This window comes from Pleurodeles waltl, chromosome 1_1 (genome assembly GCF_031143425.1).
Source record: "Pleurodeles waltl isolate 20211129_DDA chromosome 1_1, aPleWal1.hap1.20221129, whole genome shotgun sequence".
NCBI classification, from domain to species: Eukaryota; Metazoa; Chordata; class Amphibia; order Caudata; family Salamandridae; genus Pleurodeles; species Pleurodeles waltl.
The window spans coordinates 275,062,432-275,134,520 of record NC_090436.1 but is presented as its reverse complement, the minus strand read 5'-3'; positions in this window follow the sequence as shown (position 1 = coordinate 275,134,520).

The window sequence follows — 72,089 nt, the reverse complement described above, 5'->3', positions numbered from 1 at the left end:
CATTTACCTTGTTCGGCTAACTGCAGCAAAAAATTAAAATGTTGCTATTTAGCATCCTAATTTGAATCTGCCATGCTAAGTCCTTTACTAATTTCAACAGTTTCCTAAAACTAGGATAAATGGTAGGTTTGTCAAGGTTGGTGTCAGAAGAAGCGAACAAGGTTTCAAAAGAAAGCAAAAATAATAAAATAGTGTATCACATGACTTTTTCACCCTGAGCAATATTATAGCTAGGTGTTCTATTGCTGTATTATTTACAACAAAAATAGATGATGCCAATGCTCAGCGATCACTTAAGGCACACACAAAGTAATAAAACGAAGCAGCACAAAAATCAAATGTAATTGCATCAGGATTGAAGCACAAGTCCCTCCTTGTGACACAATCTGGATATGCGATAAAAGAAGTGCCAGGGGTTTTTATAAAGGACACTCATGAGTGTTTAATTATAAGGGTACACAACTGGCACTCTGTCTGCATCTTCATGGTGGGCTGGATGTGCTTGTAGCGTCCTGAATTCGCCGGATCATATGAGAGAGTCCTGGATGGCACAAATAAGAAAGACAATGTGCTGCGTCTGTGTGTAGCACAAGTAGTGCACTGTGCGCCTGTAACCACGTTCCCTATTACATTATATAGCACTAAACTCGTTATCACACCAATCTCATGTTGAGCAGTGCACAGGGACATTCAGAAAACAGATCATATCAAGAAACAAGGGGGAGGAGAAAATGCACTGCTGTGACACAGAATGGTGCAAATTCCCATAGTACTTCCTTCTTGTCTATATCAACTGCAGCATCGACCAATCAGCAAGGATGTGGGTGGTGCTAGCCTTGTACCTAGCTGTGAAAACAAAGGCTGTACCAAGAGGGAATGGACAGCGTAGACATTGACCAGTCAGTCTTGTGCTTCACCTTCAAGTGCTTCGATGGCCATTGGCAGACTAGGACGAGTCTATCACTGTTTCAGAGGATCGCAACCCGCAGAACTTCACATGTCAGCCCCAGGGACTCCAACACTGGTTCGACACAAATCCTAAACACACATGCTAGTAAAGCAGCCATCAGATTCACCGTACACATCATGCAGTGCGGTGCAGCTGCAGTGATGGGTTGTGCAGTGCACCCCTGAGTGTCAAGCACCATGCAGTGCACTTGTGTCCAGGATATTCTGTTGTACAGCAGTACTGAAAGGGCCACCCAGGAGGACTCAATCCTGTAATGTATGTGAGAGGAGAAGGACGTGCAGTATGGGGGACAGTACTGAAAGGGGCACCCCAAAAGACCTCCATGAGCGGTGCTATCTGCAGGGCTCACATAAACACAGAGACCCACTGCACCCCGGCCAGTCTAGGCATGCCCAGCCACTCCCTTCCTCCCAAGACCGCTCCGCAGTATATGCATAACAAACGAGTGCGATCTCACTGTGTAAATCCTTGAATTTGCCAAAAATTGTGCAGGCATGAATACAACACAGTAGAGGACAGTTATGTGCAGTGTTGGCTGCCGCAAATCGCGAGGGGAGGGGTGGCAGAGGTTGGGGATAAGATGGGGAAAAATAACAAAAAAAATATTTGTTTAAAAACAAGCGTGATCGCCCTGTGTAAAACTTTGAATTCGCCCAGGAGCACTGGAATGAACAATATAAGTAAACTGGCAAAGCACTCAGTTACTGCCCAGCGAGATCATGCTGTGTAGGAAATAAAAAGAAAACGTAGTCCAGAAACCATGAGGAAAACATGGAGCTGCGTATGTTTTCAGCAATTGACCAGTGCGCTCGAGGAGGACTAAACACCAGAAAATGCATGACTTATGCATGCATGCCTTTCACAAATAAAATCAAGGGAATTTCGAAAGACAAGCCCACAAACGGATGAAAGTGATGGGCATGGGTGTGATTAAAAGCTCAACAGAAAGACAACAACGTGTGTCCTTTATTAATTCAAGGCCCACACCTCAGAAACTCTTTGCTTTCAAAAAATCTCTGCTAGCCGTCAGCATTTCATGCTACCCAAAGGCAGCTTAAGATTCATCTGATGGTCCCAATAATAGTATAAATAGCTTAAAACTTTGCTCTGATCATCGTGGAACCCAGAAGGCACCACTTTCTTGATTCCCTTAAACATGTAAGGCATTTTAAACCAATACATTGTAAGCGCTTCAGGAGTGCAAAACCATTTCATACCAGGGCAGAAAGGTCTTTTTTGCAATGGAATGTTTTCCTAGTCTGATGAGTTGTATGTGAACATTTTTATGTTTTATATTCGAAGATGGAAAAATAACTAGTAAGGGCATGGGATACATCTGAGTCTCCAATATTAGTGCTGTCTAAGGTGCTGCTGCTAAATTTTAATTAGGACTTTTTCAGCACTACTCAGCACAGAGGCCATGATATTTAATGGGTCAAACCCATGACTTCTGAACATTGGTACTTCGCTTTAACTTGTGCTGGGGCTACTATGCATTTATAGTTTAGTACACTAGCTTTACAGTTTCACTGTTTTACATTCAGTGATACAATTACAGCACTTCCAAGCAGAAACTCATGTTTTAATGAGAAAGTTTCAGACTGTCTCAGCTGAACTGATGTACTTATAAAGAGCCATTGTCAACAGTCCATGGAAGAGATGCTAATATTTGAATGGAACACTACCATTACATTTCAGAATGAATGCTATATATATTTTGGGAAAGTTACAAATATTCTCAGCACAAATTAAATGTTCTATATAGTACAGTAAGTGAACTGCTCAGCTGGGCTGTCATATTTTTTCATTCTAAAGCATGACATGTACTGCGAGAGGGTCCCTCCACACTGCTCAGTACCAATAGCTGTTTTAGTCTTAACAAAAAGACCAAGGCCCATATTTATACTTTTTAGCGCTGCATTTACGTTGTTTTTTTACGCAAAAGTGGCACAAACTTACAAAATACAATTGTAAGTATTTTGCATCTAAAGACGGCACAAATGCAGCGCTAAAAAAGTATAAATATGGGCCCAAGATTTCAGTGATTATGAAGCACACGTTTGTAGGGTAGTGGTATGGTTTTCGCAGGGTGCATCAGGGCACGTTTTTTATTAATACACACAAATAAAAACAAGGCATAAAATTGCTACCTCCTCCCAAATACATCAGCAGTGCCAGCCTCTCTAATGCTCAAACCGTGGAGGTACTGTAAAGAGAGAAGCTATGATTAAAATATACACTCACCAGATAATATAGAGACACTGACAAGGTACGCTTAACTCCATAACAGTCGTGAGTTGTTTAATCCGTCCTGTTCCTTTCTTTGTGCTGTCCTTGAATGGCCATTTTAATTAGGTTTTTAAATGATAGAATTACAGGCTGCAAAATGCTAAAATTATAACTAGCAGAGCTCCCACACCTTAGATGAGACATCTTCGGACCTCTGTAGCAACTGCAAGCAAGTAGATTTAATCATGGTGGAGCTTGCCACAATGTGATAGTCCCAAAACTGTTACTGCACTATTTTATATAAAAATAGTTTTATGATTATTGCACAAACACAAATGTCAAAATATAAAAAAGAAGATTACATACAGAAGATGTGGTTTTGTCATACAACCTGAGAATGATTTAAAAATAAAAAACAGAACAACTCACTGGTTTAGTTTATATTCTTTTCTCTTTGGGACCAGACACAGTGTAATCGGTCAACTGTGAGGCTTGCTTCTTTTGGCGTTGATAAGCCATTTGCTCTGGGCTTGTCCAGCAATAGCGGGCATCAGGCATTCATCATGTGGAAGGGTGAAGGCTGGTTTTGCAATGGTGGGGGCCGGTTTTGTAACGGTGGGGCTGATTTTGCAACTGTGCTGCGATATTGGACCTGAGTAACAAAAGCAGCAGTGGTTCGCACTTGTAACCCCCACCCCCCGCACCCCTGACCCAGGGGCTAGTCCGACAAAATTGCCAGGGCTGCCTTTGGGTTCCCAGTCCGGGCCTGTACTTGCTGACATTTTCATGTTAATAATTCCATTATTAGATTAAGTAAGGGTTAACTGCTGCTGGCATCAGCCCTCCTTGCCAATGTCTGTTCACTGCTTACAAGCACACTACCTAAACAAAGCAACACAAACTAAAATTGAAGTTAAGAATTCTGTCAAAATTGTTCCACCTGACCCAACCTTAGGGTAGCCCTGAAGTGCACTGCACCATAGGATATCACTGATGTACAAGGCATAATGGATGGGTGAGGATGATCAAAAGGGATATAAAAGCGGAACAAATACAACTACCTTATGGCAGGCTTTTGAAAAAGCTTGTCTTCAGCCTTACATACCCATCTGTGGTGAAGTGCTCTAGCTCATCTATGTGCAGCACTGCTCCTGGTTTGGCATGTAAAATTTCAAATAGTGATTACTTTGCTTAAAATAGCTCAGTTTGCTTAGTTTGCTTCTCAGTCAATCGGTGGTTAATTTGTAAATAAAAATATGCTGGTGCCCAAAGTTCTCCTCCTGAAACATGTGGCTTCTGCAATTAAATGTATTAGCACAGCATACTGAAGCAGCACAATCCTAAAGCCTTCTTGGGCCCCTTACTTCCTTTTACAGGCACTCCCTGCACCTTTAGTTCATTCTTGTGGGTTTTTGCTTTCTTTATTTGTGATGCATTTCCATCTTTCCCTTGTGCATATTTTGCTCTCACTAAATGCCTGATGCAAAAATATTAAGTGCCAGCCCCATAAATATGTGCCTGTGCCCCCCACCGGAAACCACCTGCTCAAATTAATTACTGCATTCAATGAAGAGCAATCTCTACAATTTTAGGGGGTGATTCAAAATGCCATTTATGAGTAGCTGAAGTAATATTCCAGTAACATACTCCCAAAAGTTATTCACAAACCTCTGTCTGGAGATCTCAGCCTATGCTTTTCCTGTCCCCTATGTAGACCTACGTCATATGGTTTCAGCAACCGGCATGATATATACCTGTATGTACCCTTTGAGAAGGTACCTCTTTTCGCTTCATCATCCCCATTGTTTGTGGATTGATATTGCTGTTTTTTTTTACTTTCTGTATTTGAGCACTACTAACCAGGCCCCATGCCTGTGCTCTTACTTCTAATACATGTCAAATGTTGGTGTATGTTTTTTTAACGTATGACATGTAGAAATTTAAAGTTATCATGTCCTTACAGTGACTAGTGGCTAAAAGCTATTTTCACTGTAGGAAAGCTCATTGCACCTTTGGATAAACTGCGAAGCAATATGTGAGAAATTGTATTTCTGTTTGAGGGGATGTGAGCCCTTTTCAAGCAAGAGCCACAATCTTTGTCAGGGTGAACCACAAACAGTCACGAAATTAACCTGTGCTTTACTCTCTGGTATCTTGGCACAAAGACGTCAGACTTAACTTAGAGGCAATATGTAAAGTATTATGCAGCACACAAACAGTAACAAACTGAAAACGCAACACAAAAAATTCTACACCAATCTAGAAAAATAGAGTAAAATTTAAGAAGGTATTTGATATTGAAACAACAAAGATTCAATCAGAAAATGTCGAGATATGCAATTTCAAAATCTTAGGTAAAATTAGTGCCAAGAAGAGCAAAGTGCCAACTGTGGTTATCTTGTTGTGCTTGACCGGGACAAAGTCACAAGTTTAGGCTGACAGTGATGGAGACCGGGTATTGGAACCAGGTTAGTCCCTCTGAGAATTTTACCCTATGTCCTTCATGCAGACTGTTCAGTTTTTTTGCATCAGTTCCAATGAGGGGCTGCGAGGGCTGTGATGCGAGATCCTGAGTCAATTTGTGTCATGCTGCATTGTAACCCTGATGGGGCTACCAATCCGGGTCTGTGAGGTGCTGCGATGTGAGGTTGCATCAAGTTGTATTGCGCTGCATCGCTTTGGAGGAAACCCACAGTGCAACAACAAGATGTACACCCTGATGTCAGCCAAGGGTCTAGGAACGGGGGCGAAGCTCTTGGGAATTAGGACTTTCTCCAGCCGATGCCAGTAGCAGGATACAGGCAGGTCCAGTTCATTATGGGCCGTAAAATGGAGTTGATTTTTTGTGACACTTGGTGGCACCATGTGAGTTGGATAGTAGATGGTTGTAAACAGCCAACTCGCTCATGGTTCACACTGTTTTTCTGTAATGAAGTGGTATATTACACTGAGAAATACTTTTCTCCTCCTACACCTTGAGGAGTTGAAGATTGCAGTGGAAGTTGCTCATTTAGATTAGTGTAATTCCATTAAAAATATAGATGTGAAAGTGACATCTTGAAAGGTGAAATATCCAGTAGATTAAGTAGTGGGAAAGGTTCCTTTCCCACTTCAAACTAATCAAAGATATCGATTTGGGAGGTCTTGGATTTTAGAAATGTAAATCCTTCTGTTTGACACCCTTAGAAGGCATCATAAATCATGAGGAGTTTGGAAGGCACTACTCTATTTCTTAAATGCCATCTGTGATAAGGCCTAGAAAGCTTTATTTATTCTCCACTAAATCTGGGGGCACTAATACTGGTCCCTATTGTGGTATCATATTTGAGCTTTCATTATTGATTCACACAACACATTGAAACTGCTAATGAGTTTTAACGAGGAAATAATCAAAATGTACTTTACATAGATTTGGGTTACCACCTGGCAAAGAATGGCACTATGCCAACACTGGCTATCAATCAGCCAGCACTACTGAAACTACTATTCTAAAATGAATGGACATAGCATGATCACCTTGGAGAGTTTTTTTTGCCTACAATATAACAAAACTAATAATAAAAGCATGTCTGCAGTGTGCTAGGCCGAAATCGGGCAGGATTGAAATGGAAATATGAATGACATTTAGGTGAACCAGGATAACCAATTAGGTGCTTAGTTCACATTTAGATATAGTTAACTCAGTACAGGAGGATTTCAAGGTGCTAAACACTCTGAGCAGATACTGAACTTTTTTGATGTGAACCAGACAGAGACGGTAAAATAGCATCAAAATAAGTGGCTGCGAGGGATTAACACAACAACTTGTAAAGTTTCCACTGTATGAGAGAAAGAGGGACAGTGCCTTGGAGGAGGTAGGGCAACCATTTTTTTGTCCCGCCCATGACCTCCTCTTGGATTCCCTTACTACCATCTAGCAAAAGTGACCCTCATCTCTCCATGGCCCCTCTCTCACATACATTTCATTTGTTTTAAAGTGTTTTCAAGGGCTGGCTTTACCAATCCACTCAGCTATCCATACATACAGATCTATTCTCTGCAGAAAGCATAATAACACTCTGTGCTACTGAGAGAGCGTAGCTTATATAATCAATATTAACATGAAATGATTATGAACTAATATGTAATAATGCCACATAGAAAATGTATTAATATGTTTTGCTAAACATGCGCTTGAAATGTACCCACGGGGAGTGGCCGCCACCATATATAATGACTAATGAAACTGACTAATAATTATGAAATGTTTTATTAAAATGTGATTTTGCATTAATATTGAAAACCTATATGCTAAAGTTTTGCTAATAAATCATTAGACCTTAGTTAGCATGAGTCGAGGGCTAGCTGCCTGACTCTCATATTAAGGCCCATATTTATACTTTTTGACGCTAAACTGCGCTAACGCAGTTTAGCGTCAAAAAATTTAGCGCTGTCTAACGCCATTCTGAAGCGCCATGCGGGCGCCGTATTTATGGAATGGCGTTAGCCGGCGCTAGCAGACCGGCGCTGCCTGGTGTGCGTGGAAAAAAACCACGTAGACCAGGCAGCGCCGGCGTAGGGGGAAAATGGTGTTAGGGCGTCTTAAAATGGGGCAAGTCAGGTTGAGGCAAAAAAATCGCCTCAACCCGATTTGCGCCATTATTTTCGATGCCCAGACGCCATTTAAATGACTCCTGTCTTAGTAAAGACAGGAGTCATGCCCCCTTGCCCAATGGCCATGCCCAGGGGACTTCTGTCCCCTGGGCATGGTCATTGGGCATAGTGGCATGTAGGGGGGCACAAATAAGGCCCCCCTATGCCACCCAATTTTTTTTTTTTTAAATAAAAAATTATACTTACCTGAACTTACCTGAATGTCCCTGGGGTGGGTCCCTCCATCCTTGGGTGTCCTCCTGGGGTGGGCAGGGGTGGCAGGGGGGGTCCCTGGGGGCAGGGGAGGGCACCTGTGGGCTCATTTTGAGCCCACAGGCCCCTTAACGCCTACCCTGACCCAGGCGTTAAATAGTGGCGCAAATGCGGGGTTTTTTGACCCGCCACCTCCCGGGCGTGATTTTTGCCCGGGAGTATAAATACGACGCATTTGCGTCGCCGTCATTTTTTTAGACGGGAACGCCTTCCTTGCATCTCATTAACGCAAGGAAGGCGTTCACGCAAAAAAATGACGCTATTTGCCCATACTTTGGCGCTAGACACGTCTAACGCCAAAGTATAAATATGGCGTTCGTTTTGCGCCGAATTTGCGTCGAAAAAAACGACGCTAATTCGGCGCAAACGGAGTATAAATACGGGCCTAAATGTGTTTTTCTAACGTGCAGTGTGCTGACTTGCTGAAGGACATGAACTCTTGTTTTTTTCAAACTAGAAGCTGAATGTAACTTTAGTAGATCCGTTCTCATGAAATTCGACTTGCTTGTAGAAACATTTTAGCTGAATGCAACACTGTAGACCAGTAGCAGGTACAAGGTCGCCTGAACCGGTACAGACAATGGAGCCACTAACTGAAGATGTGCAAAGGACCACAAGAGTATGAAATCATACCGGACATTCCACCTACTAAAGACGTCAATCGTAAGGACCAATAAAATACGTGAAAACTGTTATTGGGTGACAAATTCGATGAGCTAATTTGAAGAAAATTGGATGAAGATAGTGGGGTGCAACCCCTTGTCCAACCAAATTTTAGGGGAATGTACAACGAAAATGGTATAAAAACTCTTGACACCAGGAAGTAAATCAGACTGGAGATTAGAGAGTAGGAGAGTTAGTTAGGGAGATGCTGATGCGATTTGCTATGACCCAGACACTTTGTCACTCTGCATAGAGACTTTGCTGTTTGGTTCTTAAAACCATTCTTGCTTATATTGCCCTTTTACACTTTACCTCCTTATGAGGGAAGTGCCCCTTTTACCTGATTGCTGAGTTCCTGGCTGACGGCGATCCAACTGATGTCCTGAGGACGAAGACCGAACCTGAGTGCTGACCCAATACGGAGGGTAACTATATGACAATGATATTGTGATTGTCTGTTTGCTTTTCCTTTCTAGGTACCAACTGCTTACTTTTGACAGAGTCCATAGCTAGATGTTTTCCAAATTGGTGTTACTAAATTGTTTCGTATGAAGCCGACCATGCCAATGCTAATTCGAGGTTAGGAGAGGGGTTCACAAAACTGACGCAAATAGACAAATGACTAAATCTAAGCTTTGTTGAATAACGTGATGATGATATTCTGCTAAGGATAACCTATGCTGACGCCGTGTTATGTTCTAATATTCGTGATTCTTGCCTTAATGAAATCTTATCAGAGTTGCCATATTGTGACTATGCTATTGTGTTTCTTGGTTTTGAGACTAATAAACTTATTAGTAGAATTGTAATCAATAGGGAATAAACTTCACAAAACCATATTAAACTGGTGTGGTTATTCATGACTGAAAGGTCATGGTGGTTTCGAGTTCTATTAAATGTCTTTGATTAATTTGAATTATCGTATTACTGTGAACTTTGATGACGTTATTGACATATTGATTAACATGCTAATTAGCTATCTCGTCCTAAGGTGTCTACAATCAGGGCCAAAAGATTCATTGGCCTAGAATGAGTCCCAAAGTGAGTAAATTAGTCATAAAGGGACGCGTTAGCACTAATTTATAGCAAGTCAAAACTGCCACCAGGCAAAACTCTGACCTCTCTCTCTAGCAGGAAGATCAATCACAAGAGTTACCTTGACATTTCTACTGCTGCCTGAAAGTTGGAAGCACAAGGAACTCTATAGCAGGTGCTTTTAAATGATATTATTGCTGAACACAGAGTTTTGCCTGGTGGCAGTTTTGCAGTTATGCCACTCCTGGTTTTCTCCTGGTCCGTTGTCAGTTGATCAGGACCCAGGCTATTGCTCTATCTCAGCCACTGAAGGTCACAGCGCCACCAAACTTGGAACAGTTGAAGGGCACTTCCAGGCGGTTGTCTGTATGTCATTGGGTGACGTCTGGTCATGGAGATATCAGTGATTCATTGAAGTGTCCCTCACTGGTTTCTTGGTCCTTTGCAGTTTACTTGCTTGTCTTTAGTGGTGCCTCCACTCAGGAGGAGAATCTGGGGTGATCCTTAAAGCCTGGAGGTTCCCTGGGTTTCTTGGGGTTGGTCCAGTGTTCAGCTCCTCTGGTGTCGCGATTGTCTGGACTCTGGTGCAGCAAGCAGGGGTCTAGGCGCCTCTTCTGGTGCAGCAGGTCCTCAGTTCTCGTCCTGGTGGTTTCTTTGGTGCTGGTCTTCTTCTCTTCTTGGGATCCTTTTCACATCTAAAATCTTGGTCTAAGGGAGCCCACTAAATACTGAATTATTGGGAGATTTAGGGGGAACCTGGTAGTGTCCAATGAGGCACTTACCCTTGGGTGGCTACACCCACTGTAGTGACCACTTCCTGTGGGAAGAACCACTTCCCTAAACCTCATTGGCCGTTTTTCTCCATTCAAAGATGGATAAAACTGAATCAGAGGGTCCACTTCGCATGCAAGCCCTTAGGGTTGGTGCATGCTCAGTGAGGCTACTCCTCTATCCTTTGTCTGGTTTCCCGCCTTTGCTCCCTCCAAGAGTGGTGGTTTGCATAGGGGGAGGCCATCTGCTGCTAGCAGCAGGCCTGGGGGTCGCGTTTCAAGGACAGTAGTCCTTTGAAGCTCACTTCCAGGGCAGTGCACATTCCTGAGGGAGGGGCAGTTAGCTCCTCCACCCAGGAAGGGCTTTGTTTCACAAACCAGAGAGGCAGGGCTCTCCCCCAAGGTTTGTATAATCGCTGTCTGGAGGCAGCATGGTGGATGGGACCAGTCAGCAACCATGCCAGGATAGTTAACTTTTTTAGGGGACACCTCTAAGTTGACCCCTGGGTACTTTTTATAATAAATCCTGTATTGGGACCAGTTTGACTTTATTATTCCGAGTTGTTTGCTAGCAAACAACCCTGGGTTCAGAGTAGCCATTATGTAGCTGGGAAACTCGTGTTGACCAGTGTCCAGCACATATATTAAAATGGCTGCTCTGTTCACTCACTATGTCCCAGGTTTGGCAAGGACACAGTGAAGGCATATTGCTCATGCAATTATGCCCTCACATATAGTATGTTGCACCCTGCCTTAGGGCTGGAAGGCCTGCTAGAGGAGTGACTTACCCATAGAACATGCAGTGTAGGGTGGACAGGGCACACATTGAGTGTGCCATGTCGAGTTTTGTAGTTTAGGTTTGCACCAGGACACTCAGCCGGCTATGGCAGTGCTGGGTGCATATGGATGCATAGCCCTTGAGGGTGGCACAATCAGTGCTGCTGCCCTTCGGGGCTTACCCATTGTACCCCATGCCCTGGGTACCTAAGTACCTTTTACTAGGGACTGATAGTGGTATCTAAAGGTGTATCCAATTGCTTTTACCATGTTTTAGGGAAAGGACAATGGCACTGGGAACCTGGTTAGCAGGATCCCAGTGCACTCCAGTCCAAGTTGCATTCAGAAACCAGGCAAAAAGTGTGTGGGGGGTACTGCAACAAGGAGCCAGTCTCTCACAGGGTGGTAGTGAGGAAATCTGTGGCAGAGGTGGTCATTGGACATTGTTGCACTGGGTGCCACAGGTCGCTCAAGCCGATCCTGGTGAGTATAGTTGTGAGTGTGTAGACAGGAGAGTGTTTGAATTAAGGAGTGAGTATGTGCATTCAGTTATTGGAACCATGTGTATAGTTAGGGATTTTTAGTAAGGAGTATGTTTAGAGTCAAATAGGAATGTGCACTCAGGACTTTGTATAGAATTTAAAGAATGCAAGTGATGTTCAGGAGTGAGTAGTTACGAGTGAATGTGAATGATTCCATGAATGTGTAGAGATAGGTTTGCATTTTCCAGAATGCATGCAGAGTCGGTTTTTTCATCCAGTACTGTGCTCTTGGAAGTATAAGTAGTGTATGTGGTGTGTTAGAAATGCATTATCAGAACTGTGTATGGATTTGGGAGAATGGAGATAATGCTTTGTACATTTTTAAGGCTGTGTATAGTTAGGAATATCCAGCCAGCATTGTGTGTAAATTCTAAGGCATATACAAGACCATTCAAAATGTTCGTTTTAAATTGTTGACTGTACACCTGGCCAGGCAAAGAAAAAATGAAAACGTTCAAACTTGTATGCAGGTACTTCAACTATTTGTGACATAGGGGGTCATTACGACCCTGGCGGAACAAGTCCGCCAGGGCCGTGGGACGCGGTGGCACCGCCGACAGGCCGGCGGTGCCCCGCGGGGCATTCTGACCGCGGCGGCTTAGCCGCGGTCAGTAAAGGGAAACCGGCGGTCTCCCGCCGGTTTCCCGCTGCCCCAAAGGAATCCTCCAAGCCGGCGCAGCATGCTGCGCCGGCATGGGGATTCCGACTCCCCCTCCCGCCATCCAGTTCCTGGCGGTTCTCCCGCCGGGAACCGGATGGCGGGAGGGGGAGTCGCGGGGCCCCTGGGGGCCCCTGCCGTGCCCATGCCTATGGCATGGGCACGGCAGGGGCCCCCGTAAGAGGGCCCCTAAAAGTATTTCAGTGTCTGCAAAGCAGACACTGAAATACGCGACGGGTGCAACTGCACCCGTCGCACCTTCCCACTCCGCCGGCTCTATTACGAGCCGGCGTCATTGTGGGAAGGGAGTTTTCCCCTGGGCTGGCGGGCGGTCTTGTGAAGACCGCCCGCCAGCCCAGGGGAAAACTCGGAATACCCTCCGCGGTCTTACGACCGCGGAGCGGTATTTCGGAGGGGGGAAGCCTGGCGGGCGGCCTCCGCCGCCCGCCAGGCTCGGAATGAGGGCCATAATCTAAAATGGTCAATGAGTGAAAAATGCCTAAAATTCTCTAGCTAGGATAATAATCCATTATAACTCCTGCTTATACCTGCTTATACCACTAACTGTGACAAATCCAGTGAATATGTGAAGAAGAGAGTAGTTCAGTGTGTGTCCGAGCACGTATGACATTGAACGTTTGGCTCTCTAAATTCTTGGTGTCAGAGATGTAGTGAATAGTCAATTTTATGATATTTTCTTTCTCTGTGGAAATATTGTTATTTGGTGAACACATTTGATATTGAGGATGTGATCCATATGTTTGCTTATTTGCAGACCATGTGGCACTCTACATAGCATTAAATAGTCCCTACAGCACATCATATATTTTCAGATTAATAATATTATTGTGTTGTTTCACTTCCGGTCCCTTCACAAACTGTCATTTGATCAGGTTTGCCCATTAGAGACATCAAATGTAATATCATAGTTTGGCAAGTAATTAGTGAAACAATATATGTTGTCACAATTATTGCTAAGGTTTAATAAACAACAGATTTGTGTATTCTTTCCTTTTTGTGTACATGTTCAGCTCGATAGAGCAGTATGACCCCACAGAGCCTTAGGCATTTTCAAGGGTATTGTGTGATTGAATCTATGACTCAAGCTATCTGTTGGGAAATGGCCCTGAACATTTTACCTTCCTCCTCCTCTTTTTCTCTCCTCAGTTTTGTTGGTGTTAGGAATCTGTGCACTTTATCACTGCTAACCAGTGCTAAAGTGCATGGGCTCTTTCCCTAAAACATTGTAACATTGGCTCATACCCAATTGGCATATTTAATTTACTTGTAATTCCCTAGTAAAGTGCATTATATGTGCCCAGGCCCTGTAAATTAAATGCTACTAGTGGGTCAGCAGTGCTGATTGTGCCACCAACATAAGTAGCCCCTTAATCGTGTCTCAGGCCTGCCATTGCAAGGACTGTGTGTGCAGTTTCACTGCCAATTCGACTTGGCATTTAAAACTACTTGCCAAGTCTTAAACTCCTCTTTTATTACATATGTCACCCCTAAGGTAAGCGTTAGGTAGTCCATAGGGCAGGGTGCTATATAAGTAAAAGGCAGGAAATGAAGTGAAGTTGTTAAATGTCCTGGCAGTGAAAAACTCCCAAAGTCATTTTTCACTATTGTGAAGCCTGCTCCTTTCATAGGCCAGCATTGGGAGTTGAATTCTATACTTTTCAGTGGTAATTTCTGACCTAAAAGGAGAGGCATTGTCATGTTTGGTGTGGTTGGAATGAAAATTAGACAGCCTGCTTGCTGGTGAAGTTGGATTTAACATTACTATTTTAAAAATGCCACTTTTTAGAAAGTAGGCAATTCTCCGCACCTACTGCTCTCTGTGCCTTACAGCTTGTCTCCAATCCAAGTCTTGTCTATGCTGGTTGACAGCTCCCCTTTTGCATTCCACCCAGATAGCCATAAACATAGGACACTCAGCTTTATCTGTATTCATCTGCATAATTATGTCTTCCTAGGCAGGAAGGGGGAAGGGACGGCTAGTGGCTTGACCTCACAAAAAGGACTGATCGTCCCATACAGATCTCCTGGCAGACAGGACTAGGTTGAAAGGGGAACTGGGGCACTTCAAAGCCACACTTTGAAGTCTCCTCCTCTTCAAAGTCACATTTGGTTATATATAATGGGTCTGTGACCCCCTCAAATCAGACACTTCTGGACCTACAACTGGACTCTATCGGAAGAACTGCTGTGCTTCCCAAAGAACTCACTTGGACTGCTTTTCTGGAAGGAATGCTCTCTTGCTTGTTGCCCTGCTGCCTGCTGCTCCCTGACTCTGCTGGTAGGAATCTTCCTTACTCCACAAGTGATCTCTAAGGGCTTGGACTGAGCTTACCTCCTGTTAAGCAGTCTCAGAACCATCAACGACTTCACCAGAGGGAGAAAATCCAGTGCATTGGAAAGTCAACACAACGCCTGCAAAAATTGCCTGTCTCGTGGCTGGAAAATCACTGCAGCACCTATCGGATTGACACAGCACCTGCTTCATCCTTGGAACATGTTTGGCATCGTCCGTGGGCATCAAAATATCCCTGCACCGCAATAAGGGGCCAAGGCTGGGCACCCGGAAATCAATGCATCACCTTGCCCGCAAGGAAAGGACTGACGCATGACTTCCATTGGGCTAGAAAAATGTATACATCACTTTATTTTCTAATGCATTACCTTCTCTGTGGCCCTCTGTGGTGTTATTTTTGATGCATCCCAGTGTCAGGAATAAGGCCAGGCACGGTCCAGGTCTCGCCTGAAATTCCGTTGCGCAACTCTGCAGCCCTTTATGCTCACCACTGGTCATCCCCACTTGTTCCAAGAATGGCCATCAGCGTCGTCTGCCCTGTGGCAAAGCTCACGTAGCTGCAGGTTCAGGACAATTGGTGGACAAGATGCACTTATCAGTGCTATCCTATGAAGGGACTACATTTCCCATGTTTTTAGAGGCGGTGGCCACCTTGGGGTGTGGCAGGCTTATAAAGCCCAGCCACACCCAAGCACGTTGCTCACTATTTTGAAGATTTCGATGCAGCCAGACCTCATGGAGGTTTCTCTGGAGAATTCCAGAGTTTCTGAATAGCAGAGTATCATCTAACCAAAATCCATGGTGCATTCTAATTCTAGTAGGTCGTACTCGTAGCGGTAAGGTCTTGCTGAATCCAAGTTTAGAGGAAGTTATTACTTCCAGAATGTAACGCGCTTTTATGCACCGTAATTCAAGGTGTTTCCGCTCCAGATGTAAAGCGCTCTTTTGGCTCAGTGGTTCAAAGCGTTTCAGTTCACTGAGATAACGCGCTTTGTGCACAAATAATTCAAGGTGTTTCCGCTCACAGATGTAAAGCGCTCTTTTGGCTCAGTGGTTCAAAGCGTTTCAGTTCACAGAGATAATGTGCTTTGTGCACAAGTAATTCAAGGTGTTTACTCTCACAGATGTAAAGCGCTCTTTTGGCTCAGTGATTCAAAGCGTTTCAGTTCACAGCGATAACGACCTTTGTGCACAAGTAATTCAAGATGTTTCCGCTCACAGATGTAAAGCGCTCTTTTGGCTTAGTGATTCAAAGCGTTTCAGTTCACAGAGATAACGCGCTTTGTGCACAAGTCATTCAAGGTGTTTCCGTTCACAGATGTAAGGCGCTCTTTTGACTCAGTGATTCAAACCGTTTCAGTTCATAGAGATAACGCGCTTTGTGCACAAGTAATGCAAGGTGTTTCCGTTCACAGGTGTAAAGCGCTCTTTTGACTCAGTGATTCAAAGCGTTTCAGTTCATAGAGATAATAGGCTTTGTGCAAAAGCAATTCAAGGTGTTTTCCGTTCACAGATGTAAAGCGCTCTTTTGGCATTGTAATTCAAGGCGCTTCAGTTTCTAGATGTAAAGCGCTCATGGCATAATAATTCAGGCGCTCCAGTTCTTAGATGTAAAGAGCTCTTGGCATGATGATTCAGACGCTTTTGTTCCCAGATATAAAATGCTTCAATTCACAGGAGGAAAAGGTTCATGGCATAATAATCTAAGTGATTTAGACTACTTGAGTAAAAGCGCTTCCTGGTGTTATTAAGTAAGGCGCTTTAGGTTTAATGAGTAAAACCTTTTTGACATTATTAATATGAATGTGAAAGTATTAATTGGAGATAAACAAATCAAAGTTTTCATTGTTCTTCGAATAACTTAGGATATGAAAAGCATATGTAAGTCTTTGAGATTTTCTGAATCTTGATCAAAGGTTTATGTTGTGAATACATAAATGTTACAGGATTGATATTCTGTGTATAATCATAGTTCAACGTTCTTGCCATCTCTTGAATCTGAGGTCGTGTTTTACAAGGGGCTTTGCCCTCATTTCAGAAGAGGTCTCCACCTGATATCTCGAAGACACACTTAGTCAGGAGTCCATAAATGATTTACGTTTCTCTGAATGAGTAAATGCATATTGTTCTAACCTTTCCTTTTCAGACCTCTCTCCCTGCTGTTCCCTTCCCTAATTTCCTAACCCCCCCGACTGGCTTCGCCATAACTCTGTGCTATAATAGCTTTCTGAGTTGGTGACGCCGGGAGGTGGGCCTTTTGTTCAGCAACGTGCAGATCCCGAGGAAAGGACCCTGTGACACCCAGGTACTTTGTACTTTGTGCATGCATTGATTCCTATGGATTAAGACTTACCTACACATACATACACTCCTAAAAAGTGATATCTTAACTTGTGCCTATTTGATTCTTGTTATTTTTATCTTATTTTATTCAGATAAATAATATCTATTTTTCTCAACTGGTGTGAAGTACTTCTTGTAGTATCTTCACTGTTTTGTTGCACAAATACTTTACACATTACCTTCTAAGTTAAGCCTGCCTGCTCTGTGCCGAGCTACTAGAGGGCGAGGACAGGATAATTTAGGTTGCGTTGTAACTTACTCTGACTAGGATTGTGGTCCCTATTTGGACAGTGTGCATCCCACTGACAACTAGAGAACCAGTTTCTCACACTATTTGAGAGACATAAAGATTAGAAAAAAGAATACAGCTGTGGAGATTTATTTCCACTTTGAGCTGTAAGTAAAATTTACAAAATGTGTTTTTATTTAATGTCAATGATTGCAATCACTGTTGTACAATGAAGAGAGGGTCCTGCTAAAACTGACTAGCTACCATGGTTTGAGAGCCACTATCTTTGTTATCAACCTGCCATTTCTGGAGCGCTGGAGTCTGACACTTGACAATATTTCCAAACACTGAGAAATATTGACAAGGAGAAGGATGGATCATTTTAAAAACAAATTTGTAAGCTGCAATAGTCTGAGGGAGACCGAGCCAAACTATTGGGAGCAATTTAGAAAAGGACTCATGATATGCGGACTGCACGCACTTGTATATATCGGGTACATTCTACCTTGCAGCTGTAATGTGTATCTCCAGTGCACGAAGTTGGCAAAATGAGAAATACACAGGAGTGAATTCATACTACAGGTCTTAGAGCTCCATGGGATTCTTACAAGACCTGCACCGGTGGCGGCCATCTTAGATTCATAAGTATAACCTCATCATTCCTCAATGTTTTAGATCGTTCTTTACTGCTGCAGCAGCCGGACATTTGTCAGGTCGGAACTGGAACTCAAAGTGCTACATCTGCATTTATCAAAGACTTGATATATACAGAGATTTATTTTGGCTAATGCTTGAGATCACACATATATTGCACATTACAACGGGAGACATCCTTCTAAGTATTATGAACTTTAATTGCTCTTTTTAGTATGAGGGGAAAATCCTCAACTTGTAGAGGTTTCGTTTATATTTTCTTTTGTTTCACCTATGGTATTTACGTTTTGAGAGCGGTGGTGAATCGATTGCGTGTTGCCAAAAGGAAAGTACAATTAATAATATGCCTCATTACATTGCAGCTAATCAATACGATACACTAAGAATCATTCTTAACACAGACTTAATTTATTAGTCATCGAAGGTAGTTGTCAGCATAGAAATGAGGATCATAGTACACGTAATTTCTTACATCTAATTTACAGGCTACATTAGTATTTCAGCTCTAGGAGATTCCAGAGTTTCCACCACCTATAGAGTGTCAGAAATTCAGAGCCTGTCTCAGGTATACCATATGTTACGTTAGGAATAGTGACTTGGAATTTAAAGGGGGACATATAAAAATATTTTTTTCTTGGATGAGGCACTGCTAGCGCGTCTGACCTTATTTGGTTATTTCTCATTAGTGTATAAGGGAATGCGTTACAGGTTCGATGGACCTTTTGAGTACGCTTTGAGTAGATACCACCATAAGACTCAGTTTCAATATAATTCAATAGCAATGCCAATCAATAACATCAATAATCTTGGGAGTCAATAATTTACATGCACCATGATCCCTTGGCCATGAATAACCACAAGGTTATGTAAAAGTTAAAATGTTTATTCTCCTATATTAACAATGCTCTGCCCATGAGTATCTCATGTGGTGTCAGTCCTGTCTTTCTGTCGGGTGTGTTTCTCATTGTCATCAGAATTAATGGTAGTGCGTCAGGCCATTTCAGATTTGTGGATGCACACATTTTCACCATCCTTGATTTCAAGGTACCATTCATCTGTTCCACAAGTTCTTCTGCTTCATACCAGTAACTACAATGCAACTTCTGCTCAATGTTTAAGGCTGCACATAGGAATTTAATTACTTCATTGTTGAAGTGACTTCCTCTATCTGATTCTAAGGAGATCCGAAACCCAAAAAGTGGTTTGAGTTCCCTAAGCAGTAATCTCACTACAGTGAGGCTGTCATTTCTTCATGTAGAATAAGCTTCAATCCAATGATTAAAGATGCAGACAATCCCCAACACTTATCTTAATCCTCCACATACAGGCATCTCAAAAAAATCCATCTGCATTCTGCTGAATGGACCTCCTGCTCTTCGAATGTGGCTCCAATTGACCACTGTCCCTTTACCCATGTTCATTTGTTGACAAATGACGCCACTATGGCAAACTGCTTCAGCAACCTGTCCAAACTTTGGATTGAACCAATTCTGCTAGAACAATTGAATCATTGGCATCCCTCCCAACATGTGCTTAACCATGATAATATCCAGCCATTTGAGTCAACAAACTGTTCGGCAATACTAATTGACCCTCTTCTGAAAGCCACAGTTCATCCTGTCATTGTACACATTTCATTTTGACTCATGCCCGTTTTTCCTCCCTATCAACATTATTTTGCAATGTTCTCAGCTCTTCCAAGGTATCTATAACATGTAATGCATAACTTGGACATGTTTCATCCTTCTCAGGTAACAGTCCCCACTTATCTTTCAATGATATACAGTTAAAGGTGCACAACCTTGCGACTTCATCCGCATATCCATTTCCTACTGACACAAAATCTTGCGATATCAGAGGTGCACTGCACTTCGCCAAAGCAATGTTTTCAGGCATTTGGATAGCTTGCAACAACTCTTGAATTTGCTCACCATTTCTTACTGTTGAACTAGACGAGGTCAGGAAACCTCACTGAGACCACAAGTGGCCAAAAATTAAGCACTATTCCAAATCCAGCTGTATAGATGGTAACTTTAAGCTGCGCAGAAACGTGGCATGCTCTAGTAAGGGCTACCAGTTCCGCTACTTGTGCATGTTATACTTCTCAAAGCCAGGGCCCTTCAAGTATACCAGAAATTGTGCACACAGTGTAACCTTCTCTCAGTATTCCCATATTGTCCCTTAGACAGGAACAATCAACAAAGATAATTTGTTTGCTTAAACGGCTTCAACAATCTCTCATAATACGCATGTATTGATTCTTTCGCTTCCTAGGCTGTCCTATCTATTCTCTGCCAGTCAATGTTTTTGAGCAAAATTCTCGTTTTAAAAAATTCAATCACTTTACAGTAGTATTTCATTACCCCAGGAGATGGTGCACCTGTAATCGGATCTCTCTCTGGTTCCGTTGTCGTCCAATCTATGCTCCTCTTGCATTCGGTCCATAAGTCTGCCTGAACTACTATCTCCAATAGGGTGTTCAAATCCTCCCACAGGCATTTTGCAAGGTTAATGAACCTGTCTGGCTGCTGCAACCATTCTACTGTTTTCTCTCTCATCCTGGCATAATCGTTTGTAAATGAAAGAATGTCACTTCTACTCCAAGGGACATGGACAAAATTCCTTCCTGGAACCTCTCTCATTGGTAAGATTTTTATCAGATCGTCAACCTGCTGTACATTTGCAGTAAAATTTGCGGAATACCTTTTTCTTTTCTTTTCTCTTCTCTTCTCTTCTCATCTGCCTACCCACTTGCCTAATGCTCCCCATGTCTGGATGCTTTGGAGCAACTTCCTAAGGCATGCCTTCATTCCTGCAGATCTCATTTGTTCAAAATCATTTGAGCTGAAATCTAACCTGTAACTCCTCTTCAAGTGTTTTGTTTTCTCTATTTAGATGCCGTATTTCTCTGCCAAGTCTGCTAGCTTTTGATGCACCTCGCTTGCTCCCCTTGTAATTTTCAGACACAAGTGTTTCAATTCTGCTTCGATGTAGAATTCGAGTCTGTTAACACCCATAATTTCCTCGATAAGTTCACCTGCTTCCATCCCTAGTCTCGTATAGTTCAAGTACTCCTCTCTCCTAGGAGCACTCTGTGGGGTATTCAGCTTATCTAACCATTCAGTCAATTGTTGGGCAGTCAAACCTTGCAGTGAAATGTTTTTGGGCTGATTATTTTGCAACGGTTGTGCAGTTAGTTTTGGAGACTGCAGTGTCAGTAACTTCAGGCTATGACTGATGTTTGACCCTGTTCCAGTATTCAGAGAACTCCAAATGGACTAAGGTCTAACAATGATCCTATTCCGTCAAAGGTCTGTCCCACAAGAGAGACTCCTCTGGCACTATCATAAAGTCCTCCCCTCATTGAATTCTGACTCAGAACTCCCTGTCCATTTTTGCTGTTATTTCCCTCAGCAAATAAGGGTATGACTGGACCGATGGTGACAGGTGCAGATACAGCGTCTGGGCTTGGTTTAGTGGTCGGGTTCTGTGGGTGCATAATTTCCGTATTCTGGCTCATCAGCACAGACATCTCCATCTGCGTTTCTGTTATGGGAGTGTACTTTGGCATTGCTTGTGACTGCTCTTGAGGCAGTAAGGTTGGAGTTGACTCTGTCTGAATCAATGTCGGTTTCTGGAAAACCTCTCCTGTTGTCACTATTAGGTTTGTGGCAGTTTCGACACTGGGTACCTAAGGGTAAATTCTCGGGGCATTTGGCCGAGGTATCTGATTTTGAGCTGTTGATATAGTAGGCAGATTGAGGCTGCTGTGCCCTGGGCTCTATGTCATGCTAGGATTAATCTGCACTGCACACGCTGTCATATTAACTGGTGATGGTGCTGAAGAGTTTACACTAGTGCTTGGACTATTTTCTTGTACTGCATGCGGTGGGGAACAATTTGTCAGTAGCTGTCAAATAAACTCATCATCATCTGATTTTTCCTCAAGTGTTAATGATCTCCTATACTCTTTTGATCCCCACTCCCTATTCTTGGAGGAACTTCTGTTTGTCTTTCTGGTAGCTTTCCTTTCTTCTCTCTCACTGTCCTGTGTAATTGCAGGAAACAACTTAATTCCATGTAAAGTCTTGGTTCTTAAAAATTTCTGGTCACTGTCCCATCTAGCCTCTGCTAGTGTCTTTTCTGCCTTTCTCATTCTCCTCTCAAATGTCTGTTGCTGTCTGGATATTAATTCTCAGATTGCCAATGCCTCAAATTGTGCTGGTCTCGGAGGAGGTTTCAAATCATATAGCACCCTCCTAAAATTCTCTAAGATCCTCAAATTAAATGTCCCATGGGCAGGAAATGCTAAACCTCCATCTTTCTCTGTCACTTTGCACAGTTGTTTCAGCCAAAGACATGGAGCAGCACCCTTTTCTTCGATTGCAATATAGGTTGGTGTACCTTTTGGCAGTGCAATGTCTCCTATACTCGTTGCGATATACCTATCTCCACTTAAGGCACTCTTTATTTCTCTGACTTTTATGCTACTTTCAATCAAATTAGGAAGTGACTTTCAATCCTAGAATCCTTTTTACCGACCAATTGTGCTTCACTGTTGTCCGCCAATCAGTGCGTGACCTTTCTCACTAACCAACTTATCCCAACACGGCTCCAATGACGTCACACTCACACGTACAGCGGTTGACAAAGTTTTGTAGCTTGTCTTCCTAACCTCCGATTCACATTCAGCTAATGCAAAGTTATTGCAATCACTAAACAAACCAAAGCCCAATTTGTCCGTTTAGTACAGGTAAGGTAATACAATCGCTTCAGAACCTTACGGATTTTTCACTGATGGCGTTTTTCTCTAGCAGCTACTCCTTCTTTTTCGTTTTTTCTGATTCGTAACCAAAATTCAACCCGCAAATTTTACTCTCAACTGATCAGTGGGTCGGTTCTGGTGCACGTAGGACTCACCAGATCTCACTCGAAAAATTATTGCACTCACTTTGGCTCACACTCTGACTTTTTGACCACGCCCTATCAACCTATTTAATCAGACAAATTACAACAGAAACCAAGTGTCTCATACACCTTTTTAACATACTCCAGAGTCCTAGACCTCACAGAGCCTGTATACCAACTACCAAGTGGACAATTTTTTAGCACAAAGTGCCACACACACATGAAGTTCGACGACTTCCCTACTCTCACACTTTGGAGTACGCAAACCCCCTCAACAATTTCATTTGGAGTACGCAAACTCCCTAAACTCTCACAAACATCACAGTACACCTGCGATTTCCATAAGCTGTGCAAGCGCGAAACCTATTCCATTCATACTGTCACTACGCCAAGAACATCCTCAAACAATCATTGGCAAGCTCCAAGGTTATGGAAAATACATTTTAAGTACTTAGGGATAAAAATGTTTTCCACTTTCACTCATCAAATCTGAAATCCAAACTTTCTGCAAATTATTTTCTCTTTGGGGGACTAACCTTGTACCAGGCCTTTATGATGGGCTCTTAAAGAGACAAACCATGAACCGGCCTTTATGATGGGCTCTCAAGGAGATTTATCATCATACTCTGCTACCATCTCTGTTAGCACGTTTGACCTTATTTGCTTATTTCTCATTAGTTTATAAGGGGGCGCGTTAGAGGTTTGATGGACCATTTGACTATGCTGAGAGTAGTTCCCTCCATAAGACTCAGTTTTAATACAATTCAATAGCAATACCAATCAATAACATGAATAATCTAGGGAGTCAATAATTTCCACACATCATGACCCATTGACCATGAATAAACACACCTTTATGTAAAAGTTAAAATGTTTATTTTCCTATATTAACAAGGCTAATATTACGTAACTTAGGGCCACATGTACAAATATTTGTATTCCATGTTCATTGCAATTAGGGAATCTCAAATCCAAATAGACCTGCCTCACTAATATTAATGAGGTAGGTCACAATTTGCGACCCTCCGGGAATCGCAAAAATCACAGGGATGGTGGCCTGCTGGTGTCAGCAGACCATCATGTCTGTGATTGCTTTTAAATAAAGCAATCTTATTTTTTTTAAATGCAGCCCGTTTTCCTTAAAGGAAAACAAGCTGTGTTTAAAAAGAAAGAAAATGAAACATTTCAGTTTAATTTTTGAAGAGCAGTCCACAGACCACTGCCTCCTCTTCAATAACGTTTTTGCATGCATTCACAAAGGGACCCCTTTCCCTTTGCAAATGGGTTAGCACCAGTTCTAAATTGGTGCTAACTGTGATTGTTTTGTGACCACATTCACAGTCACAAAACAATCATACATAGCATTTAGATTTGGTATTAGGAAGGGACGCCCTGAACACGCCCCTTCCTAATACCAAATTGCAAAACCCAAATTGCGATTCGGTAACAAGTTACTGAATTGCAGTTTGGGCCTTGTTCATCCCCAAAAGCATTTTTCTAGTCACAAATGGGCCAATTCTGTGAATCAGCCGATTAGCAACTAGAAAAATGCTTTGTAAATGTGGCCCCTAGTCTCAAAATCAAATGATAAACATACAGAAACAATACTGGTTGACTGAATCTTCTAAAGAATCGTAATTTACTCAAAGCTTGGATCACTACACATTCTAAAGTTACAGTACAAATTAATAGCAAGAATAACTGTGAAATAGAAATAGCATACATTTAGATTAAGCAAAGAAAAGACATCAACTTTTGTTAATAATTAGCAGGCATCAATCCGTGAGTATCCTAACTAACCTTCTGATTAGAATAGGATGTTTGGCTTCATGTAAAACAATTTAGTCAGCACAAATTGGGAAAATATCTAACTATGGCTCTATCAAAATCAGCGGTTGGTACCTAAGGACAAATGCAAATAGACATAGCTATCAGTAACATTGTCTTATGTCTTGCCTCAGTATGGTTCAGTACGCTGTGACTGACTTTGTCAATTGGACACCTTTTCGGTCAGTAAATCTTGAGAATAGCATTACATTTCAAGATAAGAAATTTCTCAGGAACAAACATAATAGAATGTCGCTTCTCAATAAAGATTTAGGAAAAAATTAGCTCCCTCCCCTCGGAGCAGTCTGGCTAAGTTAGATTTCCTAAAGCTACTTCCCACCTTGTTATTGGTCAACGAATTATACGTTTACATTTAATCCAAAGAAAGTAGAACCTCAAATTTAAGAATTTACTAAACCATTGCTCACATGTCGATGATTGGCTCCTCTTCTCATGTTCCAGTTGTTGGGTTTGACAGGTAACACATTTGTATCAGCTTATACTCCTGTCAGTGCATCCATTGCCCGCTCTTGGGAACCTCACCTTCACACAAACTAAGTTAAACAAAGTATCCTTAGCTAGTACAACATAATTTAGCAAGCAGTTCTCATGGGAAAGGATTCTAGCTACTAACATTTGGTCAATGCAATCTAAAATTACAATTTAATTCACCAAGCAGCCATTTTATGATTAGACTAAGCAATGCAACTTGACATGAGGCTGTGCAAGTAGGACCAAGACCTCACTAAATTTAAGGCCTATTAATAATAAAGCAAATACATAATACATAACCATTAGTATGACATATTACCACATTAATCAAAATATAAGTTCGACATTTCACATTGAGAAGTTATTAATAAGTACACTTCATGATTATTGGTGGTCACTCAAGTAGGCACATTTTCGAACTTATGTATAATATTTTTCTATGTTAACTCATTTTCTATGCAGATTTAACATTCAGTATACATGAGTATTCATTAGTAAAATTTCAGCGTCAACAGCACCAACATTTCTGTAGAAAAGACTGAGCCCAACAGTAAGAACAGGCAGAGTAAATATATCTCTGTTTCTGTTCCTCTCTCTTGTTCTATTCTGCTTGACCCTGATCTACTACTGACTGGCATAGTACCCTTAGCCAGATCGTCATTGGATTCAGGGAGGTGAGGGGAGAGGCATTGCTCCTGTTGGATCCGGGACTCCTCACAGATTAACTACCTGCTGTCCTCTCAGCTTTGCTGGAGCACTGCATCAGTTGATTTGTTCCTGAAAACCCCTATATAAATACCCATGCGCTTGCTCAAGAGACAGGCATTCTTTCCATTGAAACCTATATGGGACTACGTTTGCTAAAGAGCTGGCTGTGAAAACCAACAGATGCCGAAATCCCAGTGAGAAATGCGGGATAAAGATTGGGACATGATGACAGTAGCTGGGATGCCAGAAACTCATCTCTGATAATGCTGTTTGTGTACCTTCCTAGGACTTGGGTGTACAGTGGTGAATAGTGTTAAAGCTCCATTTCTTTTTTTCTCTCTCTATCTCGCCACTAAGGCAGGCCGGGGAGAAATAAGGATGCAGTGCCAACTTGCCTATCTTTTTCATGTAGCTCTCGCAATGTGCACACATATTAGATTATTTTAAAGAAAAAGGTATTTTTTCCTCTGGAAAACATCATACTGTTAATAAGCATCATTTGGCTCATTTCCATGATTTTGAGTGTTAGAACCCTTCTCCCAGCTTTTGATCTATGAACAACATGATGACTTCAATCAAGTACAAGGTAAACAAGATAGAAAAAATGTCAGACTGATTTCAGACAATAGTCTTCTGGTCAATAACGCTATGATAAATTCAGGCTGTAGATTCTTTCTGTTGTTCTAGGGATTTTCCACACCACACTGAAATAATTATTTTTGCCACATAACACAATCTCAATATGGCTTAAACAATAATTGAAGCCTTTCACCAACTAATCAGATTGCTGAAAGATTGAATGTGATTTACATAAATTGCAGTTTCAAAGTAAAATTCTACTCTGACAAGCTCTTGCTAAAACTTTGACCTCATGTGTCCCCTAATTCTGACTTTTTGCAAGAAAAAACTCTCACAAGGTGAATTCCATGAAACATTAAACTAGTGTAAATTGGACCCAGCTGCTTTACCTAATTCTACTTTGGTACAAATCAGGTCACCAGTTTTAATGTAAGGAGGCAGGTGGGTCCCTATGGGAAGTCAGATGCAGAAATTCACTTTTGGAATCCTTTATATAACTTTAGGTACCTTCCATCACTTTTCACAAAATTCAGTACAATTCTCCTGATTAAATCCTGAACAGCCAGGAATCTGAAAACCTGACTGTTTAGGGTTTAATCAGGTGTCCTGCAGTCTGCTCTGTCCCGCTCTAGCCTGGGAGGCCTTTGGATAGCTATGTGCTTTATAAATGCACTAAATTAAACTAAACTAAACTGATAAAGGTTTCCATAAAAAAGGTTGGTGTAATTTCGTTAAGCATTAATTGAAGATTAAAAAATGCAGTTCCTATGTGGGGTGTGATAATACAATTATTACACAGACTCTATTACTGGCTTTGTAGTATAAATGTTAGCAATAGTGACAGGTATGGGGATGTTCTATTTTCCATTGAAATTCTGCTTTGGTTTGTCAAGACATTTTATGCTGTTTGATCTATCTGAACAATTAATGTAATTGGGTGGATTCCATCTATCAGGTCTGTACAGAAAATGAAAGTGAGTTTCTAAACGGATTCCTTCTACATTTTAACTCCCACAGGGGTTTGTATCCCCAAATCTCATGACCTCCGATGCTCGGTAGCATATTAAGCCTACAAACCACCATCAAAGTCTTTGGGTCCAAAAGAGTGGGGGGGGGAATTAGGGCACAATGGCAGTTGGGCACCAAACCTAGCCAAAGGCCGCCTCTAGTGTCAAACCTTTGGCAACGAACAGCAGGAGTTAAACACATTGCTGATGGGGGCAGCACTATGCTACACACATTAGTCCAAACCACACTGCGCATGGCCAAAGGCAGGGCTCTAAAATGGAGTGATTTACGTTTTAGATCCTGTAGGAATTTTTCTCTTCAACAAACAAAACAAATATGAAGAATTGCATCAAATATGATATGAAATTAGAAAGTTACCCAGAATAGGGTGTTGTAACGGCCTGGTTTAAATCTGTTTAGTATTTGTGTTATGGAAAGGTTTTCAAGATATCAAATGCTTGAACTTACAGATAATGGAGTTTATGAAAAGGAATCTTTTTATTTGCTTCTATATTTTTGAAGTAATATGGCATACTTATCGTACACTTGCTCTGTTTCTTTTCTTGCATATGAATTACGAGGGATCATGAAAAGATTATTTTTTAAAGTTTTATATTGTAATGAATCTGGCATCACAAGTTTGATGCAAATCTGTTGTGGGTGGGGGAGACAAAAAATATTCAATTTGCAAATAATGTTGTGCTATTTCAAGGACCTGCGGAACATTGCCATATTTCACAGAGATTCATTGAACAGCACCAATAATATTAGCAGAGATTTTTTTAATACTGCTCTTTACATTTACCATTTTGTCAGTTCTTTAACAAGAGGTTATTTGTTTTGGAGAGATTTATGATGATCTTGGGGCTGATCCTAAGTTAGGCCCTGATTCCAACAGCAACCATACGTAGCTGAAGTTCTGTGTTGTGGACAGCATAGTTTGGTGGGATGACACCTGGCTAGAAGCCTGCTCTGAGATTATGCCCAATAGACATGGATGAGATTTGGACTGTATGCCTGTGGTCAGAGCATGAGTCTGGGTACTGGGGTCAGAACTAGCAATTTCCATTCTAGGTAACATATGAGATTCTCTGGGGCCGATTTATGAAACGTGGCACTGCACCTGGTGCAGCACCACGTATCTTGCTCCCCTTAGCACCCCCCTAATGCCAGCATGTGTGCACCGTATTTAAAATAAGGCTCACCATGGTGGTAGTCAGCGGTACTAGCATCATAGTTTTTTACGCTAGTCCGGTGCTTTGCAGGATTAGCGTCAGAATTTTTTCCGCTAATCCTGCGAAGCACCCAGAGGCCCATTAAAAACAATGCCTCCTTTAATGCCTGCTCTTAGCAGGCGTTTAAGATGCTGATAAAAATTACACAAAGGACTCTTTTAGATTTCTTTGCGCCATTTCTTCGGCTCCCCTAGTGCCTGAACGCCCCCCCTTACACACATTATGCCTGGCACAGGCATAATGTGGCGCAGGGTGCGACAAAGTGGAGCAATGCAAGCATTGTGCCACTTTGTGGATATGGCACGGTGTTTTGCTCCTCCAAATAATTACGCTAATGTGGTGTTTGAATGTCACTAGGCCCTCTTAAATCTGGGCCTCTGTGTGCTAGAGCACAAATGTCTGGATTGAACAAATCTTGCAATATTGATACAACTTTGCCCCGAAAAGGCCTTTTTAGGTCGAACCTAGACAGAGCTTGAACTGTCGCCTAGCGACCTGTTGTGTATGGTTTGTGGGGTTCAACTCCACCCATAGCTTGTCATATGTCACTATCAGTGCCCTTTAAAAATAATTGCTTGCTAATGAGCCGTCCTTCCTCTGTATCTTTGCACTTAGAGGTTTTATCTATTTCTTGAGGGACTATTTTATTATTCCTCGTGTTACACTGTGGGAGCATGTTCCAGAGCACCCACACTCCCTCATGGACTGGTTGAGCAAGTCCTCCAGCAGGTCTCCCTTTCCCCACCGCTCCCTTTCCTGCTCCACTCTGTTTTATAAACAGGGCTGTACACCTTGTTCTTTTCTCATCGCATTCGCGGAGTGCTTGTGGTTTACTTCGCTCTAGGCTCTGCTGAAAACAGGTCTGTAAATCTTTCTCTTATCCCTCACATTTGCTAGTTTATAACTCGTGCCCTGGTCATGCCCTATCGGCTTAATGCAGTATTCATCCTTCCTACGTTCTCCCATGTCGCTGCATGCCTACCCCCACTTAGCCCTCGCATTAATACTCTGAATTAAGTGTAACATTTCCAAATGTGTTTAGAAAAGTTAGCAAGCAATATCTGTGCTGTAACAGCACAGTGACATTTCCAAACGACAGCCACACCATCCACACAGATGGCAAGTCATCTTGTATTGCAACACTCCTCGTTGAGTCATCAAGGCAGCACGTGGGCATGCTTTTGAAGTCTGCAGCAGCTGGAGTGGAGCCAGGGGAGGCCAGCAGTAGTTCACCCTTGCCATGGCCACCGCACACTGTCTACTTCTTCCACCAGAGGATCGTGCTGGCCACAGTGAGCAGAAAGCCTGTGTATACTCTCAGTGTGTTGGCGAGGGCATGGAGGGAAGTTCAGTATATACCTATGTTAGGAGTCTGGGCTGTGTTAAAGTTGTTTATCAGATTGTACAGTAGCTATCAGATTATGTGGTTGCAGTTGACGTATAATTGCACTAACCCTGGTTTTACTACAGAAAATATATTGACACAGCTAAGCATAAAGAAAACTACAGCTTTTGAATATTTTAGCTTATTTTATCATAATTTAATGCATTATGAATTAATTTCTCTTTAGTGTGCTTACCTCACACAATGAGAGTTTCAAGACATAATTAAACAGCATGTGGCATTAAAAGCCACAGGAAGTCTCTTTAGAAGGTCAGCATTGCAGTTGGGGTGGGGGTAAGGAAGTTGGGAGGAGGGGTTGAGGGTGGACGGGGCAGGAGGGAGGTTCAGCAATGGTCAGAGTGTACAGATGGCATTGCTGCAGGTAGAGGCTCCGATAAGGGTGCACAGTCAGTGTCGCTGAAGGGGAGTGTTCTGGTCAGGGTGCAGAGTGGGCATCATTACAGTAGTTCAAAATGCATGACCCAGTAGGTGCACTGTGTTAATTCCTTGTAGACCGTATTCAGAAGCTCATGGACTATACAATGAGGTTGTAGTTACAGTATTAATACCATAATCAGCAGGATGGCTCAGTGAAGTATAGAGTGGCGGATGAGGTTTGTCGTTATCTGCAGGTCACAAGTTTGAATTCCGATTTGGGTTTCAGTGTGGTCATTGTTCTTTGATCGGGCCACGTCCCGCCAGTCGCTGCTGCTGTCAGTTGAGGTCCATGGTGCTCACTGGTCACACTGCATTTTTTGTTTAGTCTCGTAGTTACGGATCTGTGGTATTGAATGCTTCTCTGTCTCTTGTTAATCTGCTGTTTGCCATGAGCACCCTCTGTGCATCTGCCTTGCTGCCGCCACCACCCCTCTGCCCCCTAAAGCTTCCTGTAGTACCACCTCTCTACTTCATGGGAAATGGTCTTCTCTTCTCAGCAGTTCCTCTGTCTGTCCTGTGTAAAATATCCTGCTCCTGTGAGCACCCCTTCTACTCCATGTACAGCTGCATGCTGGCAATGACCCCCAATATAAATGGTCTGTGCTACCCCATTTAGTGATGGTGCCTGCTGCGACCACCCTTTTGCTACCCTTAAGGCCCTCTGTAAACCTGTCTGCTGCTGGGGTACCTTTTCGGTCTCTGTGAATCCGCCTGCTCCTATTAGCACACTTCAACTCCATAGGAAGGTGTCTGCTGCTGACAACACCACCTTTACCTACTGTGAAGGTGCCGGCTGCTGAGAACAGAGCTTCTATCCCCACAAAGCTACCTGCAGCACCCATTTGCCCTGTAAGATGCCTGCTGCTTTCACTTGCGCTCTTTTCACAAGTTCTCCCCTTGTGAAATGATTTCTGCAGGGTGCCTTTAAATTACTCTCTCCTGGTCCCTTTTAATGCGTTCTATTCTAGTCCCTTTTCAAGTGCTCTCTCCTAGTTCCTTTTGTTGTTTCTTGTTTTTAAATTATTTCTACTTCTTGCCCGTCTGTTGTCACCCAGGGTTCTTGGTTGTCTTGTGGGTCTGTAAGAAAGGCTGCTGCAGCCTGTCTACTCACTGGTCACACTGTGCATTTTTTGCTAGTCTTGTGGTTTCAACCCATTTCCCCCTTTCTGAATGGATGGATGCATCAGTGGCTGCTTTGTTGTCTTTGTTTATATTGACATCTAAAATAGTTGATATAGGATGAGAAGCTTTTTTTTATAGCACAAGCTTGGCCCAGGGAAATTTCATTTTATTTCCAGAAGGCACACTGTACCAACAGGTAATCAGCGTGAAATGCAAGTAACTTGTGCGGTAAAGTCTGATAAGTATATTTGTATTCACGGGGGAGTTTTTGAAGATAATAAAGCAAATTTTCTGTAGACAGCAGAAAAACTACATGCTTGTTGTTGTTTTGCTTTCTTTAAATCTTTTGTAGTTTAGGGTTTGGGTGAAGGATGGCCCACTCCCTGTTTCTCCTGCAGCCACCCCCCCACCCTTCCCAACACGTTAGTGACCCAGACATGCTCTACAAATAGTTCTGAGATTGCGCTGCTCCTCCTTATCTGCTGTTTTTCGAAATTATCACTTTCTGGAGTAAATCTCAGAGCATGACAATGTTTCACCTGTTGCAGCGATCTGTAACCCTTTAAATTTTGATGCAGTCCTAACACAAGTCATGTTATTGGGAATTTTGCGAAATATGCTCGGCATTGAAGAAAAAATAATAATATTGAAATATGGATAATGTAGACAAGTGACATAGCTGTTCAGTACCATTTTGCTTGTTGAAGCCTGTAGTTTATTTTTTCCTATTATAAATATGGGTCTGTAAGTTCCAGAATGCAAAGCGCATTTGGGTAAAGCATCAGAACTGGCTGAAGGTGTCATACAATGCCACAACACCCAAATTCAAGCACCATAAATCCACTACAAAACAACACATTAAAAGATGTCATAATAAAATGCCACACAAGTCAACTATGCCCACAGTTCCACTCCACATCATTCCACCCTATGCCACATATTTAGAAACCAATAAAATAAACTCCATATAATTCCACTCCGATCAATGCCACAACATTCCATTTCACATAATATCACTCTGCTACATAATTCCACTCCAAATTGTGTAATTACACTCCATACAGCTCAATTCAACTCAAGATAATTCCACTGCACATAATTACACTCCAGCTTACAAAGTTACACTTCCCACCACATAGATACACATTTCAAAAATACATATTTACACACCAGAAAATATATTCAACTTCGCAAAATGCCACATAATTCCACACCATATAATACTGCTCCACACTATGCCACATATTCCTACTCCGCAGATGGCACAAAATACAACTCAACGCCACTCCACTCCACATATTGACATTTTACTCAACACCCCATAAATACACCACACATAAATCCACTCTGTGCCACATAGCAACAACCCATGTGAATACACTCTACACCATGTCTCATAGTTCCAATCAGCATATTTCCACTGAGCTCCAGAGTTACCCACCACACAATGCAACTCCACACATTTCCTTTCCACACCAGGTAATTCCAAGTCAAACCACATAATTCAACTCTACAGCACAATGCCACAACACATCTCATACATCCAATCCACACCACGGAATTCCACATCATACCACAAAATTCAACAGCACACCACATAAATCAACTCCACATCACTCCACAACACACAATACTGTTACACATAATTACACTCCATGACCCCAAATAACACTCCACATTATTACAGTACACTCAATACAATGTAATTACTAACCACATAATTCTACCAGACAGTTCCACACCACACAATTCTATGCCACACAATTCCACAACAAACAGTTCCAATCCAACCCACATACTTCTGCTCCACACCACAGACATCCACTCCACTCCACAACACATAGCAAAAAGACATTTTCATTTACAATGGCCAATAGCTCTCAGATTGCCAAGTCCTACTGACATTTTAGAACAGAAAAAAAATCTTGCAAAAACGAGACCTATTGGCTTTGCCAATACTTGTTAACATTACTGCTAATCTGTTTACTAATGTGGAGATAATTAAATTACAAAAATGTGCTTCGTGGGGATCAATGGTGTGAATTGTATTTACATGTAGCTTGTTAATTCACAAATCATTTGCAGAACCAGATAATATTAGAAAACGGAGTCCATACAACTCAGATGATTTGATAGGTCCACCCTGACTGATTTTTTTGTTGTAACTGTTCTTACACAATGCAAACAATCTACAAATGAAGGTGGATCCTCCTTCACATTGGTTTTGGGGGGTATAAAGGTGCAGGTGGACCTTCTTGTGACCCCAAGGACAGTGTTAAAGTTCCAGAGACAGAGATACTGCCCTTAAAAATAGCATTAGAAAGTATCTTTCATAAGAGTATCCATAGACACTCCCAAACAACCACAGATACTGCAGTGACCATTGTCTTAATCACCAGATCAACAGATACATGACTGAATCTCAATCTGGACTCAGCACTCTCGGTGAACCATCAAGTCAGCGCAGTCTCCTCCACCTGTTTCAACACCATGCGCATGCTTCGGAAGATCTTCAAATGGATCCCAACCAAATCCAAAAGAACAGTCACCTAGGCCCTCGTCAACAGCCGCTTGGACTACGGCAACACACTCTACACTGGAACCACCACCAAGGTACAGAATAGACTACAACGCATCTAGAACGCCTCCACCAGTCTCATCAAGAGCGCCCCCAAACACAGCCACACCTCCGCCCTACTAAGAGATCTGCACTGGCTCCCAATAGACAATAGAATCACATTCAAGCTTCTCACCCACGCATACAACACCGGACCAGAATACCTCAACCAAAGACTCCACTTCTCCACGTCCCCAGGTAACTCCCCTCCACCGACCTTGCCCTCGCCACCGTCCCATGCGTCCGGAAGGCCACAGCAGGAGGAAGGTCCTTCTCCCACCACGCCGCCAAGACCTGAAACTCCCTTCCTATCCACCTCAGAAGATCTCCCACTCTATCACAATTCAGAAAGGACCTCAAAACTCTGCTATTCACCTGATCCCTTCTGAGTCTCACTTCTGCCCCCGCGCCTTGAGACCTTAATGGATGAATTGACGCGCTCTACAAATACATTGATTGATTTAATCTGATCACACAAAATAATAAATTTGGAAAGGTAATGCCTCCACCTCTTCTGCAAACTTCTCAGATGCTTGGAAACAAACACCTTTCCTCCTATTGCTAAAGAAACTCAATGCTCAACAACTACAGACCAAACTCCATGATACCATTCCCAGCCAATGACTTAGAGAAAAAAATCAACATACACCTCACCAAATACCTCAATGACAACCAACACCTTAACACCAATCAGTCTGGTTTCAGACCAACATACAAAACCAAAACTATGTTCTTTGCCACCACAGATGACATCCTCATGACTCTGGACAGAGGAGACATGTGTGTCCTCTCACCCCATCGTCATCCAATGCCTACAAAACATCAGATTCTGAGGACATGCACTCTGATGGATTTGCTCCTTCCTGAGGGGAAGGACCTAGTCAGTATGCCTGATACCGTACTCCTCGGAGGCCCTGACCTCATCTGCGAAGTTCTGCAAGGATTGTTCCTGAGCTTGACCCTCTTCAATGCACACATGATACCTCTCTCCAGCATCATCTGCTCTCACAATATCACTGTCCTCTTCTACACTGACAACACACAACTCATTCTCTCCCTTATAAACAAGAAGCCCAGTACCATGAACAGGTTCAGTGTCTGCATGATTGAAATTGCCCATTTGATGAAAGCCAACTGGCAGAAGCTGCACATCAACAAGTCTGAAACATGATCATTGAAAAGTGTACTCCACCTCATGGCCAACCAACCTAGGATCAACACACACCCCACCATTCACACCAAGAATCTTAGGATCATCATTGATAGCAAACTCAAGTGACCACCCAAGTCAGTGGCATCACCATCTCATGCTTCTGGAGTAGAGCAATTTAGGCTCCATCCTTTACACGTTAATATTGTGCAATTTTACATTTATGTTTTACATTAAATTTACAGTGTGCCTTAAGTAATATTAACATATGTGAACATTTAAATACATTAATGAAATGTAAACACTGAGAAACTGAAGCTTAGTAAGTGTGTGCCTCTATTGTTCATTTACACTGCTTTCATGTATTCATTATTCATGTTCTCATTTACACTTTAAGTTGTGTTTGCAGAAGTAATGTGTTTCTTTTTGTTCATGTTCTGCATTTATTTGGAAAGTTATATGTGTGCAGGTATAATCATACATTAAGGCCTAGATTTAAACTTGATATGTGCTGAATTAGCGTAATTTTTTAACGCTAATTCAGTGCAAACCGAACTCCAAATTTATGCTTTGGTGCTAGACCCATCTAGAGCCAAAGTTTTGGAGTTAAAGTCATTTGTTTTTAGAAGGAAACTACCTTGCGTCAATTAGATGCAAGGTAGGCATTCCTGGGCAAAAAATGACTCTAAGGCCAAGGAGTCTCATTCATCCTCCCGTGCAAAAATGGTGCACGGAGGGATTTGGGCCTAAATAATGGCACTATGCTTGCTTGCACCATTATTTAACACCTGGGTGGAACACCATGGAATAAGTCCACAGGTGCCCTCCGCAGGCCCCACGGACACCACCACCCACGCCAGAGGGCCAGCGGAGGATGGGGGTCCCCATCCCAGGTAAGTATAGGTATGTATAGGTAAGTAGAGGTGAGTATTTTATTATTGATTTTAAACTGCCATTGTGGACCCTGAAATGGGCCCCCCTACATGGCACTGGGCGCAATGGCCATGCCCAGGGGACCCTTGTCCCCTGTGCTGACCATAGGGGTGGTGGACATGACTCCTGTCTTTTATAAGACAGGAGTCATGTGGTATGTTAGGTTTAGCATCAAGAAATGATGCTGGGCTGGTTAGAGTCATCTTTTTTTACTCTAACCAGCCTGATGTCATTTTTTGGTGCAAAACCCCCTTCTCCCATAACGCAACCCCCACCCGGCTAACGTCATTTACCATGACGTTAGCCCACCCTTTGTGCCGGATTGCGCCATTCCATAAATAAGACCCTAGGCCGGCGTCTTGGAACGGTGCTAGCTGTCTGTAAACCTTTTCCTGCAAAACTGCGTTAGCACAGTTTTGGGTGAAAAAGTATAAATATGGGTTTAAATGTTTAGTTAAAATAAAATTAGCCTGACTAAAGACCTTAAATTTGAATTGTATTTTGCTTTGTTAGCATGTTCTTTTTTTACAGGTGCATTCTCAGGTTGCATTAGTTAGAGAAAGAAGTATTGTTGTATGTTGTAGGTTATTGATAGTGAGGCCTGAGTTGAGAAATCTTGGCAAGAAATGTGAATACTTAATGAGCAGATGAAGCTTCCTATTTATCATGTATAAGGAACGGGGGGTTCTCAAGGTTTTGGCAACTGTTAAAGTTCTGTAGGATGGGAAATTCAGATGATGTTGCAAATGTGCACCATGAGAAGTGAAATGATTGATTCCTGGTGGGCTGGGAAGAGATAGGATTGTTGCTGAAGGTTCTGTTTTCTTTACTTATTATTCACTCCATCAGGAGTAGGAGCAGATTCCCTTAGCCTTTGAGGGGAACAGACCTCTCTGCTTCTTTTATTCTTGCAAGTGTGAAGATTCATGCTAAATGCTTATTCCAGTTCTGGAAAACATCTAGTGGAGTCTTCATAATGATTACACCTCCTCGCATTTCAAAATGTCCTTGAGATCCCACTCTATAAACTTTCCTTGTTCTAGACTTTAAACATTGATTAGATTACTTTACAACTTACTTACATTAATGTGTGTTTTCATTACTTCTGAGGATTTCTCTCCCCATAGGCTGACTTGGTGGAGTGATTGAAATCACTCCCAATTGCAATAGCGGATTGCAGTGGAGCAGCCTTATGATGTTTCCTATAATTGGATTTGCAGTGATAACCCCCTTCCTATGGCAGGGGTGGGTTTGTTGTTAATAGCTGGGAAAGGTCACTTCTGGACATTTCTCTGCTCTAAAGTTTGCTGTGTGCCTTTCTGCCTGGGTCCAGTCAACAGCGGAGATTGGGGGAGCACATCTGTGCATTTATCTGTGCATTTATCAGTGACAGCTATAAACAATGGGCTCCCAACTGAAATGACTGACCTCTGCCATTTGAGGGCCCTGGTAGGATAGATTGGAAGGAGCGGTTTTGAAACTTGGCCTCTGGGAGCCAGATCATGGCCCCACTAAAGATTCAGGTCTGCATTCCACAGCCCCATGGCAGACAGGTCTGAAACTTAAGGAAGTCATCTGTGGTTCAAAGAGAGAACCTTTGAACTACCCCTAAATTCAAAGGCACAGTGCATTATAGATACTGGTGCCATACTGTAGCAGGGAAGAGATACATATGCAGGGACATGGGCTGGAGACCTTGGATCACATAGTGCACACCGCCAGAGGAATCTATTGTGCAGAAGGAGGATTGCTTCCCTTGGAAGTGACCGCACACTCTTCCTGAATTGTGGCTGGCCTGGGCAGACTATCTGCTGCTGTGTGGCACCCTGAAGTGTGCTCTCCAAGGGTTTGTCAGCTTGTCCTCTGTTCTCTTGTGGAGGTCTCAGGTACATCAAAGTCCTCCCACGAGGGACCCGCACTGGCTGCTTGTGACACCTGAAGAGTGGTACCCTCATCATCTGCTGGGTTCCAACTGACAGCGCAGAGTGAGCGTGAAACTAAGATTTGTGCACGGAAACTGGATTGCCTAAAGAGGAGCCCCCAAAACATTACTGGCATCTAAGTAGTGTAGCCCTTGTATTGTGGCGCCTCAGTACACATAAGCGTCTTGTTGGTGGCAAAAGGATTCACCTGTTGCAGAGCCCTACGTAGCCTGCTTCATCAATCGTGGCACATCTCTCTTGTGTATTACGGCAACTGTATGCTCATTGTGTGAGGTGTCTGAATCATATGTTGCGACCCTCCGGGGTGGGGGCGTAACTGTGGTAGTGCCTCTGTCCACCTCATGTGATACTACTGAACTTGGGCCTGTGTTTGGGACCGGGACTGTGTGGTGCAACCTTTCCACGGCGGTCCTTTACACAGAGGTACCGAATTTGCATCTCTTCGATTGTGCATGATTGGAACTGCCTGGTGAGACTCGTATTAACGCACACCAGGCATTGTGCCTCATTTCGCTAGAGGCACAGGATTGGTAACTCTTCATTGTACGTGATCGGAAAGGTCTGGTGTGACCCGTATCAACATGCAACAAGTTTTGTGCCTCATTTAAAGGGAGGCACAAAGTTTGCAACTCATTGTTGTGTGTGAAGTCGAAATTGTCTGGTGCGATTCGTATCATTGCACACCAGACATTTTGCCCAGATTACCCGGGTGCAACTCTGATCAATGTGTTCCTGATGGGGTACCTCTACTTTCCCAGAGGCTCCCCTGCTACATTCCCCCCTGCATCGATCATTCCTTTTGTGACCTTTGTACAGTGAACTACCTAACATCTCCTCACCTGGCCCACAACAACATTGTGTGCCAGGTAGTATTGCCCAGACTGGGCCTGGGTGGTGAGACTAACTGACTGGGCTGAAGCAACTCTTCCGAGAGTGATCGGAAGCAGGTAAAAGGACTGGGCGATCCTTCCCTCTCCGCTCCTGATGCTTCACAGAAGTGGGCTGGTGGCAGCACGTTACTGTAGCCTTTAAATGAAAAAACTGTTGTCCTCAGCTGCTTCTGCTCTACTTCCTGTGGGTGAAATTCTTGAGTGGTGGGCAACCCACTTTTGTTTGTCAACTGCCTCCTAATCAGATCTGCTACCTATCCCCCCCCACCTTCTTCCCTGGGACCTCAACTAAGTGCGACTCTGACCGAAAGACCCCTCACCTAAGGGGGGGTGATCTCTTTCTAATCCATGGGTGTGGGGTAGTCGGGTGAGACGGAGGGTGGAGAGGGTTGGGGCCGCAGGGTCAGCCTTGTGCTACTCATTGAACTGTCGGATATCAGTCGCACTGTATTACAATGCTATGTGTGTGTGTGTGTGTACGCATGCTCCAAACGGACTTGCGTGATATCTCGAGCACCGCATGGAGGTGCTGAGTGAATGTGTGCATGTGGGAGTGCTTGCATGAAGACCACCTGCTCATGATTACATTGACCTGTGGTGCTGCTTTACACATTGATTTCTTGCCAACTGGATACTACGTTTGACATTGGTTACACACGTGCAGTCTGGCCCACTGTGCTGCTAAAAGTGTTGTCATTATCTCTGTGTACAAATTCCTGATATTGCTGTGAACTGGTGTGCATCCTATAACTGTGTGTTATAGCATTATATGAATTGCCAGGGTGGGCCTAGTTCTGACAACGCATTACACTGCATAAGGGTGCTGGTGGGGGATAACATAGGATTCCTCCCAAGTGTGCATGCTACTGATGCCATTTTAATGTGGTTGGGCTTAGTATTGCTTGTAATGTTACCAAGTGTGATTTATGCCCAGAGGTCATGATTTTTATGTTGGTTTAATCAATGTGTGAATTTTTCACAAAACTTTGTTTAACTACCACATGTGTGAAGTCTCTTTTGTGATGTTCAGTGTACTTGGTGTGTGAGAGTGCTATGCCGATGCTTTACACATTGCCTCTGTGATAAGCATGACTGCTCAGTGCAAATCTACCCAAGGGTGAACGCAGGTTTTACATTGAGTATAATCACCCACCCTGGATGGGAGTGGTACAATCTGCCTGGCTGGGCCCTGTCCCCAACAGCCAACCAGAACCTACCACTAGCAAAACAGAGTTTCTTTAAAGAACACCTATTTCTAATTCTCAGTTTCTGTTTTGCTGTGGCTGTGATTATTTGCATCTTATCCTATTGAGACTGAACCTATTGCTGTATTTCAGCTTGTCAGCTGTAATTGTGTAACTTTTTTATATGTGCCTGACATACATATACTGGACTGATTATTAATTGCTAATAATAGTCTTTTGTGAAGTTCAGTGTATTTGTTGTGTGAGAGTGCCGTGCCAATGCTTTACATATTACCTCTGTGATAAGCTTAACTGTTCAGTGCCCAGCTACCCAAGGGTGAGCGCAGGTTACTCAGTGAGTGTAATCACCCACCCCAGATGAGAGTGGTACGTTCTGCTTAGGTGGGGCCCCGCCACAGCCAACCAGAACGTGCCACCTCCAACACAAAGTTTCTTCACAGGAACACCTATTTCTAATTCTCAGTTTCTGTATTGCTGTGACTGTGAGTATATTGTATCTTACCCTACGAAGACTGAATTGTGATATTTCTGACATGCATATGTGCTGGTCTTATCATTAATTACTAATAAAGTTATTTAACTTCAATCACCGATTTCTGATCCAAATCGGGTTTATGAAAATTAAGTTGTTTTTATTATTGATAACTTCTTTGGCATCTCAGTCAGCTTAAAAAGATCCATCAGATGAAAGATCGTAAATAATGCACCTTTGCACTGACTTCCTTAGCCTGAATATGCTGAGGAAGATTTTCAAATGTCTCTCAGTCAGCACCCAGAAAACAGTCATCATGCATGCACTGGTCACAAGCAAGCTGGACTACAGGAACTACTTCTTTGTCAAGATCAACAAAATTCTTCAGGAGGCTGTAGACCATTTAGAAATTGACTGCCAGAATCACTCTCAACTTCCTATGCCGCACTCACATCACACTACACCTGAAGGAGCTCCACTAGCTCTCCAAACACAAACAATCACAATTCAAACTCCTAACCCACACTTTCAAGACACTACGTAATACTGATCTAACATGCCGCAACAAACACGTCTCCTTTCACAAACTTCCAGACAAGTGCAGTCATCCAGACGTCTACTTCCATGAATTGCATGCATACAGAAAAACAGACCTGGAGGTTGAGCATTCGCCTATATATCTCCTGAAGTGTGGAGCACCCTGCCACTACACATTAGAGCCTCCTCCTCACTTTTTGCATTCTGCAAGAAACTGAAAACCTGACTATTCAAGCAGGCCCACTAGGCACTAAGGGCCAGATTTATGGAGCCCTTGCGCCATTCCAGAGCCACATTAGTATCTTTTTTTCCGCTAATGTGGCACTGGAAGGGAAAGAAACGCTGTGCCATATTTACTAAGTGGTGCAATGCATGCATTGTGCCACTTTGTAACCCCTTGAGCCACATTATGCCTGCGCCTGGAACAATGTATGCAAGGGGGGGCATTCCGGCACTAGAGGGGCCTACAAAATGGCACAAAGGAATCTAAGGTTGCTTTGCCTCGTTTTTATCTGTATTTTTTAACGCCTGCTAAGTGCAGGTATTAAAAAGAGGGTCCCATTGATTACAATGGGCCTCTGGGTGCGTTGCAGGATTAACATCATAATTTTTTATGCTAGTCCTGCAAAGCACCGAACAAGTCTAAAAATGTGTGACGCTAGTCACCCTAACTACCAACATGGTGCTCCATATTATAAATATGGCACTACCATGGTGGTGTTAGGGGAGCGCTAAGGGGTGCAAGAAAAGTGGCACTGCAGTAGGTGTTGCGCCGCTTTTCATAAATATGCCCCTACATTTGGCTAGACCTATACCTGCTCACCAGCAGGATACTCTCTTGGTGATGGTACACTCTACAAATCTGAATAACATAAAAGATAACACAATATAACATATGTCAACACAACATAACATGCCAAAATGGAGGTAAAGGAACATACCATGAGATATGCTGTGGCCAAAAAGACAAAGTATGTGCCATTAAAAAATTGGACCATTGCATCTGTGGTTCCAAATGCAATACTGCTTATTGGAAGGAGCTGCAAATATCAATTCTGAGATGTAAAAATAATAAGGACACAACACCACTGCTCAGTGTAAAATAATGCACACATTGCTAAGAGGTGGAGTCATATACTGGTCAATGGCCTGTCCCAGTCCTCCTTAATGTGTCATGGTAGATGCAATTCAAGGCAATCAATGACTTACAGTTTTTCTAGTGGTCATTTGAGTTTTGAATTGCAGCCAGCAATCACATACTGAGTTAAAAAAATCGAGCATTGGAAATCCCATTACAGATGGTTTTAATGTAAGCATAGACAATTTATTGAACAATATATCTACAGAGAGCAATGCTGTCAAGCCAGACCAAATAAAACATATACCTGGAAGTAAAACAGAAGAAAACTGAGGGGCAGATTTGCCATTCTTTCACACAATGTAATGCAGCAGAGCAACCTGCTGAACTTCGCTATGCTATGTTGTTGGAAAAGGAGGGGGCAGAAATGCTCCATATATATGAAAATGTCTGCCTACCACCACCTCAGGCGTCCATTCATCATGGTGCAAGAGTGTCTGCATTATGGGCAGGATTATTTTGTGCAGGATGGGATACCTTCTTGCACAAGAACAGTCCTCACAGGGATGTTCCTCTTTCTAAGTGTACTGCAGAATGCAGCACGTGTGGAAAGAGGAATTAACGCCTGTGCCCGGTAGGTGCCCCATTTTGGCGACAAGGCAGGTTGACAAGACTTTGTTAATCTGGGTTTGCGTCATAATACATTGGTGGTCGAATGGGAGCGTTCATGCTCCACCCATGTAGCACCTGGCTGACGCAAACGTATGCGAGGCAGCGATATGCACTGTGATGTGTGACTTTGTAGTTACTAAACAATGCAAAGTCAAGCAAAGTGGCTTTGCATAGTTTAGTAAATCCCATTTGCCTTGCGACGAAATAAATCACGCAACGAAAACAAAGCAAGTCCTTAGTACATTTGCACCTGAATCTGCCAACACTATGACAATGGCCTAAACAAAATTAGACACTCGTTCTCATTCATTACCTCTAAAATGCCAGACTAGGAATTGGTACTGTGAAAGCCGGCTGCATCAATGTCTTAACAAAGCTAGAAGATGGCTTTTGTGCAGGCAACTGGAAGACACCACACTGACATTTCCAAAATCTGTAGAAATCTAAAAATACATGTATTAAACAGCAATAACAATTATTAGAGAACAAATTGCCAGAAAGTACAAACCCATTAATCATGCAAAATAAGTTTTATAATTGTGCCGGACTGGAATGAAAGAATAAGAGAAAACAAAGTACGAGAGAAAGAGATTGAGAGAGATAGAAGTGGGTGAGAGATTTATCTTTTTACAACTATGTATTAACTCAACGATGGATATTGGTCGTACACACATTTGCCAATGCATTTCGGCATTTTTGACTTTGAGTTTATTTTTGCAAACTCATCCTTTCCTGGTTCATATATACTGTGTCTTTATAATATCGAGCAGGGAACCCTCTTTCACCAGTGTTTGAAAGGTGTTCGAGGTAGCCACACTGGGGTCATTAGTGAATCTGACAGGCGGGATGTCAGTAGGCGATCAAAATGAGAAAAGCGCAGATTATTGCTTTTTAAACAGCCCGAACGTATGGCTTTAGTGCCTCTTTTCACAAGAATGCATAGAGCGGCTTCTGGCCACTTACCGTAGAATGTTAATAGCCTATGTCACGTTAAAATGACAGTTCTAAAGTGAGAGGCTACTAATCTCTCTTTGTAATGTCTACAGTTGAACAAAAACAGGAATTTCTGCCTGAGAATGGGATAAGCATTTACTGTCTGAAAATGTTGGGAATGTGTCACAATTAAGAACAAAATCTCAAGCTTTGTGAAAGAATCATCGATATTTTTCACTCTGCACGTATTTGCTGAAGCGAAACGGAAAGACTTTTTGAGCAGAACGACCATACGTATTTTACCAATAATTATTATCTTGAAAGAAGGTCTCCAGCAGCTAATTATGAGATGAGGATTCAAAGGTTTTATAAAAAATTTGCAAATGGAGAAACTACTCACAGATTTTCCGCAGTGGTCATGGCAACCTAGCATTTTAGTGAACAGTGTGACTTTCACACGCTTCACTGTCACAGAAAACGTTGCTGACAATTTGCTATAATTTTCCGAGTAGTACCTTTTGGATGAAGTGAAATAAAGCAAGAGTGAGAGAACAAGCTATTAGGAATGTATTATTATTATTATTATTATTGTGACACTTATTAATATCATCACTGATGTTACTGCTGCTGATAATAATAATAATAATAATAATAATAATAATAATAATAATAATAAAAATAATAATAAGAAGAAAAATAAGAACAATAAAAATAAGAACAACAAAATATCAGAAAAGTTCATATACCATTGGTTACATATGGTGTGGTTTGAAATGGAGCAAAGCCTCAGGAGGCAAATCCATCATTTCCAGTGTGATATGCAACACCAGTAACAAACAGCACCTAGTAAATTACCAGTAATCTTCATTACGCCTGGTTCTGTTATCCTCGTCCCATTCATTACATGCAAGATAAATCTATCTTGCAGACAGAAAAAAAGAACAGTGGAATGCTGGGAACCCTGCCCTCCCACTGGGTGCACTTAAGGCGTACTTACGCAGCATTCCGCCTGAACTATGAAGCCCCACAGTGAAGGCCGGTTGTTCGGGCGAGAGTACGGGCATGATGAATGAGACAAGGACAAAAGTAATAGGACATTATCCCCTGATCCCCCGTCCTCATCCCTGTCATTACATGTGAGAATACCCAATCTGAGAACCCAGAGTTCGTAAGAAAATAACAGCCCCAAGGAGGAGGAACTCCCAAGCAAAAAGCAGCACTCTATAGGACAATGTCAGGCAGCCAAGAACAACAGAGGAGGATGCAGAGCATAAACCCCTTCAGCCAGAAAATTGGACAGAACCCACAACATAGGCAGGAGAGGACAAGGGACAAAGAGAAGCCCAAGCAACAAACAAACAGCTGAGTGGGAAATCGTCCCCAAGGTGAACATCATGGAGCACCACCCAATAGAGGAGAAACAGACAAACAAACATGACACCACCACCATCTGCCAGAGCCAATGGCCTGGGGAAGCAAGAACAGCAAAGAAACCCTTAGGAGTTCCCAAAAGAGACAGACAATAGGCCACCGGATCAAGGACCACAACCACATCAGAGCAAGCAAGCAGGTGTCATAGCCCACCCGGACCATGGAACAACCTAAGGGGCACCAGAAAATGGCCTACACCTGGAAGAAACCACTCCGGAAACCACGCCACAGGGACACCCCAAAGACCCAGAAGAGGCCTTCAAGGGCAGAGCTGGGACAAGGAAGAGAAACAAAATAAACCAAAAAAAAAGCCATGGAAGAGAGTCCCAACCAGACAGACCTGAACCCTACCTGCTACGACCACAGGCCAATGAGAGGGACAGGAGACATAAAGAACCACAGCCCCAGATGCAAACCACGTGGGGAAAACCAAGGCCAACGAAGAACCAAGGAAACCAACAGGCCAAAAACATCCCCAAGCAACCCAGTGGACAAGCAGGGGAGAAACCACAAAGCAAGGAGCAAACAGAACACAGACCAGGGCAACAACAGAGGGGTAGAGCTGTCCTGAAGCCTTCCCTAACAAAACACCAACACAGCTGCCAAGAAGGAGGCACTGAACAGGGCCAAACTTCCCAAAGATGGGGCAGGCGAAACACCGTAACCACCAAAATGGAAACCGGCACCTAAAAACAAAGAAACATCCACAACACCAAAATCCTCAGGCAGAAAAAAGGGGCAGTGGTGAGAAGTAATGGAACCAACAAGTAACAAAGGAAACTACGACAACCCCATGCCAAATGGGATAACGCGAGGTCCCCAGATCCCCAGGTCAGCAGACCTCAAGGACTCAAACAGGACGGAACCAGCCGTTGGCAGGAAGTGGACAACCAATAGAAACCTGGGGACCAGACACCTAACATCAGGGTTCAAACTCACCGAACCCATCTGGGAAAAAGAGAAGAAACAGAAGGGAAAGTGCACACAAACTTTAGGAGCAGCAACACCACAATGGGGTAGGACACCAAGAGTGAATCCAGAGACCTGAGTAAGCAGGGAGGCCAAAGCACCCATGATGAACCTCAAAATGAGGGACAACCTAGTGCCGAAAAAAAGGAGACCCAAAAAGCTGATAGGAAGGACAAAAACCCAGTGAACCACAAAGGGAAGCCACCCACAACCTGCCCCCAACCAGCCAGCCCCAGGCAGGCTCCAGTACCAGGGGAGACATGGCCACCTAGACAGGCCAAAACAAAAAGCCACCCAAAACCAGCACAGCCAGGTGCCTGGAGGACAACTGAAAACAAAACATAAGACCACACCCCAAGCACAGAACCCAACCATGACCCCAGAAAAACAGCTCAAAAAGAAGAGGCTGAGGAGGCCGCAACAAAGACCAAACAAGGCTCGAGAATCTTCCTTACCAGTCACTAGACAGGACAGCACCGAGGAAACACCAAGGGGAATGACAACCCAAAACAAACCGGACAGGCAGGGTGACCCACAACACCAGTGATGGATAGAATATCACTCAGAAGCCATAGACAGAGCCTTTGCAACCCACAATGTCCCACATGCCTTGTTGCACCACCCATGGAGTCACAACCAAAAGCTGTGACAGGACAAATACTGCAAAGAGAACAAAGGTGGGGGAACACTAGAACAGCACCCATAGACACAGGATGCCCCTTCTAAAAAGGGGGACCATACAACCAACTCCCAACCACAGGAAGGGGAAGTGCAGCAGAATGCAGAACTGGTTTGTGCAGTTGTGTTTTAAGTGTGCTGGTCCTGTGGCCCAATGGCCTCTTGGGGCAGTATTGGCCTGTCTGGGCTGCACAGCAAGGCTAGTTCTGCTTCCCAGTGGCAAAGGTTTCCCTGGTGGTCCCTCCTGGCTTATACGACTGGTGCTGTTGGTGTGCCTAGGGGGGGACTTGCCGTATTTGTCTTACGCTTTCTGGTTGTGATTGCTGCATTGTTCAGGGGGGTAGGTGTCTTCCTCCTGACCTTGTTTTTCCGTTCAGTGTCTGGGCCCCTTTCTGTGATACCTGCCTTGGTTGTTCTCCCCATGTGTTGATCCTGTAACTGTAGGCATGATTAACAATACAAGTGAGAGAGCGTAGTTTAAATATTATATATCTAGATGTGAAATGCTTAAAATTAACAAAGCTGCATTAATAGTTATAAAATATTATTCATTTGAAATGTATTCTAACATACCTATAAACGTGAAGAATTATTGTATGCATAAACTAATGTCGACTGTAAGAAATAATTGCTTGTACTATGATTAATTAAATACGTTAACATCTATGAAGATTGTATTTATTAGCATCCATAAGTCTTAAGTTAGCGTGAGTCGAAAACTAGCTGTGTAACTCTCATATTAAAGCATATTTTTTTGTTTCTTCAGTGTGTTGACTCGCAAAAGGCCATGACCCAGCAATTGTTCTTTTCTCCGTTTTATGTAACATTGCTAGTTTTTCTCATCCGCATGCTAGCTGCTTTAGTATAAAATTTATACTCTTTGCAACAAAATATGGACACTTTCAAGGACATTGAACCACGGAAAAGAGAACTCTTGACCCGAAGAACGTGCCAGAGAATGAAGTAACCCCGGATGTGCCACCTACGAAAAACGTCAATTATGAAGACCAATCAAAATGTTATAAACTATCGTGAAATGACAAGTGCATTACTTAATGTATAATTTGATAGGTTACAGATAGTGGGGTGTAGTGACTATCCAATAGAATTTTGTGGGAATGTATTATGAAAAAGGGATAAAAACCCATGACACAGGAGACTCGAGAGAACTAGGTAGGGAATGATATTGATTGCATCCAGAAACTCTGTCACTTTGTTTGGTGACTTGAGACTTAATAAAACCATCCTCACCCTTAGTCGCCCCATTGCACTTTCTTCCTTATGAGGGAAGTGTCCCCTGCCCTTAGACTAGATAGACTGACGGTGATTCAACTGATATCCTGAAGACGAAGACTGATCCTGTATGCTGACTCATTCCGAGGAGGGTAATTATGACAGTTGCTCTTGTAATTTGTCTATTCGCTTTTCCTTTCTAGGTACCAACTGCTGTATTTTTTATTAGAGACCTTAGTTAGATGTTTTCCAAATTGATGTTCTAAATTGTTTTGCATGAAGCCCAACATGCTGATGCTAATTAGTGGCTAGATGAGGCATTCACCTTGACTGACGTAACTGACGTATCTGACGTGGTGCTATGCTGAACTAAGACATATATGAGGTTCTATGCATTTTGATTTGTTTACCTTCATATTACTATCTTATGTTTGTGATCTTTGCATTGTTGAAACCTTATCATAGTTGCTGCATTGTGACTATGCTCTTTTGCTTCTTGATTTTGAGATTAATACATCTGCTATTAGATTGTAATCAATAGGAAATAAAATTCACAAAACTTCAATAAGGTGTGGTTATTCATGACTGAAAGGTCATGGTTGCGTTAACGATCTTAACTAATGTCTAAATTGAGATATATTGTGGTGATATATGTTGACAATATTATTGATATATTGCTTGATATATTGATCAGTTACCTCGTCTTACGGTGTCTCACCACTGGGTCCAAAGATTCATCGGCCTAAAACGAGTCCTAAAATGTATAAATTAACATAGAAGGACGCGTTATGAGTTCTGGTAGCAGAGCAACGGTTTGGCCCTTGGGGGCCCTAGGACGGAGTTTCATTGTTTAATTTGTTTTTCAGTGATAATGCAATTTGGAGATATGATGGGTTTCTAAGTTCGCCATGGCTTTCCCGGGATCTCTGAGCCTGCCTTAATGAGTTGGGAATGTTCTCGGCGACATAGTGTGCGTGGTTAGGGTCTTTGCGCTTGCTTAAGCTTATGCATCTTGCAGGTGGTTGTGAAAAAATTTGTGTGTATTTAGGCCAAATTAAGTGTTGTTTAGCAGGAGTGGGCGTACTCCACAGTATGAGAGTAGGGAAGTTGGTGTACTTCATGTGAATGTAGCGCTTGTTGCTCAAAATTATCCACGTGGTTGGTTCTTGTGTACGGACCTGTCGAGGTCTAAGACTCCGGAGTATTGAAGACAAATGTGGTTTATGTTGTAATCTGTACGGTTTAATAGGTCAATCGGGCGTGGTTGACAAGTCAAGTTTGAGTTGTAACGTGTGAATGAAACCTTCGATGGAGATTTGACAAATTATAAAGTGCACTAGAAGGAGTCATTGACAAGTCGAGAGTAGAATTTGAGGGTCGAATTCTGCTTGCATATGCGGGAACTGATAAGTAGAGAGTAGCGGCTGAGGCTTCAAGTGAAATCTCTGTAAAGTTCTGAAGCGAATGTGTTACCCTTCCTGTAGTAAACCGACAGATTTGTGTTGTCATTTTAAGGTGCTCGCAATAATTTGCATTAGTTTGTGTGAGTTGTAGGGGTCAGTGAAGAGCGGACAAGCCGCAAGACTTTGTCAGCTGCTGTGTGTGTGAGTGTGGCGTCAGTGGTGCCACGCTGAGATAGGTCAGATGTCGAGAAGGGTCGCGCACGGATTGGCTGCCGTCCGTGAGAGACAATAGGTTGAGAAAGGGTGGGTAAAGAGTGTCCTGGGAACTAAGCCATTTCTGATTAAATACGAAAATCAAAAAAAAAAAAAAAAAAGAATTTTGTCAAAGCATTCAAGAGCGCTCTAAAGGGAGATGTGTATAATGTTGCAACCGATGGAGAACCCACACCACCTGAGGGTACTCCGGCTTACACGGTTATGTAAGAGAAAGGTGTCGCACCTTGTTTATGGATGAAACAGTGGCGCAAATTAACAGAAAAAGAAGGGTGTTTAGCGTTTCCAGAGCATGGGACGTTTAATCCAAAGGTACTAGAAAATCTGAGGTGGATGTTAAGTACACAGAAGCCACCTCCGAGACCGGCACAATACGAGACTTTGGCGATTTGGGACTTGATGGCCCTTAAACATAGACAAGAAAGGTTTCAGAGAAGGGCAGAAAAATCATATGCAGAGGCTAGGTGGGACAACGAGAGCAAAATGTGGAGGAGGGGAATCGTAGATGTGTTGAAGTTATTCCCAGCAATAACCAAGGGAGAAGAGACACAGGGAAAGAAAGCCTCCTGTAAAACCGACAAAGATTCAGGCAAAACTAAAGAAAATAAAAGGTCCTGGGAAGAGGAAGATGGTTCAGATGATGAGGAATTTATGGATAGATTGTTACATGATCGTCCGCCACCATATGCGGTGAGTGACAATACTCCAAGTACTAGCTTGGATCCTGGGAACCAGACGCAGGAAAAGGGAGTTACTGATACAGTACAGACTAGCGATACAGCTTTGATACAGAATGGTGTCAGTGTACCCACTGCACCAGACTTGCCGATACAGTTGCAGCCTCCACCACAGATAAATAGAATCTACCCTGATGTTCCAGTGCTTGAGACTACTACAAACTTGATAGTGCCGCCAGACCCCAGATACACAAAGCCAAAGTTAATACAGATTGAATCGACCCCGAAGCTAATGTCTCAACCACCACAGTTGATACCAGGGTATAACCCTGTAGAGGGACCACCGTTAGTACCTGTACCGGGTACACTGGAGCAGATCTATGGTGTTGAGGCCCCAAGAAGTCTGGGTCCAGGTCAGGCACCTGCCGCTATATCGTTACCCATTACTGTTGGTCCCCCCGTACCATTGTATGCACAAGGTAAATCAGAGATGTGTGATCAGGGAGTGATGACTCAGGAAGCGATAAGAGGAGGGCCTATGAGAACACCCCAGATAATGGCCCCTGGAGAACAAGTAAATGAGCCACCGAGAGCCTTAATGGACCTTAGTCCAGTAGGGGCACCTCTCGAAGCGATGCGTTAAGCAGGGTTGGGAGTTTTAACTCCCCAAACTATGAGTACAAATACCTCACACACCCCAATGATACATGCAGGGAATATATCACTGCAGGGTTTTACAGTACAGCAGTTAAATGAGTGGTTAGAGAAAACTTGTACCTCACAAAAGACTGCAATGACTACCATTGAACCTGAGAAAGAAAAACAAGATGAATACTTGAATTTTGTACGACTAGGGGCAGAAGCTGCCGAGTTAGTGGAAGGAACAATGGGAGTAAATAGGTTGGAATCATACACTGAGGCAGAATTGAGGTACTTATGCCCCAAGATTACCAAAGAGGTAGGCAAAGTACATCAGAGATTAGCGAATTTGGCAGATAAATATGATATTGATATCGGAAACACTAAGCATTTGAAAAGAAGTTACAGATTAGATCTTGACTCCAAAGATTTTGAACACATGAGATCTGCAGGCATGAAGGCACATCTGAGAGAACTGTTGCAAAGTGCACAGATTTGGGGTGCATTGGAGAAATGGGAAGGCCGATGGGCAAAGAAAAGAGATAAGGGAAAGGGAGACAGTCCAGGGTCAAATGAAGTTAGGACATCACCTGACCTGGGATCGGTAAAAATCGTACCTATGAGAGAGACAGCTGGTGGTGTTTTAGTACATGTGCTGTGGTCTAGAGTAGATATTTTATCTTTTACGAACGATTATCCTAGATTAAGAGAGAAGCCGATTGAGTGGTATCAACAAACGGACAGGTTTGTGAAACTTGCAAAGTGTCTCTGGGAAGACTTGAATACTTTATTTGAGATCATTGTTCCGCCTGATTTGTGGCTCGAGTGCAAGAGAGGGGTAGATTGGCCAACGAAGGAGCCGGCAAGAGATAAGGTGACTGGAGCACCTTCAGAAGAGGTGATGAAATATTATCATAAAGTAATTGAGTTCTTGAAACAAAAGGTGTCGCCAAAGGTGACCGATTGGCAGAAAATCGACCGGACCTCTCAAGAGGTTAAGGAGTCAATGCATGCTTATTACGAGAGATTATTGAAAGCGTTCAAACATTACAGTGGTACTGAGACTATCGAACCGAAGGACAAGAATCACCTTGTGTTTAGATTCGTTGAAGGGTTGAGACCAGAGGTTAGCCAAATGATTAAGAATCATTTGATTTGTTGGCAAGCTAAACTGATTGATGAGGTGTTGCAGTATGCAAAATACTGTAGTGATGAGATTGAGTTGAAGCAGAAAAAGTTGAAGGAAAAGGTGATGGTGATGCAGATAAGGGCTGCCCAAGCTGGAATACAGGGAAATGGAGTTCAGCAAATGATACAGCAACAACCGCAAATGAATGATGTGTTTCAGGCTCAACCAAGAGGCCGAGGTCGAGGGTTTGTGAACCGTGGTTTGGACATGAATAATGTTGTTGTTCAAAATGATGTTCAAGGAGTAAAAAGGATGTCACCTTGTCACGCGTGCGGGGGGGTGGGGCACTGGAAACGGGAGTGCCCGAATATGGTGCAGGATGGTGCGGTTCAGCAGGGCATTAATGTTGGTACATTACAAAATTCACGAAGTCCAAAAGTGAGACATCAAAACCCGAATTTTCAGAATAATTTGGTACAAATGCAAGGGGTACAGCCCATGCAGCAGATGCAAATGCCGCGTTTTCAGTCAGTACAAATGCAACCAGTACAGCGGCAGATTCCTATGGTGCCTAGACAGCAAATGCAATTACCAATGGCTCCGATGGGACAGCAACAGGTGATGCTTCCTCAGCAGGTCACAGGCCAGGTAACCAATCAAAATAATACTGTGCAACAATTCCCATTACGAGGTGAGAATGGCATGAATGAGGATTGGCATCGGTCTTATGATAGGAGTGCCCTCAAGCGTCAATGAAGACGCGAAGCATCATCATCGGGCTAACTCCTCGTCAGAACGGCACTGCAATATCTGACGGGTCACCACACGTCTGGTGGTGGCATTAAGCCGAAGATGGTAACACAGATCCAATGGTATCTGCAGTTCGTGCTGACAGGCTCGCGTCCTCGGGTAGGTGAAGAAAGGACTACGGGAAGAAATCATTGCATTCTCCTTTGGTCTGAGGTTTACGCATCCCTAAAATGCCTGATTTTCCACATGGGATGGGCGACCTACTGTCTGACTGACTTTTGACGATTAGTCCACACATAGTAAGTGACCTTTTAGCACTTACTATACTTATTTGTAGGAGAAGCTATCAATCACAGTCCTGATGAAGCGCCACTGGATAATGTTTTGACCACACAGGCGCGAAACATATCGACCCCTGAGTGTTAGGATAGAATATTTTTCTTCCTGATCCTTGATGTAGGAGTATCAGTGACCATTATGTCCTTCAAATACTCCTCTTTGTTTTTAATCTTGGCCTGACTGCTACTTTGAGTAATTAAATTCAGATACTGAGTGTCTAGAGCCAATTTTAACCCACTTCTTACTCTCCTCTCTCTTCACTGTCAGCACGAACTGCAGATACCCTTGGATCTGAGTTACCATCTTCGGCTTAGTGCCACCACCAGACTTGTGGTGACCCGTCAGATATTGCAGTGCCGTTCTGACGAGGAGTTAGCCCGATGATGATGCTTCACGTCTTCATTGACGCTTGAGGGCACTCCTATCATAAGACCGATGCTTGTCGTCTCTTTAGACGGAACGTTTTTTGGAACAGTGTACTCTTTTCATTTACTAGTTCATGCTTAGGGAGAACGTACACTGGACCATTATTCTCCCAGTCCCTCCTCTTGTTTGATGAATGAGGATTGGTCAGATGACAGCTCAGACAGTGAAGAGTGCAGGCTTGCAGCATTTCTAGAGGTGGATCAGAGAGGCCCATACGTAGAGGGAAAAGTAATGGGCTGTAAGGTTTCATTTTTGGTCGACACAGGAGCTACACGCTCTACAGTTCGAAGTGCAGAAGTCCCGAGATTACCTCTCTCAGGGCGTACTATACGAGTGGTTGGTGTGGCAAATCAGTACCTGACTAATCCGATTACTGATCCGGTGCAGGTTGAAATTGGCAACTTTCAAGGGCTGCATAGATTTGTTGTATGCGATTCAAGTCCAGTATCCTTACTAGGAAGGGACTTACTGTGTAAGACAAAATGTTCAATTACCTGTCCCAACAATGGAATAGAAGTACTGACAAATAGTGACGATGAGGGAGATGAGAGTCAATTCATAGAGGAAGGAGGAGAGACAAATGAAGACTACCCTTTGATTACTTTATTCCCAATGCATACTTTGATCGACCTACCTGTTGAACTACAAGGGACCGTGACAGAGAAAGTGTGGGATTTGACTGGGAAAGAAGTAGGATTGATAAAAGAAGTAGAACCAGTCAAGGTTCAGATAAAGCCGAATGCAGTGTTCCCACAAGTGTCACAATACCACATGACCCAAGACGTCCTCATTGAGGTGTCACAAATAATTGCAGATTTTCTCAGACAGGGAGTCCTGAAAGAAGTCTTGAGCAGTCCGTGTAACTATCCCATAATGGGTTTAAAGAAGCCCTGTGGAAAAGTTTGAATTGTGCAGGATTTGAGGAAAATAAATTAAATTGTGATAAAATGCTGCCCTGTGGTACCTAACCCAGTGGTAATAATGTTCCAGGTTCCTTGTGATGCTGAATGTTTTCTGTGGTAGACCTATCACAAGCAATCTTTTCGATACCTCTTCATGAGGACCGCCAATTTTTGTTCAGTTTCAAATTTTTGGACAAGGTGTACAGTTGGTACAGTTGGTGCAGAATTCCTCAAGGGTTCTCAGAGTCACAATCCATCTTCAATCAAATATTGAAGAAGGACTTGGAACCTCTTGTGCTGCCTTTTAATTCGACTCTTGTGCAGTACATTGATGATTTGCTAATTGCATCCAAAACCAGAGACAGTTGTAAATATGATACCATTGCATTATTGAATCATCTGGGAAAGAATGGACACAAGGTGTCACCCAGAAAGTTACAATACTGTCAAAAAGAAGTGAAATACTTGGGACATTTGATTGAGAAAGGGTCTCGAAGAATATCAAAGGAAAGAATAACAGCTGTTTTGCAGATGAATCCCCCAGCAACAAAAAGAGATGTCAGGATGTTTTTTGGAGTGGTGGGCTACTGTCGTCATTGGATACTCAACTTCTCAATCATCTCAAAGCCTTTAATAAAATTGACAGGAAAAGAAGTAAAGGATGAGCCATACACAATAACTTTGACAAAAGAGGAGCTTGAATCATTTGTAGAATTAAAAGAATGCATGTGCAGGGCACCAGCATTGGGAATGCCTGACTATGAGAAACCTTTTCTGTTGTTTTGTCATGAACGTGATGCTTGTTCTTTGTCTGTTTTAACACAGGTCCACGGAGATGCAAATCACCCTGTAACATATTTTTCAGCTACCTTGGACCCTGTCGCAGCAGCCTTACCGGGTGGTTTGCGGGCAGTTGCAGCAGTTGGTCAAAGCCTTTCACAATGTGAAGGCATAGTCATGGGATACCCTCTGGCAGTAATGGTTCCACATTCAGTTGAAATTCTGTTGACACGAACTAAGACACAACACATGACAAATGCACGTCTCACTAGATATGAGACGATTATACTGGGGTCACCAAATGTCACACTAAAGAGATGCACTGTGCTGAACCCGGCAACCTTACTTCCCAATGAAAATACTGAAATCAAGGATGGGGAAGAATTTGAACATGATTGTCTTGAGGTGACTGAACTCTGTACCAAACCTCGCCCAGACTTACAGGATACCCAGTTAAAAGAAAACAATTGCATTATGTTTGTTGATGGGTCCTGTCTAAGAGATTCAGCAGGAACATGAGAGCCGGTTACGCAGTATGTACCATAACTGGCATTGTCGAAGCCTCCTGGCTCGAGAAAGTGTTTTCTGCACAAGTGGCAGTATTAATAGCTCTTACTAAGGCATGCCACGCAGCTGTAAATTTGAAAGTCACTATCTATACTGACAGCAGATATGGATTTGGAACTGTGCATGATTTTGGCCAACTCTGGTCACAGAGGGGTTTCATGACCTCCTCTGGTTCTCCTGTGAAAAACGGTGAACAAATAAGAAATTTGTTACATGCAATTCAGTTACCTCTCGCAGTTGCCGTGGTGAAGTGCACGTCAGATCACAAGATTTTGTGTCTATGGGAAACAGCTATGCAGATCAAGTCGCAAGATTTTGTGCATTGAACTGTATATCGTTTAAAGAGCAGTGGGAATTGTTACCACAAACTGAAAACGACACAAGTTTAAGTCTAGCATTACGAATGGTTGATTCCTTAGACGAACTGAAAACATTACAAAGTCGTGCTAGCAAAGAAGAAAAACGTTCCTGGCAGAGAATGCAATGTGTACAAAGAGCAGATGATCTATGGGTTTCAGAAGAGGGAAAATTGGTTCTGCCAAATAGTCTTTTATCACAGTTTGCCCGGCTCTATCATGGCCAGGCACATCTGGGAAGAGATGCCATGATCAGGTCTTTTAAGATTGATTGGTTCAATCCAAAATTCAGACATGCCGCAGAAATCACTTGCTGGAAAAGGAACTGTGGTAACTTTGAGCCACATTGGGAGAGCTGGAGGTCCATTCAACAAAATGCAAATGGATTTTATCGAAATGCCTGTTTGTGGAGGATTGAAGTACGTGTTGGTGATTGTGTGTGTTTTCAGTCATTGGATTGAGGCATATCCCACACGTAGGAATGACAGTCTTACAGTTGCAAAACTACTACTCAGGGACCTGATACCAAGATTCGGGTTTCCGGTTTCTATAGAATCAGATAGGGGGAGACACTTCGACAATGAGGTGATTAAACTTCTGTGTGCCGCACTCAACATTGAACAAAAGCTGCATTGTAGCTATCGCCCTGAAGCATCAGGACTAGTTGAACAGATGAATGGTACTCTAAAATCAAGAATGGCAAAAATGAGTGCAGCTACAAACATGAAGTGGCCAGACGCCTTACCTCTAGTGCTGATGACTATGAGAAATACCCCAGACAAGAAGACGGGATTATCTCCCCACGAAATTCTCATGGGCAGAGCTATGAGATTACCAGCAGTACCTACAAATGCACTAGTGAATATTACAGATGATATGGTGTTGGATTATTGCAAAGGTTTGGCTGACGTAATTCGCTCTTTTTCTCACCAGGAGGAAACTAACACGTTGCCACCGATTGGCGATCCAGGTCACTCTCTGCAAGCTGGAGATTGGGTGGTTGTCAAGAAACACGTGAGAATATTGTGTCTTGAGCCGCGTTGGAAGGAGCCGTATCAAGTAATATTGACGACTACCACTGCTGTGAAATGTGCCGGAGTTCCCAATTGGATACATGCCAGTCATACGAAAAAGGTAACGTGTCCGGTTGAAGAAGAACTTGAAATTTCTGGTACGGCGACTTCAGGAAGAGAGGTCTCAGGGTCAGAAAACAGTCAAGAAGTAAGTGAGACTATCGGAGAGCCCACTGAGAACAGCCTCATCCCTCAAACTGTCAATGAGTTCGAGAGAGGTGACAGAGGGGGTCATCCCGACCCCGGCGGGCGGCGGGCGCCGCCCGCCGGGTGGAGACCGCCAGAAGACCGCACTGCGGTCAAATGACCACAGCGGTCATTCTGACTTTCCCGCTGGGCGGGCGGGCGACCGCCAAAAGCCCGCCCGCCCAGCGGGAAAGCCCAAGCAACGATGAAGCCGGCTCCGAATGGAGCCGGCGGAGTTGCTGGTGTGCGACGGGTGCAGTGGCACCCGTCGCGATTTTCAGTGTCTGCTAGGCAGACACTGAAAATCATTATGGGGCCCTGTTAGGGGGCCCCTGCACTGCCCATGCCTATGGCATGGGCAGTGCAGGGGCCCCCAGGGGCCCCACGACACCCGTTACCGCCATCCTGTTCCTGGCGGTTTTTACCGCCAGGACCAGGATGGCAGGAAGGGGGTCGGAATCCCCATGGCGGTGCTGCGAGCAGCGCCGCCATGGAGGATTCTTTGGGGCAGGGGTAAACCAGCGGGAAACCGCCGGTTGCCCTTTTCTGACCGCGGCTTTACCGCCGCGGTCAGAATTTCCCATGAAGCACCGCCAGTCTGTTGGCGGTGCTTCTGCGGCACTCTGCCCTGGCGGTTTTCAACCGCCAGGGTCAGAATGACCACCAGAGTGCCTATCTCAGTCGAGGCAGCAGGAGAACTAAGCCAAGGAGAAGTTCTCCCAGAAGTAGACGAGTACGGGTTAGAGTCCGAACCCAACATAGAACCAGACGACGAAAGAGAAGGAGAAACTGTAGATACAAATCAAAACGTGTCAGAGTCTCCCGAACCAGTTGCAGGTCCGTCAAGAGGAAACACCATATCACAAGAGGAGGGTGCTGTCCAACGTCCTGAAGGAAAACATTGAACCAAGACACATAGAGGCGATAATTGGCCAGACAAGTCACATCCGAAAATAAGAGAGGTATCGAATGACACAATAATAGAAGAAAGTGATACTTCACAAGCAGATGATCTGAGTGAAGGAGAACAACAAGGTGAACGAAGGTTAAAAAGAAAAAGAATAGCGAACAGAAGATATACAGGTCCTGAATGGGCATATGCTACAACCTCTGAATGGCAACAAGAATTCTTAGCATTTTGTTTTGATCGAGAAGTACCAGGCCAATACTACGGTACCTGAAGATATTCAAAGGGAAACTCGGCTAAAATTGAATTTGTGAAAGATAAAAAAATAAAAATAAATAAAAGAGAAAGAGACTTTAGAAACTACTGGAAGTGACACTAAAACCGAACTTGACTTTTAAAGAAACTTGATTACGACAAGCTGCTAACCGGAATCGACAAAAAAAAAGGGGTCCTGGAGTGAGTGAAGACGCTGTAATATACGCAAAGAGTTTATCATCAAGTTGATTGTTGATCTGCTATACTGATTCTATACAAACATGACTTACAATAGGAATAGTAGCAAAGGGAGTAGGGTGTGTGGTTGCTTAGGTCTTATAATAGGTGTTGTATGTGCAGTAATGATTGTGGGAGTCATTGTGGGAATGCCATGGAGAGAGAAAGAAACTATTAATGCAACTTCGAAACCTGAAACTACCACTACTAAACTAACACCGTGGGAGAGATTTGCGCAAGATGCAAGGCATATGCATGAAGGGACTAATGCAAAAGGAGAACTATCTACTAATGTCTTCTATCGCTTATTAAATGAGTATGTGGAAACCATGGATGCGAAAAATTGTTATGTATGTACTAAAATTCCTTCATCTGTGCAGGAGGGAGTTACTTATCATAGCCTCCCTCTTACTTATGGAATTAGTTGCAGCTTGCTATTAACAAGATTCTATAATCAAGAGCATGTGCAATACTTTTATTCAAACTTGGATTTTGTGTTTTCTTTTGTGCCTGTGATTGAATTCCTAAATAGATTAGCAAAAGAGCATGATATAAAAATAGTTAGAGGATTCTTTGAGCCAACACTTACATTTGGAACTGCTTATGCACATCGCAACAATTTGACTTGCTTGCTGTCGCCGGTAGAAAAGAGCTTTTTAGATCACACAGATGATAGACGCAAGGCGTTAAAAGAAAGGTTAGAAAAAGGACTAGAAAAACGTACTTATGCAAATGATTATGCTTACACTGCATTAAAAACGCAAGGCAAATTAGCTATAGATGCATTACACGTAGGAAGGCTCTGTATATATAGGCCAAAATCTGATCAAGATAATATATTTGTGGGTACGAGTGAATGCAGACATGTGTTTTTGTTTCAGAGTAAATGGACCTTTATGTTAAATGGACAAGATCCAGCGATCCCTGGAATCTATTATATCTGTGGACTAAATGCATATTACCGTCTCCCTAAGGGATGGTATGGGACATGTTATTTGGGAATAGTATTCCCAAAGATATACCAGATTGATGACTTAAAACAAATACCTAAAACGTCCGAATTGCAACATTCTAGACAAAAACGAGAATCAGTGGCGGCTGTCATTGGTGATATATTTGGAGCTATAATACCATCAGTAGGGGTTATCTTGAATTCTATGAAAATTCAAAAGTTGTCTACTATAGTGGATAGCATGTTGACAAATTTTACAGGAGCAATACTCCTGATGGATACTGAACTTGCTGCAGAAAGAGCTATGACTCTTCAAAATCGGCTTGCTTTAGACATTCTTTTAGCAAAGAGTGGAGGTGTCTGCAAAATGCTTAATGAACGTCATTGTTGCTCATTCATACCAGATAACAGTAAGAAAATTAGAAGCATGCTTACTAACCTTACTAGAGATAGTACAGACTTGAAGGATCTGAAAGAACCTGGTGTATGGGAGAAATTTGGGAAAGGAATTGCCCGAGTGGGAAGCTGGTTTACCAACATTTGGAATGGGGTACTTGCAAAAATTATGATGGGTCTATTAATTGTTTTGGTTTGTCTATTAGGATTATGGGGGCATGTGAAATCAATGACAAAGTAAAAAGAAATTGGACTAAAAGAGCCCGACGAAGTGAAGAAAGTGAAAGAGAGAAAATGTTCAATGAAATATGGGAAAGCTCACATAAAGGGCAAGATGTTGAAATGCGTATTATGCGCAAGGTGAAAAATTAAGATCAGAAAGAAAATTGTGTGATGACGAGCGTCATCAGAGGAGGGACTGAGAGAGCGTAGTTTAAATATTATATATCTAGATGTGAAATGCTTACAATTAACAAAGCTGCATTATAAGTTATAAAATATTATTCATTTGAAATGTATTCTAACATACCTAGAAACGTGAAGAATTATTGTATGCATAAACTAATGTCGACTGTAAGAAATTATTGCTTGTACAATGAATAATTGAATACGTTAACATCTACGAAGATTGTATTTATTAGCATCCATAAGTCTTAAGTTAGCGTGAGTCGAAAACTAGCTGTGTAACTCTCATATTAAAGCATATTTTTCTGTTTCTTCAGTGTGCTGACTCGCAAAAGGCCATGACCCAGCAATTGTTCTTTTCTCCGTTTTATGTAACATTGCTAGTTTTTCTCATCCGCATGCTAGCTGCTTTAGTATAAAATTTATACTCTTTGCAACAAAATATGGACACTTTCAAGGACATTGAACCACGGAAAAGAGAACTCTTGACCCGAAGAACGTGCCAGAGAATGAAGTAACCCCGGATGTGCCACCTACGAAAAACTTCAATTATGAAGACCAATCAAAATGTTATAAACTATCGTGAAATGACAAGTGCATTACTTAATGTATAATTTGATAGGTTACAGATAGTGGGGTGTAGTGACTATCCAATAGAATTTTGGGGGAATGTATTATGAAAAAGGGATAAAAACCCATGACAGAGGAGACTCGAGAGAACTAGGTAGGGAATGATATTGATTGCATCCAGAAACTCTGTCACTTTGTTTGGTGACTTGAGACTTAATAAAACCATCCTCACCCTTAGTCGCCCCATTGCACTTTCTTCCTTATGAGGGAAGTGTCCCCTGCCCTTAGACTAGATAGACTGACAGCGATTCAACTGATGTCCTGAAGACGAAGACTGATCCTGTATTCCTCATTCCGAGGAAGGTAATTATGACAGTTGCTCTTGTAATTTGTCTATACGCTTTTACTTTCTAGGTACCAACTGCTGTATTTTTGATTAGAGACCTTAGTTAGATGTTTTCCAAATTGATGTTCTAAATTGTTTTGCATGAAACCCAACATGCTGATGCTAATTAGTGGCTAGATGAGGCATTCACCTTGACTGACGTAACTGACGTGACTGACGTGGTGCTATGCTGAACTAAGACATATATGAGGTTCTATGCATTTTGATTTGTTTGCCTTCATATTACTATCTTATGTTTGTGATCTTTGCATTGTTGAAACCTTATCATAGTTGCCGCATTGTGACTATGCTCTTTTGCTTCTTGATTTTGAGATTAATACATCTGCTATTAGATTGTAATCAATAGGGAATAAAATTCACAAAACTTCAATAAGGTGTGGTTATTCATGACTGAAAGGTCATGGTTGCGTTAACGATCTTAACTAATGTCTAAATTGAGATATATTGTGGTGATATATGTTGACAATATTATGGATATATTGCTTGATATATTGATCAGTTACCTCGTCTTACGGTGTCTCACCACTGGGTCCAAAGATTCATCGGCCTAAAACGAGTCCTAAAATGTATAAATTAACATAGAAGGACGCGTTATCACAAGTATCACTGTATCTCCTGACTCTCCTTACAAGTGGTAGAACTTTTCAATGACTAAACCTACCCCTTCAAGCGTCTCTTAATACCTGGATTTCTTCAAGACATGTCAATGACTACCTCCCTGGTAAAGATGCTATTTTGATTGCCATTTATATGCTTTTCCATACCTTGCTGAGCCTATTAGTCAGCTAGTTCAGGGTGCAACGTGCAAGGGCTGAGTACCTACTTGAAATGGCTTTTGAATTAGCAGGAACATTTGTAGTTACATCAGTGTTTGTCCTAGATGGTTGGATGAACAATTTTTTGATTCAAGTACGAGCCATGAGCTGTAGGCTCCCCAAAACTATAGGGTCTTAACAACAGGTATCCAGTATTGAGAACAGAAAACTCCATCGGTCTGCAAGTGCCATAGCATACAATGCACTTGTAATACAGTGAAGAGGATATTAATCATGTTTGCAACAGAGTATCCATCTACCAACCTTTATATCAGCCCCGAAATTTCCCCAATTACCCTCCGATAGGGCATGATTAATATCTTAGAGGCAGTTATGGTGGCAACCCAGAAGTTTGAGAAATGGCTTCAGATCACCATGAATCGGGTTATGGAAATAAACACATCCATTAACTCATTATGTGCCATCTTGAAAAGTATGTTATGCTTCCACATGCCTACTTACGAGCTCAGTGGTGGTCCGTTAACCTTAAGAAGCCCTGGTGTAATAAACAACTAAAAAGAGAAAAATTGCAGTTTCAACAATTAGATTATAACTAACAGCATATGTGAAACTAAAGTTGTAGCTTCAATAAATAATAAAAACTGATAGTGGCCCAAACAATATTTATTATTTAAAAATAGCACAAACAACAACATGACACATTACCAACATTACATAATGCACCCCAATACGTATGTACAAACAGTCTTGTCACACAATACCGCCTCCAGAAATCTGCTTTTAGGCTTCAGTAGCAAAAGGTGTTTGCACCAAGCTCTGCCTTAATTACTGCCAAAGAAATGTAATAGCAGCAGTCAATTATATTTTTCTACCAGACCCAACATCTATGAACCAGCATGTATTTTTTGCAGGAACTGAAAAAACTAAGGCCCGTATTTATACTTTGTTAGTGCCGCATTTGCGCTGCTTTTTGACGTAAAAGCGGCGCAAACTTACAAAATACAATTGTATTTTGTAAGTTTGTGCCGCTTTTGCATCAGAAAATGATGCAAATGCGGCGCTAAAAAAGTATAAATATGGGCCTAAATACTACTGTACAGCGTATTGTGACCTGCGAAATTACAGTCTCCTTCACCACTGAAGCAACACACCATCTGTCAGCCTAAAGAGGAGACAATGACCTTATATTTGGTTACAAGGAATGCCAAAGCTCAAGTAATCAAAGTAGTATGATCCAACAAAGACTATCTGAAGTTTCTCAAACTTATCCCTCTGCTCATGTAGTGGCAGTGAATTCCAAGCTCAAATCTTTCAGAGGCGTGAGGGTGCAAGTCAACAACGGCTGTACTAGCAAACTAGTCCAGAGCTGAAGATCTTAAAGACCCAAACAAACAAAAAAGAAATGAGTAAACATATACTACTTATTTCCCATAAAAATTAGAAACACTTACTATGAAAACAAAACACTGTTTTATGCATTTCAGATGGAAATAATCATTATAATGAGTGAGGTTATTGTTAATTAATGGGAAAGTGTAAAAATCAAGACCAATAGCTGATGTAAGGATGTACAGGATCATCTGCTCAAGATCTATGCTTTTAAACATTGTTTCTTCCACGGCAAAAATCACTGTAAGCAGACAAAAGTAGCAGGCAATGTCAGAACAAGCATGGTCACCTGCGGATACCCGGGGCAGGTGTCTACGGTGAAGATGAAAAACCTGTAGGCAAACACTCTTAGTAACAATGACGTGCCTATTGACGCTGATGCTCTAAGCAAAGATATCTAATTTAGACAGAGCTTCCTTGATCTAATTCCTTCTATATGCAGGTTATATTAAGCTTGGACAGATAATGATGACTCTTAGCCAAACAGCACACCACATGCTTGAACTGTCTTTATGGTAGCCCACGCTGGAAGGTCTTGTCAGATGTAGAATTTTACACAGCAGAACTGAGCAGCTTCCAGTCCTTAGATCACATTTTCCTTAGATGCGCTACGGAGCCATTTCGGTCTTCTAGTAGTTCCTGAAATGTGGTCAGCCCTTTGCATAGTGACAAAGAGTACTTTACTATACATGTCTGATAATAGCTTATTACATAACCTAGAACAGGAAAACATGAGAACTTGGTCCACAGAGCACAAAACAAGTGGGCATAATTTTAAACCAATGGCCATACACTTTTCAAGATGGTCCATTTTACACCCGTCTGCCACTATAGTGTCAGGGTTGAGAGAACTCTACTATTAGCTTTTGGGTTTCTTGTTATCCTCCACCTCCTTTGCACCATGACCACTCAATTGTCAGATAGACACAATAAACTGCATGCATTTGCGATTCAAACGTAAAGCAGGAAGTGCTTCGCAGGCTTACAACTCCACAGGGTCTGGGTGTAAGCAAAGAAGTGGCTGATCCATTGTGGTAAAAGTAGTTCCTGTCAGAAAGGTCTCAGTGTAAATGAAAACTAGTCTTGTTTTCTGTATTTTGCCAGAAACGACAACATGCATATTTTCACCAAGGCTGCCCTGTTTCCTGTAGCAAATAATGAGACAGTTTGTTTGAGGCAGGCCAGATATCACAGCTAGCGTTCATTCATTTGCGAAGAGCCTGTTGTTGAGAAATGCTCCACATTCCTCTGCCACTGGCAACTACTTGCATATGAATCGGTCCTCATGCTGGTCTTGGAGAGAGTAGACTGTCTTGATCCATCTGGCAGTAATGCGCTCACACCTGCTCATTAGCAGAGCATTGACACGTTGTAGGTTGTGCTAAGTGGGAGTTTTCACTCACATTTGCCGCCAAGGAAGATCTTAAGAGCAGGCATAATGTCGCTGTGGAGGCTATATTGAGAAGTTTCTCATCTGTATCCATTTTTAGGGTCGAGACTGCGTATCTCTTGCAATACGCTGTAGTAGTTACAAAAGGGCTCGGAGCCCCGCCCATGTCACGTCAGTGTCTTTCATTGGTTCGTGAGCTTGCCTTTTAAAATCTGCTTGCTTTCAGTGGTGGAAGGCATGCATACGTCATGCCTTTTCCGGTGGTTAGCCCTCCTCGAGCGCAGTGACCAAGTACTGAAAACATACGAGGCTCGCTGTTTTCTGTCCGGTTTGTGGACTACTTTTTCTCTTTATTTCTTAGGCAGCACGATCTCACTTGTTTAGCAAAGCGATTGTGCTAATTTTTTTCCATTTAATGAGGCAAGAAAAGTCCATTTGGGAGTTTACAAGTTCTAATAGCTCTAACTCGGAGAAATGTGAGACCCATTGCATTGCAAATGCTTGTTTTATCATGTTACATTGAAGGTACTTTATATGACAAGTGCGCCAAATATCCGCATGCGTGGTACATTAATGTTAGTGCTGGGAAGTAAAGCAATATTGTCAGGATTTTTAACCTGCACACTAATATTGTGCAAATTCAACGTTATTGCACATTAAAAATATTCCATAAGTGGATACATGGTAGCAATTCAAATAATATAGCACAAATACATGCGACAAAAGGAAATAAACAAATTAGTGAATATATAATGAATACATAAACAATTTAAAAAATCGTCTGCTGAACTTTTAACATAGCATTGTACCTAGAACTTATTGGTATTACGTGTAAGAAAAATATGGCCCCATTTATTTATGGAAATTCCGGTTTCATAAAGTGATAAGTCGACACATAAGGGTATTACAGCACCCACAAAGACACGTGCTCTTTTCTGGATCACTGATAAATAGCAACAAAAGATAACACGTGTTCTTTCTTAATGAGTTAATTGTTTTAACCCGTGCAATTTTTGTTATTAAATATTATAATTTGTACAAATGTATGATTTGCTTTTGGTATGTAACAAAGTAAACCATACAGCTAAACCTGTCGTTCCCAACCTTTTGATTTTTTTTGGGATCCCGCTTCTTCATCACTGGAACTCGGGTACCCCCACTGAATAATTAGTGAAAGCTGGGGACCTAATCTACTAATATTATTTAATTTTCTTAACAGTAGCAGACTCCCTGAGGAGGCTTCACGGACCCCCAGGGGTCCTCGGACCACAGGTTGGGAACCACTGAGCTAAACAATTAATTTGATAATACATGTTAATAAATTATCCATGCTTTTAAATATAATATTCAATTTTACAACTAAAAATCATAAACTGCACTCTTCATCTCAACATATGATGGGTCCTCATTTTTCCACACAATCGTAGTTGCTTTGCATTACAACTTTAACAGGTTTCTTTTCTGCCTGCATCCTCCTGTTACTCCCCCTCAACCGCCCCTTTCTAGGATAACACCGCCGCCCACCCCAGTCTATGAGCCAGGGATCTCAGTCCTATCCCCCCTTATTTGAGCATCCTCTTCCCTCCTAGACGTTCCTCTCTGCCAGCATACACCAGGCCATGCCTTCCCTCCACGAGGTCAATAAAACATATGAATGCCATTTGAATATAACACCAGTTGTCGGAGACCACATAGGTAGAAAGTGTGAAATGAGAATAGGTTTGACATATTACTTTGTACATGCACTTTTCTGCTTCATATCAAATTTAAACACAGGGTACTGTTTCTTCAGCACTGAAAAGCACATCTTTTTTCTTTTGTGTGTCCTTTTCCACTCTTTGAACATTCTGTTTGCACCTCGCAAATACATCTTAAGAAGCGTCTTGTGCAATTGGCATCACGTTGAGTAGGCATCTTTCCCATACAGTAAGGCTTTCCTTATCTCTATTTTTGCTTCACAAATAGCCTGTCTCTCCCTCACTCGACAGATGTGCATGCAGGTTCTCATTATCTTAAACAGAGGCTGCAGCGGTAGCACATTTATTTCGTACTATAGTCCAACCTCTTGGAGATATGTTAGGACTGAATTAACCGTTTTCACTGATTTAGAAGGCAAATAATGAATACTGAAGCAGGGAATGCACTAATTTATTCTCTTCTCCATGTTGTGTAAAACAATCAACGACCAAGTGCTAAACTTTTGAAATACATTTATGATGGATTACAGTTAGAACTTTACTTGACACTAAGGGCCTGATTCTAACTTTGGAGGACGGTGTTAAACCGTCCCAAAAGTGGCGGATATACCACCTACCGTATTACGAGTTCCATAGGATATAATGGACTCGTAATACGGTAGGTGGTATATCCGCCACTTTTGGGACGGTTTAACACCGTCCTCCAAAGTTAGAATCAGGCCTTATGTTTTTTACAATTTTAACACATTTTTAACTCTCACAAATTAAAAGAAATTACGTGATTTTAAATATTTGGATGAACGTATATGTTTAGTAGTTGCATCGTCGTTACGAGGTACAGGTACACAACAAGCTTCAGAGGCCTTCCTGTAACTGCCCAGCAGACCAGCTGCAACTGAACGCACCTGGACCTGCCTGAGCCCTGATGATGGCCTCTGCTGGACTGATTCCTGGTCCCCAAGAGAAGCTTCTTCTCTAGATCCTAGACCCTTGGTTGGCATCAGAGTGCACTCCTCTGGAAGAAAAGGTGAAAATAAGATGTTTGGGCTCCATGCAACCATGAATGAGCCTGTTCCTGCTGAAACTGTGCCACCTGAGAGGATCAGCAATTCGCATAACTTTTACCACAGCTGCACTCCCAAGAGTCAGATCTGTTGGTGAAAATTAACAGCACAACAGATCGCACAACATGTGGTAACTGTTTGGTTTTTCCTCCACCATTCAGGGCTTTTCTACGCCTCATTGAGAATGATGAAACACAGTCACCTGAAGCTTAAAGTCTATTCATCTTGGGCAGATTATCTGGCTGCAAGATATGGGTTGTGCAACATGCAACTTCGTCTCAGGTGAAGTCAGGAAACTTCACTCCTTTTCTTAGAGCATCACATTTCCCAATCTCACCAGACTTCAGAAGTATAAGGTTTCTCTTTGCCCCAACCAATTAAGTACTTGAATTTTACGTAGCTTAGGCCATTCTACCACCTCATTGAATCAATTTAACATCCAGAGCGTCCAATGATGGTGACGGGAGGTGGAGACCTCACAATTTCAAGGGGCAGCATTTATAGGTTGGCAGATTATTACATAGATTTAATGATACTTGGCAGGCTGTTTAAACACACAGAAAATAAAAACATAGAGCGCTTTTTAATGCCTCTTTAATTGACTGTTTTTCAGTCCCCCATCAGAATTCGTGGGGGGTGCTGCAGCACCTCCACGAACTCTAGTACCGCGTAGAAGATTTGGTATTTAGTGAAATGCAGGTGCATTTTCCAGTGTGACATGTAATATTTTTCCAGCATGCTGTACCAATTTTTGCTCTTTACGATGATCACGGAGTTCATACTGATTCTGCCTGACCTCTTGTTAAATAAAGAAATGTTATATCAGTAATTGCTCCTTCCTCAAACATCTACAAAAATATTAAATCAATGTTGGTGCATTCGAGTTTTTATTGATTTATCTACAAGGCTTATCACTAAAACGCCAGAGGGATGGCAGCGGGGAGAATCTGCAGTGTCATGGTCATCATTTGGGTGCAGGAGAACCTTTGTTTTACACTTCTGTTTTTCCACAGTTGAAATATATTTTTCTAAGACTCTGATTACATGTGCAGGGCTAAATTCTGCTCACTTTCCAAACACGTATTTGCATAAGCATCCGAATTTTGAGTTCTGAGATAATTATCACACCGTGGCAGTTCTAACCTTAGACCTGCTGAGATTCATGGGGTGTGGGATTGGCACATGTAAAAAAGGAAAAACATTGGAATTCAGTGTGGTATGTACAGGTTCTGCATGTCAAGACTCATTTACAAGTTAAAAACTCAGAATAGGAAGTATTTACCGCACGGGGCACACACCTCAAACTGTGGTAAATGGAGTTACCACAGATGACAAAGACCTCACTCTATTCTGCCTAACTAATAATGAGATGCACAGTGTTGGAACACATGGCCACACAAATTGCACCATTATACCCTACCTTTAGTAGGCATACGTATATGTGTGTGGAAAATGTTTCACCATGTTTTTTGAACACCCACAAAGGCCCTCATTTGGAGTTTGATCGAAATGGGCTTCGTATTTACCACACGAGGCAAATTCCATAATCCCTTAGTAAGGTATTTACCACTTGTGATAAATACTCCTATTTCAATTTTTCAGCAGAAAAATTAGCCACAATATGCAAAAAACATTTTTAACACATCATATTCTGCAAGTCTGACCTTTTTCACAGGCTTTTTCCCTCTTTTAACTTTCTGCAGGCTTGACCTGCCAGAATGTATCAGGAGAAAACTGCGAGGGTGTGATAATGATCAGACAACTACGATTTCCCATCCTCGAGGAAACGTGTGTGCACTGGGGTCAGAATGTAGCCTTGAACTCGTAACAATGGCTAAGGTGTCACTTTTGTAGGTGTCATTACATCAGGTGAGTCACTATCAATGTCACTGCAAAGGGAAAACCTATCCATCAGTCTAACTCTACCCTCACCACCGTGGAAACCCAGGCCCTCTCTTTGAGTTTCAGTACTAGAAATTGTCATTTCTGTGTAGACATAATGAATTAAGATCTGTCATTTGCATCTGGAGTTGTATCTTTTTGTGTTAGGTTTCACTTAGCTGTTCCAAATGTTTTAAGAGTCAGTGCCTTTATGTACAGGCCTGTCTACAAATTGATTGCTAATCCAGCACAGAGCCTACTGCGTTGGCTTTAACAAGTGAATCGTTGACAATGTAGATGGAAAAAAGATAAAATAGAATGTGGTTAAGTGTAATTACAGGTGTATGAAATTAATTTAATTATTCCATACACCAGCTATGTCCATATCTAAATCAGATGAAATAGTAAAGGTGCATAGTAGTCATGACAACCCGTCTTGCAGTGCGGTTGACTTAAATTGCACCTTACTGATTAGGCCAATCTGCTCTGGGACAGGTTTGAGGTTGCTTTTGTTCCAGTAAAGAGAGGACGTATCCCAGCAGGTTTGACTGGACCGTTCCTTAGTGGGTGCGGCCAAGACACATTTGCATATGGTTGTTCTCTGTAATGGTAGAAGAAATTACCAATTTATGAGATTAATTCAATTATTTCACCAATCACTTTTTTTACCTCCATGATATATTTACTGTTTGTGTCTCTTTGTGAAGTTTACTTCCACTGCAGCTAGGCAAGAACTGATTAAGTTAGAATCCTAATCATATCGATAAGATGCTGTCATCCACTTTTTCTCTGAAGTGCATTATATCAAATACCACGTTTATTTTGCACGATTTTGGTGATTGATTCCAGTTCTCCCACTACTTAGTCTTTGTTACTTGATTTAAAAACTCCTCTCACATTGTTTAGCTTTTAATGAAAATTTTCAGAGTGCTGCCCACATCCAAAAGCAGGAATGTAGCATTTTTTTCAACTTCGATCAATATAACATATGAATGTAACTTGGAAATCAACGCTTTTTTATATCTAAGTGGCTTAAAAGCACAGACCTAGAAAAAAGAACCTCAAATGGCTTGAAGCATGATTTACATCTTAAGAACAAAGCACGTAATGAAAAAGTGGCTGTTGTCCTCGCCACCAGTATTATAGTAGGTAATATCCTGCTATAATCTTTACTTGTAATGATACTTAATCGCTGCATTCTTGCTATTAATGGAAACTGCCGCGGAGAACGAAATACTACTGCATCTAATGAAACAAAGTAGAGCTGAAAGCACAAATAAAGACGAACAATAAAAAGGAAACTGTACAAATAGAATAATTTAACTTGCCTCTAAAAATTAACCATTTAAATAAGACACTTGCAATGCACATTAAAACCCTACATGTGATGTTTTTCATAGTCCAAGATGTTACAGCGCCTTATGTATGAACACCCAGGAGGGTATATCTACATCCTGAACACTGAGGACGAGCATTCTGCCCTTGACAATTGAAAAATATATCTTAGGTAAATGCCAATGCAAATGTTCTCGGATTACTCTGAAAGTGTACAGTTTGTCCTATCCTGTTTGCCACCTCCCTATTTTGTTGTCTCTCTTTTCTATCCTCCCTGCATGAGCCATTGTAAACCAAGGCCCATATTTATAAGCGGCCTGCACTGCCGGTGTCTCACTTTTTGTGGCGCACCTGTAGTGCAGACTGCACACCCATATCTATGAGACCATGCAAAGCCA